The following is a 72,089-nucleotide window of genomic DNA, read 5'->3' as shown; positions in this document are numbered from 1 at the left end:
TCTTTGGTCATCATAGTGAAATTGGTTATCCAAAGGACATCTCTTTGATACTGAATTATTGATAGTAACCAAGAAAAAAGAGTCTTTCAGTTTGCCAAGTAGCAAATATACCCACACAAGCCATATTATGAAAATGTATATAAATATTATAGAGGCTGTAGGGGAAAAACAATACATAGGCATACATATATGAACATAGGACCAAGGGAATTAGTGCTGGAGGGGAAAACCCCACGTGTCCCAAGCATTCATTCAGGAGAACAAGTCTCTACTGAGTAACGGCAGACATACCATAGTAGAGTCACACCAGGCAGGCACAGCTCAAAGAGAGTAGAAATGGCCAAGATGGCACAACCAGTTGTTAGCAAAAGCCGAGCAAACCTACCAGGAGGATATGACGCCGAGGGCCCGGGTAACACGTGGGGACCAAACGTCCCAACACGTGTTTCGCTCCGTGTGCTTCGTCGGGGGACGATAAAAAATAGTGCAAGATGTGAATCTTATATAGGAGGTCCGGCCCCAATGAACAGACGCCCCCTCATTAAGTTAATCATACAGACCGGGGTATTGCGAGACGCGCCGCCCTGGGTCCTCAGCAGTGGAAGCCGGAGGGAAGAAAACTTCCTGTGACGTCACAGCACTTCCGGAACTCCGCTGCTAAGGACGCCAGCAACGGCCGCGTCAGGAAGTAAAGACCTCCCTCTGACACGTCATCGGGTAAGTCCGCCTACCCAAGGGATGACAAACCGTCCATTAGTATATCGGGCAAAGATGCCCACAGTGTGGAACAGAGACGGATGGTCAGTGATAAGAACGTGTGGCAACAGAGGAAGTCGCAATATACCATGGTTGGATGGATATAGGTGGAATATAAGAAAAGCAAAAGATGCGTTATAGAGACAGGGAGAGAAAAAAAGCCGGCACTTTCACATATTCATAGCCACATACCCAGCAAAAAGACATAGTGTGTGTGATACTACACATACATGCATATACCATAGAAATATATATACGAGGATAAAACGTCACACATATAATAAATCTGTGGATGAATAGAGATATATCCATTACATCATTCAAATGGAACATGTAAGTATTTAATCTCTATCCAGCATCAAGAACACCTCCATGTCTCAAGATAACTTGAAAAACGACATCTTCCACCGTAGATATCCAAAGACTGTGGGGCTTAGGACATGATAGGGGTAGGACCAAAAACTAAGGAAAACAAACAGCACTGTTAAAATTGAGAAACAGAACCACGCCAAGGAACAATCATCCTATTAATACTAATACGAAGTCTAAAACTCATAAAAATGATTACCCAGGGGTGGCAACTACCATCAAAGGACAAAAAAATTCTCCAGTCAACACCTCCGGACTACTACAATTGAACCGGAGGAAGTGATGGCAATTGCTAACCAGAACCGGCCAATGAACTACAAAAAAGGAGCAAAAGTGAGACGCTCATTAAGTCCACGTGGGGACATGGTACCGAGGGTAAAAATCCATCGGCACTCTACCTGTGCAAGACGTTTTTTCAAATCTCCACCACGGATACCAAGATGCACCCGGTCAATCCCACGAAGCTTCAGGGAGATTGGATCACAATTGTGAACCTCCCTGAAGTGACGGGGGATCGTCTTAAGGGTCTCCGGGTTAGTAACCTCTTTGGCGGCCAAAATATCACGTACATGTTCTCTCGTACGGATACGAAGTTCCCGAGAGGTTAATCCGACGTAAATTTTGTCACATCCACATGTGGCGTAATATATTACGCCAGATGTGTTGCAAGAAATATAGACTCGGATCGAGTACTCTCTCAGGCCATCAGCAGAACAAAAAGTGGTGGCCCTAACAATGTTCTTACATCCCCTACAGCTACCACATGGGTAGCAGCCAACTCGTTGTGGGCCACATCCGAAAAGAGGTGGAGTCTTCACCACATAGTGGCTATGCACCAACATATCTTTAAGACTCCTACCTCTTCTCGCTGTCATCATGGGGTGATCGGGCAAGTACCCCTCAAGAGAGGGTTCTGTTTGTAAAATTGCCCAATGCTTATTAAGCACCCCCCTTATCTGCTCCCACTGCCGGCAGTAGGTGGAGATAACTTCTCGCTGTCATCATGGGGTGATCGGGCAAGTACCCCTCAAGAGAGGGTTCTGTTTGTAAAATTGCCCAATGCTTATTAAGCACCCCCCTTATCTGCTCCCACTGCCGGCAGTAGGTGTAAATTTCATATGCAAGCTTCCTTAAACCTGTCTTTAAGCCAACCACAAGTTTCCGGTAAGTGGAACTGTAAATGTGACTTCCTCATTATCTTATTCTTTGGTCATCATAGTGAAATTGGTTATCCAAAGGACATCTCTTTGATACTGAATTATTGATAGGTCAAATAATATCTGGGATCACTCCTATCTTTTGATTATGATTCCTATCTAATCACACATTCTTTCAGTCATATCACATTGGTATCACAAGTAGTATGTGTTATTTCTGACTATAAGCCGCCCCCAATAATGCATGCCGGCCCCCAATAACATGTATCATGATTATTATGATAATTTTTTTTGTTTGTTTGTTTTTTATCGGTGGGGGGGCCCCATTCAGACTTTTGCTATGGGACCCCATGATTTCTATGTACGCCCCTGCCTGGGACTGCCCTTGTCGGCTACCTACCAGCGTGGTAGCCTAGCTGCACCTCCAGTGGCTTTAGTGAAGACTCGGTAGCCATTCAGATTTGCTCCTCCATGTCAGTACTCAGTGCCTTTGGTCCAGTGGAACAACTTACCTGCTGCTTGCCCTGCGAGCATGACATATATGATGTTTTGATTGCTTGTTATTACATTTTTTTTCTGTTGCTGCAAAGGCCTAAAAAACGGTAATGTTGTCGTTTTGATTTTTTTCTGATGACACGGTTTACTGTTTGGATTAATTTATGTTTTGATAGATTGGACTTTTATATAAACACAGTAATATCAAATATGTATATTTTTTAATTTTATTTCTTTTTTTTTTAATGTGGTAAAGGGTGATGTGAACTTTTATTTTTAAAACCTTTTTCAACTTTGTACTGTACTTTGAACCTGCAAGAGTCTGACCACTTGTTCTATATACAGCAATGCTGTTTACAGAAGAAATCACAGTCTCCTATGAATGCCGGCCACTGGCTGGTTATCACAAGAGTACTATGGTGACAGACACGGGGGTTATCCACTGACCAATGGCTGTCATGCCATTTATTTTATTTATTTTACTCACTTATATAGCACTATTAATTCCACAGCACAGCGTTTTACAGATGTGATTGTACCGTCCCGGGGCTCGGCCGGCTGCCGAGCCGCTCGGATCCATGCTCGGTGGGTGGCTCGAGCTCCTTACGGACCCGGGGGTCACATCGTTCTGAAAGGGGGTTGGAGCTACATGTAGGGACTTCGGTGGGGAGGTCCACGGCCGGAGCCGCGGTTGTTTGTACGGGATTTGAGTTTGTAATGCCACCCATGGATTGTGGTGAATAGATGGACACCACAGCTGCCGTTGACTAGGCTCCCGGGGACGTTGTTGCGCAGCTTGGTGTTGACCTAATGGTTGGGCTGTTGTCTTCAGTCGGGTCTTAGGTTGGATAGGTCCTTAAGTCCAGTCCTCAATCAGTTGACTTGACTCAGCCCGGTTGTTTCTGGGCCTCGTACTGGGTCTGAGTACCCCTCCTGGTGCTCCGGTTTCCAATCGGTTCCCCGGTTCGGTACCGGCGGGCAACCGCCCGTCCCCGGTCCCTACGGTTCCACCGGCTGTAATCCCAGCTCCTGCTTGCGGCCACCACCGTCTGCCTCCTTGCCAGAGGTGACTGGGCTCCAACCCAGACACCTGGTGTAGACTATGGCAGGCCTGGACACAGGCCTGTCCTTGAACTCCACTCCACTCCACTGTCAAGACTAATCTCTTCTCGACTACTGTTTTTCCCACCTCCAGGTCTGTGAACTCCTCGGTGGGCGGAGCCAACCGCCTGGGTCCGCCCCCTAGTGTGAACATCAAACCCAGAGGGAGGTGACAAGGGTTTTGTAGTTTGGCTGCTATCACCTTACTAAGGGGGGGGGGGAGGGAATGTGTGTATGGGACTACCCGTGACAACCTGGCTAGTCCAGGGCGTCACATGATCATCTCATCAGTATCCCACGGCTGCATGCCAATGAGGACTCACAACAGCATGCCCCCCTTCCAGCATGCATTAAGTGCCGCTATCTGAGATTAACAACAAGTGTCGCTCCACCCATGGCTGTTAGAGGCAGATGAAGGCTGAGTAATTCAGCCTTTATCTGCAGGGAAAGATTCAGGATCAGCATATGAGCTCACATCAAAGGCAGGGAAATGACTCATGACGTGCATAGCAGGGTTAATGCAGCAGTCAGATGTTAGCCGGCAAAAGATAGGCTGTCTCAACTGCTTCATGACTGTCCCTCAAGTTAAAATTTGCCAACCTGCTCCTAATCTTATCCATAATGCAGGTTTGTAATACATTGTGTAGCCACATCCACCCCATGTCTTACCATTGGTTTCTTAGTTCTCTTTCCATACAAAGACCAGTCAGAACCGAATTCCAGCAGTGGCCTAGTGGTTGCAAGTACAAAGGCGCTTCTGAACAAACGTAACAAGTGTCTATTAGATGGCTCCAATTGTGCCACTTTTATTAAGACGCCTTCAAGTGTTAACAAATTGGCGCAAATCGCTCCATCTTGGCACAATATGCATAAAGTAGGGATTGCCACTTAATAAATGTTGTCTGTTTCCTCTGAATAGTGACCATTGCTGAGTTCGGCCTCCCTCCTGGTTGCCTCCGGGGCCACCTCTGCTTGTTGAACCTCTTTAGTCATTTTTTTACTCTTATACAAGGTCCTGTGTCTCCTGTATTCTGCTGGTCTATGTCTCGGTCTTTATTCTTCTTTCAGGTAGTACGTAGTGCACAATGTTAGTGCCCCAATCACAGAGACTGAATCCCATAATAATTGTAGTGTAATTAGGGACAGGAGTTGAATTTATGACATCTATTCTCTGTAGTGACTCCTCTATACTGCCCGATTCTAGTTGTGATATATTCAGGGTAGTAGTGATCATTCCCAGCATTATCACTGTGTGAGGAGAAAATCAGACAAAAAAACCACACAACACGATATATATCTAAATTTATATTTGTTTTTTATTAGAAGATCAATAAGCAGCATTGTATTGAAAGTATACCGGCCCTTTGAGAAATTACACAATGGTCACAGTGCCTCTCAGGTGGCCCCCGTGTGGACTACAGAACCAGCTGCAGTCATTGGGGACCAGCTGAGAGGCACTGGACCCAAAGATCCAGAGGAAGGCGAAGAAACCCCCCGGAGAGTTCTGCCTCAGGGGGGAAAAAAATTCCTTCCTGACCCCAGTTCTGGCGATCGGATATTTCCCTGGATCACGTCAGTCCTGCTGCAAATTGCAATATATTTACATGTAATTATTAGTGATGGGCGGATAGTAAAATATTCGGGTTTGGATTGTTGGATCGAATACCCAGTACTATTCCAGTATTCATCACGAGTAACTGACCTAATGCAAGTCAATGGGGAACTCGAGTGTTATTCTAAGGACATCTTCAAAAAAAATGCTCGGGTTCCACATTGACTTACATTAGGTTAATTATTCTTCAGTAATACTGAGATAGTACTCGGCATTCAGTACAACTAATCCAAACCCGAATATCTATTAACCCATCACTAGTAATTATAAGCTATGGAGCGCTAATCTTACAAAGAAAAATATACACACACCCTGCTCCTAGGAGCTTACAATCTAATATACAATATGACATATGCACACAAACATATGCACACTCAACTTGATGCTCACACACATACAGACACATATGCCCACAAACACACACATACACACTCACCTCAAGACACACATACACAAACACACACCCCTTCAGTGCTGCAGTGCTGCGGACAGAAACGATCACCCCTTAATTGCTGGGACTCCGCACAAACCTTCACAAATAAATCCTTTCATTACCTGGACGCCATACAAACCCTCACACACCCCTTTAGTAGTGGGGTCAAATAGACACTAACACACTGTCCCTTTATTGCTGGGGCCACACAAACTACCTTTCATTCTTGGAACACACACCTTCAGTGCTGCAGTTCTGGGAAGCGATCATACATACACACAAACACACACACACACACACACACACACACACACACCCCTTCAGTGCTGCAGTGCTGCGGAAAGAAACCATCACCCCTTAATTGCTGGGACTCCACACAAACCTTCACAAATAAATCCTTTCATTACCTGGACGCCATACAAACCCTCACACACCCCTTTAGTAGTGGGGTCAATAGACACTGACACACTGTCCCTTTATTGCTGGGGCCACACAAACAACCTTTCATTCTTGGAACACACACCTTCAGTGCTGCAGTTCTGGGAAGCGATCATACATACACACACTCATACACACATATACACACACACACACACACACATACACACACACACATACACACACACACATACACACACACACACACACACACACATACACACACACACATACACACACACACACACACACACTTACATGCGCACACACACATACATACCTTCTAGGTCTGAACCTGAAAATTCTTCTCGCTTGATAATTGTAGGTCCTATGACAGCCTTGTGGAAGGGTCAAGAAGAAATAAAACATGCAGAGATAGTTATTGCTTGGAACAATCATGGTGATGAGTCCATACAGTGCACACTGCTGATCTCTTCCTTGTCCTGCTGTGCTGTTTGTGCTGTGCAGCGAGTCCTTCTTCACCCCTCTCCGATGTTGCCCGATCCTCCAGTATTCAGTGAAGAGCTACCTACCTGGACCAGTCGTCTTCAAGCTGTGACACAAGATGGTTCTGGATTAGAGCTTTGTACATTCTATAGCATTTGTGATGTCATGTGAGGTCTATGATATCAAGTGCACTGTGATGTCATGTGCTTTGCGATGTCATCATACCTGGAAGCAAATCAAATTCATGTTAAAACAATAACTTTATTTAATTAAAACCACACACAATTGAATACTGCACAATAAAAATTTGCTACAACGTTAGTCATAAATCAATGTATACCTCAGAGGGGGAGGGGCCCAGGATGGATTCCATAGACCTCCCCTACCTGGCCGCAGAGGTTGGTACTATGCAGAGATTGTTCGCCCCACCTTCTGATAGACGATTGATTGGCTGTCTCGAGCATGGCCCCGCCCATAGAGGCCAGCATACTATTCAGGCCTCGGATTGAAATGAGCCCTGACTGCCTAGCGTGCGTTCCAGCTACTTGTAGGGAGTTTTCTTCCTGGGGACACCGTATGTTTACAGGTATAAAAAAGCTGCCTTTGAATACAACATGGTCTATCTGGCTATATGAGCCTCAGGTTCAATTTGGGATGCCCCTGATGAAACCCCTGGCATTTGGAAAGGGAGGAGAAACGCGTCAGGCGTGAGGCTACTCAAGCTAAGTTATTGTGTCATTTGGCACATCTTTTATGCTGTGCAATATTATTTGCCATTGGGTATATTGTGCTTTTTGCTATTGAGCGCTATTTATCATTTGGCAAGTATGATACTATTTGCATAATGATCTGTTACTGGGCATGCCACTAATACATCTCATGTTATTCCATATGACATTGCTAATACAGGCAGGGTCGGACTGGGGTGCCAGGGGCCTACCAGGGAAATTACCTCTAGGAGCCCACACTGTAGCTACCATAAACGGTTTTATTACTTGTTCATTTTCGGCTTCTCTCAGTATAACTTGCGCCTTTTAGCAAACTACGGTGTGCAAAAAAGAACTGTATTGTGCCCTGCAGATATCACAGGATTTCTTGTAGCATCTTATTTATTGTAGTTAATTATGGAATCTATTATTTACAATCAGTCGCAGTTTTTCTTACACACGGACATTCCTTGTCTTAGGAAAACCACTGAGTCCATCAGGAAAACAATATTCAAAGAGAAGCAGAATGTTATCCAGCATCTTCAAATGGAAAAGTTTACTAAAATTAATCCCCCTATGCCACCATCTATCCACCATATAGGGTCTGTCCCCACTGACTTGGGAAATCCCCTATAGAGTCAGTATGTGGTGGTGTGAAACATTACCACTCCAATACACTTTTCCATTTGGAGACTCCGGTGAATATTTGCTTCACTTTAGTCTGACATTTATCTATTTTTTCTGTCTTTGTTATCATAGTGGTATCTGTAGCGCCCCTGAGACCCTCAGGGCACTACAGGGAACTGCATCCTCTTGGGGATGCAGGACCTACCCCCTGGGACCTGGAGTACCAGTGCCGATTCCACCAAAACACGACCAAAATCCTAGTTCTCCACTGCACACAGGGCATAGAGGGTTAACCATGTAAGGGGATGGTCGCCATGGGAACGAGTCCCTCAGTATAGCCAGCCTGGTGGGAGGGGTCAGCAGTCAGTCAGTCGGTAGTCGGTAGTGAGTTGAGTGGCACACAGAAGAGGTGTGCAGACGTGCCTGAGCTGGGTTTGTGTAACGGTGACCCGGGGGCACAGGAGAGAGGTCGCCAGGATGGGTACCGGAGATACCGCTGGGACCAGAGCACGCACGGGGCACAGGGCCCTAGGTCAAGCGTCAGTTTCATACGGTTTGATAAATACCTTCCCAGTGAGGACACCTTCACGGACTTCACCGAACCAAATAATCCGGGGGCATCAGCAGTAAACTAGGATCGGGGTTTGGACATTTACCTCCCTGCAGGGTCTGCACTGCCCTCCATATGGAGAAGGAGACTGTACCCCAAAAGGGACGTCTGGGCTCACAAACGCTCCATGCTACGGGGACCCAATCAACTGAGAGTGCCGGGGACCGTGCAACCTAGGTCATTACATTGGCACTGATACTCCAAGGGACCTGAACCAGTGGTTCAAAGGTCAGAGTGAGTAGAGACTGTTAAAGACAACCTGGTGTGGTCTCCTTTATTACCCTGCAACATCTCCCAGGCACAGCTCTACCTACAGAGGATCTAACGCCATTGCTGCATACACCACCAGCCCATCAGATGAATCCAACTACTCCGCAGCGTGGCTGGCCAGTAAAGGTCTAAAAGATGAAAAAATAATGACATGGCCTCCTTGTTCACCTGATCTGAACCCCATAGAGAACCTGTGGTCCCTCATAAAATGTAAGATCTACGGGGAGGGAAAACAGTACACCTCTCGGAGCAGTGTCTGGGAGGCTGTGGTGGCTGCTGCGCGCAATGTTGATCGTAAACAGATCAAGCAGCTGACAGAATCTATGGATGGTAGGCTGTTGAGTGTCATCATAAAGAAAGGTGGTCACTAATTTTTTGGGGTTTTGTTTTTGCATGTCAGAAATGTTTATTTCTAAATTTTGTGCAGTTATATTGGTTTACCTGGTGAAAATAAACAAGTGAGATGGTAATATATTTGATTTTTATTAAGTTGCCTAATAATTCTGCACAGTAATAGTTACCTGCACAAACAGATATCCTCCTAAGATCTTCGTTCCGAATAGCATGTGCAATGCAAGTTACATAGTTACATAGTTACATAGTTACTTAGGTTGAAAAAAGATCTAGGTCCATCTAGTTCAACCTTCCTCCACCAGTTCTACATTTAGTCACTAAGTCATTTATAACCAACAATGTTTTGTGTACTGAGGAAATCATCCAGCCCTTTTTTAAAAGCTGTTATAGTATCTGCCATTACTACCTCTTGTGGTAGGGCATTCCACAGTCTGACTGCTCTAACTGTAAAGAACCCTTTCCTATTTAGCTGCCGGAATCGCTTTTCTTCCACTCGCAGTGAGTGCCCCCTGGTCCTTAGTATTGTTTTCGGAAGAAATAAGTCATGTGCCAGTCCTTTATATTGACCACACATGTATTTATACATATAAATGAGATCTCCTCTGAGACGTCTTTTTTCTAAGCTAAACATATCTAACTTTTTCAACCTGCCATCATATGGGAGGCCTTCCATTCCTTGTAATAGTCTAGTTGCCCGCCTTTGAACTGACTCTAACTTCTGAATGTCCTTTTTAAAATGTGGAGCCCAAAACTGGATCCCGTATTCCAGATGTGGCCTTACAAGTGATTTATAGAGGGGTAACAATACGTTGGGATCACGGGATCTAATCTCTCTTTTTATACACCCTAAAATCTTGTTTGCTTTAGCAGCTGCTGCTTGACATTGAGTGCTGCTGCTCAGCTTATTTGTAATGAGAATACCCAAGTCCTTCTCCTGTTCTGTAGTCCCGAGTTTACTTCCATTTAATGTATACGCAGCTATAGGATTACTCCGTCCTAGGTGCATTACTTTACATTTATCAACATTAAATCTCATTTGCCAAGTATCTGCCCATTCTGACATCTTATCCAGATCTTTTTGTAATATTGTACTATCCAGGTCAGTTTTTAATATCCTACATAGTTTGGTGTCATCGGCAAAGACTGACACTGTACTATCAATCCCATCCACAAGGTCATTAATAAAGAGAGTAAAAAGAATCGGTCCAAGCACAGATCCCTGCGGCACCCCACTGCTGACTATAGCCCATTTAGAGAATGTACCATTTATGACTACTCTTTGTTTCCTATCTTTTAGCCAATTCCTTACCCAGTTGCATATTGTGTCCCCTAGTCCTTGCTTCTGGAGCTTTAGTATAAGGCTATTATGTGGTACAGTATCAAATGCCTTTGCAAAGTCCAAATAAATCACATCAGCTGCATTACCAATATCCAGGTTTGAACTTACCCCCTCATAGAACCCCAACAGGTTGGTTAGACACGACTTATCTTTCATGAATCCATGCTGTTTGTCAGTTATCATATTATTTTCTGCAATATATTTTTGCATGTCATCCCTTAAAATGCCCTCAAAAACTTTGCATACTACTGATGTTAGGCTTACTGGACGGTAGTTGCCTGGATCTACCCTCTTACCTTTCTTAAATATCGGTACCACATCAGCAATCCTCCAATCCTGAGGCACCAACCCTGTTACAAGTGAGTCTAAAAAGATGAGATACAGCGGTCTGTCGATTACGGAGCTCAATTCCCTCAATATTCGTGGATGAATGCCATCTGGCCCTGGGGATTTGTCAATGTTTAATTTACTCAGACGTAGGCGTACTTCATCTTGTGTTAAATTAATTATATCGGGTGGTTGACTTTGATTTTTCACTTGTTGAATGATCCCTGGTACAGTCAGTTCCTTGGTGAATACAGATGAGAAATGCCTATTTAATATCTCAGTCTTTTGTTTGTCGTCTATAACTAACTTGTTATTATATTTTAAGGGTCCGATACTATCCTTTGTTTTCCTTTTGGCATTAATGTATTTATAAAAGATTTTGGGATTTATTTTAATGTCATTGGCGATTTTTGTTTCAGTAGCTAGTTTTGCTTGTTTGATTTCTTTTTTGCATTGCCTATTGATATCTTTATACTCCTGCAATGCTATTTCTGTATTCTCAGCCTTTAAGATTTTAAACGCCCTTTGTTTTTGTTTTATTATACTTTGCACAGTCTTATTTATCCATAGTGGTTTCTTTTTATTCCTGGACATTTTATTACCAGAGGGTAATACGTTTTTTACAGGACTCTAGTAGTATATCCTTAAACTTACCCCATTTATGTTCGGTATCCCCAGTTACCATGACTCTGTCCCAATCTACACATTTAAGCTCTTCCCTTAATTTGTTGAAATCAGCTTTCCTAAAATTCCAGGTTTTAGCATTCCCCCTTTGAAATGTTCTATTGAATATTATGTCGAAGCTTACCATATTATGATCGCTGGTGCCCAAGTGCTCCCGGACCTGTAGATCTGAAATTGTATCCGGTCTATTTGACAGGACCAGATCTAGCAAATTATCTCCCCTGGTCGGTTCACCTACCATCTGAGAGAGGAAATGGTCTTGAATGGTAGATAAGAACTTACAGCTTTTAGCAGAACCAGAAGATTCTATGTCCCACTGAATGTCTGGATAGTTGAAATCCCCCATAATAAGAACCCGATTATTATTATTAGCTGCCTTTTCAATTTGTTCCAGCATTTCACCCTCTATTTGTTCAGGTATGTTAGGAGGCTTATAGCAAACTCCAATTAGCATTTTTCCATTATTCCCCTCCCCATGTACATTTACTCATACTGACTCTACATTGTTGCTGTTCCCCTCAATGTCATCATACAACACAGGTTTTAGGTTAGATTTGATAAATATACACACCCCACCACCTTTTTGGCCTTTCCTGTCCTTCCTAAATGTACTATAACCCTGTATGTTTGTCACCCAGTCATGGCTTTCATCCAGCCAGGTTTCTGTAATGCCCACCACATCATAATCCATGGTTGACATAAGAGTCTCCAATTCATTCATTTTGTTTGCAAGACTTCTTGCATTTGCCAGTAGACATTTAATCCTATTAACACCTTTATTACTCCTAGCCTCCCTAGTTCCTTGTATGTCCCAATCTCCCCTAATCCTTCATTGACCCCTACCGTCTCCCTGTCTCTATCTGCTCTATCTATCCCCTTATTTGCTCCACTACCCTCCCCCCCCCCCGATCCTAGTTTAAAAGCTCCTCCATCCGTCTGACCATTTTCTCCCCCAGCACAGGTGCACCTTCCCCATTGAGGGGAAAAACTAACAATGTAACGAGTAACCTGAATGCTGTACTTTTCGTGGGGGAAGCAAATACTGCGGAATTCGGGTTACTCATTACATTGCGAGTTTTCCCCCATTGACTTGCATTGCACATGCTATTTGGAATGAATATGCGAGTATTAGACAATACTCGTTATGACTGTAGCGAGTGCGATTAGTTAGGTACTCGATCAACTCTACTTACAGCAAATGAAAACCCAAAAATCATTATCTCAGAAAATTAGAATAATTACCACAAAATACCTGCAAAGGCTTCCTAGGTGTTTAAAATGCCCTCTTAAGGGGGCTTTACACGCTACGATATCGCTAATGTGAAGTTGTTGGGGTCACGGAATTTGTGACGCACATCCGGCCGCATTAGCGATGCCGTTGCGTGTGACACCTATGAGCAATTTTGCATCGTCGCAAAAAAACATGCAAAATCGCTCATCGGTGACATGGGGGTCCATTCTCAAATATCGTTACTGCAGCAGTAACGAAGTTGTTCTTCGTTCCTGCGGCAGCACACATCGCTCCGTGTGACACCGCAGGAACAAGGAAGCTCTCCTTACCTGCCTCCCGGCCGCAATGCGAAGGAAGGAGGTGGGCGGGATGTTACGTCCCGCTCATCTCCGCCCCTCCGCTTCTATTGGGCGGTGGTTCAGTGACGCTGCTGTGACATCGCTGTGACGCTGAACGAACCGCCCCCTTAGAAAGGAGGCAGTTCGCTGGTCACAGCGACGTCGCCGGGCAGGTAAGTATGTGTGACAGGTCTGGGCGATGTTGTGCAGCACGGGCAGCGATTTGCCCGTGTCGCACAACAGATGGGGGCGGGTACCCACGCTAGCGATATCGGTACCCATATCTCAGCGTGTAAAGCGGCCTTTAGTCTGGTTCAGTAGGCTACACAATCACGGGGAAAACTGCTGACTTGACAGATGTCCAGAAGGCAGTCATTGACATACCCCACGAGAAGTTAAAGGCTACTTTCACACTTGCGTTTTTTTCCTTCAGTCGCAATCCGCCGTTTTGGAAAACAGCGGAATCCGTTAACAGATTCCGCTACTTCCCATAGACTTGTATGGACGACGGATTGCGACTGATGGACCTGCGTTGATTCCGCCGGTTTTTGAGCAGCAGAATCCTTAGGATTTCGCTGCGCATGCTATCTCTGGCTCCCTGCAAACGTAACCAGGGTACACATAGGGTTATTAAGCAAAGCGCTTTGCTTAGTTACCCGATATTTACCCTGGCTACGTGTGCAAGGAGCCAGCGTTAAGCGGTGTACGCTGGTAACCAAGGTAAATATCGGATAACCAAGCAACGTGCTTTGCTTAGTTACCCGATACCCTCGCTACGTGTGCAGGGAGCCCGAAACTTCCCTGCTTAGCTCCGCCCCCTCCCGCACTCCACTCTGCATGTACACACGCACACAGACACACAGACGCACACACACTCACCTGTCCCCAGCCATGCAGTCCCCGGTACTGACGTCCTCAGCGTCATGGCCCTGCTCGGCTCCACCCACCCCACACTCTGCCCCCCTGCACACATTCTCGGCGGCCGAGCGATCAGGTGATCACCCGGCGGCCGGCTGCTGTGAGCTATCAGCTGATCACCTAGCGTCCGGCTGCTGTGAACGATCAGCTGATCACCCGGCGGCCAGCTGCTCTGAACGATCAGCTGATCACCCGGTGGCCGGCTGCTGTGAGCGATCAGCTGAGCACCTGGCAGCCGGCTGCTGTGAACGATCAGCTGATCACCTGGCGGCCAGCTGCTCTGAATGATCAGCTGATCACCCGGTGGCCGGCTGCTGTTAGCGATCAGCTGATCACCTGGCAGCCGAGTGATCAGTTGATCGTTCTCAATAGTCTGCCGCCGGTAAAACTGTAAAGAAAAAAAAAAGCACATTCCGTTGTTTTGTACGATCTGTTGCATCCGTTGTGCCACTATATGCAACGCTTCCGTTGCATCCGTCACACAACGCAATGCAACGGATGCTGTTCAATGCAAGTGTGAAACTAGCCTAAGCCACAAAAGGTCATTGCTGAAGAAGCTGGCTTTTCATAGAAGTGGTCCCAGCACCCTCTGTGTCAGAGAGGGGTCCACCACTCTGGCCAGCTGATGAAAGCTCATCCCCGGAGCCGCTGCCAAATCAATCGGAGGAGTACCTAGCACCCTCAAGAAGAATGAGAGGCCTGGATGCCGAGCCCACAGTTCCCAAACGCCCGGAAGGGGTCGCAGCATTCCCTGCCGAGGAAGATGACGTGACAGCCTATATGCCTAGCATGTATGTGACCTGGGAGCCGGCTGAAGACCAAGTGATGGTGATGAGGAGGCCAGCCCGCAGAGGATAACGGCGTGAGGGCAAGACACCCCCTTATGCAGCCTACCGCAGAGATAGAGCGAGTTGAGGCCAGGGATCTAAAGGAGAAGCAGTCCCTGCGGCAGACCGGGCTTCAGACCAGAGGTCCTCTCCACCGTGGGGTAGTGGAGGAATTTAATCTGCGCACCGGCTACGGCTTCATTGTGGAGTCTGGAGTAAAAGAAGGTATATTTGTTTCCAGAAGGGATGTCCAGTCCCACCTACAGCGAGGACACCCAGATCGAGACCTCTATACAGGAGATGTTGTAGAGTACACCAGACACATGGGTGAAAGAGGCTGGTATGCCTTTATATGTCATGCAGTGCCCTAAGAACACCGTGGCAAGTCCAAGCTCCACCCCCACTGCTGCTACCAGGTCCCCAAAGTCACCTCCACCAGGGGACACTCAAGATGCTAAAGAAGATACAGAAGCACTAGATACAGAAGCAGAAGATACAGAAACACCAGATGACACACAAGGTGAAACACCAGATGAAACATTCACCTACGTCATCCACTCAGTCTGCCTTTTCTGGACTTGCTTGTCTCTATTGATCCAGAAGGTAAGCTCAGAACAACCATCTATTGAAAGCAAACTTCCACAAACTCACTCCTCAGGTGGGATAGTCATCATCCTTTGCCTCTCAGGCGTGGTATCCCAAAGGGACCATACCTGCCCCTGAGAAGGAATTGTTCGGATCAGAGTGAGTTTGTGGAAAAGGCGAATGACTTGAGGAATCGGTTTCTTGAAAAGGGCTACCCAGATCATGTCTTGAGAAAAGCCTTCAAATACTCTTTGGAGCAGGACCGGAGTAAGCTCCTGTCACCACAACCTAAACAAAATCAGGATGAGGGGCTTTTAAGGCTTATTACAACCTATACTAAGGGAGCCTCTGCAGTCAGAAACATACTGGAGCAACACTGTGGTATTCTGAGAATGGACACTGATCTGATGGAGTGCCTTAAACCACAGCCCAGCATCACTTATCGTAAAAAACGCTCTTTGGGAGACCGTCTAATTCATAGTCATTTTGTGGTACCGACTGGTGGTGGCACATGGATTCCTAAAAAACCATCTGGTTGTTTTAGATGTGGCTCGTGTGTTGCATGTGCATATATCAGCACGGGTAACAAATTTACGAGTACATCTACTGGTGAGTCTCTCTTGGTCAGAGAGTTCATCAATTGCAAGACAAAGGGTATTGTGTACTTAGCAACTTGTCACTGTGTCACATACAATATGTGGGTAAAACCACACGTGAGTTTCGTAGAAGAGTAGGTGAGCATATGGGGGACATCAGGAATGACCGTGATACCCCCATTGCTAGACGCATGAACATGCAGCACAGCTCCAACAGGGAAGCCATTTCTTTTATGGGCATCCTAAAAGTCAAAGCATCTCCTAGGGGTGGGAATCTAGATCGTACTTTGCTACAAAAGGAGGCAAGGATGATGTTCCGTTTAAATACTTGCCGTCCTGAGGGTCTTAATGACCAGATTAGTTTTGGTTGCTTCATATAATATCTTGACCTCTTGGACAGTTGGTTGTTCTTGTCCTGGTGATGATGAATCTAGCTTTTTGACATAGCCCAATTATTCTATCGGCCGTACTCCTATTTATGAGTATTAATTCCGGCCAGGTGGGGGATATTATGTGTATAGACCTCTTCATTTATTATTGGAGTATTTCCCTATCACAAGGTATAATAATCCTTTATAGGATACACGTTATTGATTATAGTCCCATATTTACAGTTTGAGATTGTTCATTGATACAATTTTAAATTCTTTTTGGTGTCTTTTTATTTAGTCCACCTTTATATATCTTCTTTAAGTAATTTTGCTTGATCCGTATACCTATGTATTTACCTCTATTATCTGCTAGGTCCTTTATTAACTCTCCAGGTATATATAGGTGGCTTTACACACTGCAACATCGCAAACGACATCGCTGTAACGTCACCGGTTTTGTGACGTTATAGCGACCTCCCCAGCGACATTGCAGTGTGTGAAACACATCAGCGACCTGGCCCCTGCTGTGAAGTTGCTGATCGCTACAAATCGTTCAGGACCATTCTTTGGTCCGTTGTTTCCCGCTGTGCAGCAAAGTCTCAGTGTGTAAAGAGGACTTTACAGCGACTTCCCATTCAAAAAACTGCTTTACAACATCCCCAATGACTAGCTAGGTCGTTCTGTAGGTCCGGATCGCTGTTGCGTCGTTGGCCAGGTCGGCCTGTTTGACAGCTCACCAGAGACTTTGTAGCGATCCCGGCCAGGTTGGGATCGCTGGTGGGACCGCTAGAAAGTCTCAGTGTGTAAAGGGGCCTAATTAGGCTATGTGCCCACGCTGCGGATTTACCGCGGATTTTGCCGCGGATTTGCCGCGGATTTACCGCGGATTTCCCGAAAATCTGCAGCAGCGGCACTTCCAAGCCATTTCAATGGCATTTTGGAAATGCTGTGTCCATGCTGCGGATTTTTCCGCGGCGGATTTGCCGCGGATTTTGATCCGGAAAAATCTGCAGCATGTCAATTATTGTTGCGGATTTTGGTGCGGATTTTGGGTATAGAATGGGTAAAAAAAAAAAAAAAATCCGCATCCAAATCCGCGGTAAATCCGCGGTAAATCCGCGGCAAATCCGCGAGTGCGGATTTGCCGCGAAAGTCGCGGATTTTCATGCAGAAAAATCCGCAGGTACATTCTACCGTGGACACATAGCCTTATGGTCTTATAGTGTTGATCCCTATTCAGCATACCAGTTATTACCTTTTGTTCTTTTACAAATGGTTGTGATTACACTGTCTGATTTGCCTCCATCTTAAACCTTCTCCTTTGGTCCCATATCTTATTTAATGCATCACAAAAGACAGTTTAAGTGATGACGCCCATACCACACCCCAGAATACACTATATATACATATATATACACACATACATCGTATCCTATGTATTCATCTATGTGTATTTTTTATTTATTATTTTTACAAACGTTATTTTAGGGGTGCAGGGGTACAAGAGGACCATAAGACCACTTTGGAGATTACTAATAAGACCAAAAAAGAAAAAAACGAATACAAGGGTCTATAATACATACAAAATATTTTATTAATTAAAAACCATTTGATCTCAAAAGACACAGCCGGAGCTGGACAATAGGCGTCACAATCCAAACAATCATATCATCCCTGTCTCAGAGTTCAATATAAATAGGGAGCATATGTATATATAAACATAAAAATGTATCACAGCATTATATATAATCAAGGATAGTAATTACAACCATATAGAAATTCATCCAATTATATCTCAAACCAATAAATGTATAAATACAATACAATACATTAGTTAATCATAAAGTGATAAGTGTGTCCAAGAATTATGGTTACTGAACAATCATAAAGTGCAAAGTGCAAAATAAATAGAAAAAAGAAGAGAAAAGAGAGGTCAGTGTGCATGCACACATATATATATACATATACATACATTGGTATTTAAATAGTTAAAAGAACAGCCAAGACTCCATAAATGGCTGGAAAGAGTTAATGGTATAACCAGTACTTAGAAAGGGGAGGGGGGGGTGATAAGTTCCTAAAAGGATAAACTCTCAAGATGGAGGATATAGGTGTATATACATATATATATATATATATACATACACATACATATACATATACACATATATACATATATATTTATGTACACACATACACACAGAAATGTATTAATTCTCTGGGGCAAGGGGTGAATCAGAGAGCAAAAAGAGCCCTTGTTAGGGTACCTTCACACTTAGCGATGCAGCAGCGATCCGACCAGCGATCTGACCTGGTCAGGATCGCTGCTGCATCGCTACATGGTCGCTGGTGAGCTGTCAAACAGGCAGATCTCACCAGCGACCAGTGAACAGCCCCCAGCCAGCAGCGACGTGCAAGCGACGCTGCGCTTGCACGGAGCCGCCGTCTGGAAGCTGCGGAGACTGGTAACTAAGGTAAACATCGGGTATGGTTACCCGATGTTTACATTAGTTACCAGTGTGAGCAGGGAGCAGGGAGCCGCGCACACTGAGCGCTGGCTCCTTGCTCTCCTAGCTACAGTACACATCGGGTTAATTAACCCGATGTGTAATGCAGCTACATGTGCAGAGAGCAGGGAGCCGCGCACACTGCTTAGCGCTGGCTCCTTGCTCTCCTAGCTGCTGTACACATCGGGTTAATTAACCCGATGTGTACAGCAGCTACATGTGCAGAGAGCCGGAGCCGGCAGCACAGGCAGCGTGAGAGCTGCAGAGGCTGGTAACTAAGGTAAATATCGGGTAACCACCTTGGTTACCCGATGTTTATCTTGGATACAGCTTACCTCAGCTGTCAGACGCCGGCTCCTGCTCCCTGCTCGCTTCATTTGTCGCTCTCTCGCTGTCACACACAGCGATCTGTGTGTCACAGCAGGAGAGCGGCTTTGAAGAAAACGAACCAGGGCTGTGTGTAACGAGCAGCGATCTCGCAGCAGGGGCCAGATCGCTGCTCAGTGTCACACACAGCGAGATCGCTAATGAGGTCACTGCTGCGTCACAAAAAGCGTGACTCAGCAGCGATCTCGGCAGCGAGCTCGCTGTGTGTGAAGCACCCCTTAAATGATACCAGGGACAGTAGCTGTGACAGGGATATGCAAGTCTATTAGTCATGTAATGAGATTAGAGTTAATGTAAACACTGCAGCCCTGTCAGGTGCTACTATGATAATTACTGCTGCATAGACTGAATGCCCTAATCAGAGGCACAGGCATAAAACAAAGCCTGTGATCTGTATACTGACATGGTATCAGGAGCACTGGTGAGAGCAGAGAAGTACAAGCAGGCACATTACCTAATAGCTGCAAATGCCACCAGACACTGATACAGGATTGTGACGCTCCCCGACGCTGGCGTTTCGGCGCTTCCTTCTTCAAAGGGGGGAGGCGGGAACATATGCTCCCTATTTATATTGAACTCTGAGACAGGGATGATATGATTGTTTGGATTGTAACGCCTATTGTCCAGCTCCGGCTGTGTCTTTTGAGATCAAATGGTTTTTAATTAATAAAATATTTTGTATGTATTATAGACCCTTGTATTCGTTTTTTTCTTTTTTGGTCTTATTTAATGCATGTGGATGGTATTTATATATGGGTTTAATGTACTTAGGCGGGCTTTGCACACTACGACATCGCAGGTGCGATGTCGGTGGGGTCAAATTGAAAGTGACGCACATCCGGCGTCGCAGTCGATATCGTAGTGTGCAAATCCTTTTTGATACGATTAACGAGCGCCAAAGCGTCGTTATCGTATCATCTGTGTAGGGTCTGACATTTCCATAATGCCGCTGCAGCGACAGGTACGATGTAGTTCCTCGTTCCTGCGGCAGCACACATCGCTGTGTGTGAAGCCGCAGGAGCGAGGAACATCTCCTACCTGCGTCCCGACTGCAATGCGGAAGGACGAAGGTGGGCGGGATGTTTACATCCTGCTCATCTCCGCCCCTCCGCTACTATTGGCCGCCTGCCATGTGACTTTGCTGTGATGCCGCACGACCCGCCCCCTTAGGAAGGAGGCGGGTCGCCGGCCAGAGCAACATCGCAGGACAGGTGAGTGCATGTGAAGCTGCCGTAGCGATAATGTTTGCTACGGCAGCTATCACAAGATATCGCTGCTGCGACGGGGGCAGGGACTATCGCGCTCGACATCGCAGAAATTGATAAGGTTGCCCATACTTTTGCACCGGTCAAATTTTGTTTAAATGCGGATTGCACAATTTCTGTTAGTACAATAAACCTCATTTCAATCCAGAAATATTACTCAGTCCATCAGTTATTAGATATATGAAACTGAAATAGCTGTTGCAAAAACCCAAATTGTTATAAAGAAAAAAGGTTAACATTAATAGGGGTGCCCAAACTTTTTCATATGACTGTGACATATGACATATGACTGTGACAAAAAGAAAAAAAACACCACCAAAATAAATCCTTGCCTGTCCGGCACTAACTATACACGGTGTTATCCTAACTACCAACTGGCCAGGCTAAGTCACATAGGACCGATACCGGGGTGAGATATACCTGCCCTCATCCACTAATCCCACATGAGTCTCACATATCCCCCCCTCTGCTCAGACCACTGCAGCTGAGCAACAGCACCCACAAAACAGTGCACACGAGACAGGGCATCAGCATTCCCCATCCGCACCCCCGGGCGGTGCTCCACTGTAAAACGGTAGGCCTGAAGTGCAAGGAACCACCGGGTCACTCGGCCATTCCGTTCCCTATTCAAGTGCATCCACTTGAGAGGGGCATGGTCAGTGATCAGCCGGAACTTCCTTCCAATCAAGTAATATTTAAGGGACTCTAGAGCCCACTTAATGGGTAAGCATTCTTTTTCCACTATGGCATAGTTGCGTTCATGCTTATTAAGTTTCCGACTAAGATAAAGGACCGGATGTTCCTCTCCTTCCTTCAGTTGTGACAATACAGCCCCTATACCGGCATCAGAAGCGTCCGTTTGGACCACGAACTCGCTGCGGAAGTCAGGAGTCATTAGCACAGGTTGAGAGCAAAGAGCTAGTTTTAAGTTATGGAAGGCTTCTTCGGCTGCCGTGGTCCATTTGATCATGACAGAGTCTTTCCCTTTGGTAAGGTCCGTCAGGGGAACAGCGGTAGCCGCAAAATTGGGAATGAACCGTCGGTAGTAGCCGGCTATTCCCAAAAATGCTCTCACCTGCTTCTTGTTGACTGGTTGCGGCCATTTCTGAATGGCTTGTATCTTGTCAATCTGGGGTTTAACAATTCCCCTCCCAATTACGTATCCCAAATACCGGGCTTCTTCCAGCCCGATATGACATTTCTTGGGGTTTGCTGTTAGACCCGCCTCCCGCAGGTCCTCAATCACAGCCTCTAGTTTCTGGAGGTGCGTCTCCCAGTCCAGGCTGTAAATGACTATGTCATCCAAATACGCAGAAGCATACTGCCTATGGGGCCTCAGGACTCGGTCCATCAACCTTTGAAAGGTTGCCGGTGCCCCGTGTAGTCCAAACGGCATATACACATACTGGTATAAACCTTCCGGTGTAGAAAACGCGGTTTTCTCTTTAGCGGCCTCTGTTAGCGGGATCTGCCAATAGCCCTTTGTTAAGTCTAGGGTCGTGATATACCGGGCTTTTCCAAGCCGATCTATTAATTCATCGACCCGTGGCATAGGGTATGCATCAAATTTGGAGACCGCATTTAATCTCCTGAAGTCATTGCAGAATCTAATGGAGCCGTCTGGTTTCGGTATTAACACAATCGGACTCGACCAGGCGCTATGCGATTCCTCGATTACACCTAACTCTAACATGGTCTTCACTTCTCGGGAGACAGCTTCCCGCCGAGCCTCCGGTATTCGGTAGGACTTTACCTGAACTGTTACCCCAGGCTCTGTTATGATGTCATGTTTAATGAGTGGTCTGCCCGGGCTTTTCCGAGAAAAACTCGTGATTGTTGATTACAAACTGCTTGACGTCGGTCTTTTGCCGCTCCGACAGAGTCTCCGCCGTCCCGACATCCGGTATGGTCCGCTTGCAGACCGGAAGGGCCAGACCTGCTGACAGAGCTGGACGGTCCTTCCAGGGTTTTATCAGATTCACGTGATAAATCTGTTCAGGCTTCCTTTTACCAGCCTGGTACACTTTGTAGTTTACCTCACCCACCCGTTCCTTAATTTCAAAGGGGCCTTGCCACTTTGCCAGAAATTTGCTTTCTGCCGTGGGGACCAGGATCAACACCCTATCTCCGGGTGCAAAAGTACGGATCTTGGCCCGCCTATCATAAATCCTTTTCTGTGCTCCTTGAGCCTGTATCATATGCTCTTTAACGATGGGCATCACCGCCACAATACGGTCCTGCATTTGGGTTACATGGTCTATTACGCTTTTGAACGGGGTGACCTGTCCCTCCCAGGTTTCTTTAGCGACATCTAACAGTCCACGGGGACGTCGGGCGTACAGAAGCTCGAAAGGAGAGAACCCGGTGGAAGACTGGGGCACCTCCCGGATGGCAAAAAGCAAATACGGGAGTAAGTAGTCCCAGTTCTTCCCGTCCTTGTCTATCGCCTTACGGAGCATCTGTTTCAAAGTTTTGTTAAACCGTTCGACCAGTCCGTCCGTTTGAGGGTGATACACGGAGGTGCGTAACTGTGCTATTTGTAACAGCCTGCAGAGTTCTTTCATTACTTTAGACATAAAGGGGGTTCCTTGGTCTGTGAGTATTTGTTTTGGGACACTAACCCGACTAAACACATGGACCAGCTCCTTGGCAATGGTCTTGGTGGCCGTGTTACGCAAAGGGATGGCCTCGGGGTAACGAGTGGCATAATCCAAGATGACAAGGATGTGCTGGTGTCCTCGTGCAGACTTGGGGAGGGGTCCAACTAAATCCATCCCAATTCTCTCAAATGGGATCTCGATGATAGGCAGAGGTACTAAGGGGCTACAGAAACGGGGCCTAGGCGCAGAGATTTGGCAGTCGGGACAAGACTCGCAATAGGTGCGAATATCGTGATGCATGCCGGGCCAAACAAAACAGTGTAATATCCTTTCGGTAGTTTTCTGGACCCCCAGGTGTCCCCCCATCATGTGTCCGTGTGCCAGGTCCAGCACTCTCCGCCTGTAGGCTCTCGGCACAACCAATCGTTGTACTGTGTCATCCCCCTTCTTCTCTATCTGATAGAGAAAGTCATTCTCCAGTGCCATGTAGGGGTAAGACAGCCTAGTACCTGCATCCACCTGCACCCCGTTTATCATTTTAACATTTTTTATAGCCTGAGAAAGGGTAGGATCTCTCATTTGCTCACTTTGGAAGTCATCTTTCTGGACTTCCAAATTCAGCCAAGAGGAAGGGGGACAGCCACCCGTGTCCGCCTCTGCCCCGGGTTCATCGGAATCACCCGCCAGAACTGAAAAGGGGAACTGGGGGTTGTTTTCAGCGGATTCCTCCTCTGAACCCTCTTGTGGGGCATCCTCTAGTGGCTCCGGGCCCACACAAGGTGTGGGAGAAGGATCATCCGTGCGGCTACCCTGGGGTACTAATTGGTTCTCCCACAACTGCCAGAAGTGGGGAAAATCCCTGCCCAAAATGATATCATGCAATAGTGCTGGTACTAGTCCCACCTTATGATGCACAGACCCATAGGGCGTAGTAATGCAGGAGACCGTTGTGAGGTACGAGCAGGTGTCTCCATGCACACATGTCACAGAAAATTTATCTGATGGTCCCATCGGGACTGCTACCAGACTGGCCTTTACCAGAGTCACCACACTTCCCGAGTCTAATAGTGCAACAACAGTATTGCCATCAATGGACACTTCACACAGGTGTTTTTTCATATCGCCTTGACATGCAGCAACACACACTACCCGTGCAACCATAGCCCTGCGTTTTTCAAAGTCCGTGACATCACACTGCATCGGTTCTGCAGTTACTGGACAGTTTGCAGCAATGTGGCCCACCTCCTGGCAGCGGAAACACCTCACGGGCCCCTTGCTAAGACCATAGTTTGGCACCTTAGCCCTCACAGGGCCAGCAGTCCTGTTTTCCTCCTCTAACTGAATAGGATAACTGAAGTGAGCACTAATATATATATATATGAGTGCAAGCCAAAAATACATACTATATATAAGAATAAGGCTGCACATCAAACTTAGATAATGGTATAATGCCTCAAGCATATGGACAAATATTGGAATATACAATGAAAAATGCTACTTGCTAATTTGAACATGTGAATAATGAATTGCATACCTGCTATGAATATTAGGAAAAAGGAGATATTTAGCAATCGCATTGATCAATGTAACTGAGCCCCAAAGCCTCGTCAAGGCATATCTCTATATTGGGGTCCCTAGCTCTGTGACCCTAACTGTGTGTCATCTCATTGCAATTAAAAACTGCTATGGGTGGAGAGGGGTAACTAAGGACTTTCTTATATAGGAGATGGAAAAAACATGGCCGAAAGGGGCGGAGCTGTGTTCACATTCAGAAAAAAAACTACATATAACTGAATAGGATAACTGAAGTGAGCACTAATATATATATATGAGTGCAAGCCAAAAATACATACTATATATAAGAATAAGGCTGCACATCAAACTTAGATAATGGTATAATGCCTCAAGCATATGGACAAATATTGGAATATACAATGAAAAATGCTACTTGCTAATTTGAACATGTGAATAATGAATTGCATACCTGCTATGAATATTAGGAAAAAGGAGATATTTAGCAATCGCATTGATCAATGTAACTGAGCCCCAAAGCCTCGTCAAGGCATATCTCTATATTGGGGTCCCTAGCTCTGTGACCCTAACTGTGTGTCATCTCATTGCAATTAAAAACTGCTATGGGTGGAGAGGGGTAACTAAGGACTTTCTTATATAGGAGATGGAAAAAACATGGCCGAAAGGGGCGGAGCTGTGTTCACATTCAGAAAAAAAACTACATATAACTGAATAGGATAACTGAAGTGAGCACTAATATATATATATGAGTGCAAGCCAAAAATACATACTATATATAAGAATAAGGCTGCACATCAAACTTAGATAATGGTATAATGCCTCAAGCATATGGACAAATATTGGAATATACAATGAAAAATGCTACTTGCTAATTTGAACATGTGAATAATGAATTGCATACCTGCTATGAATATTAGGAAAAAGGAGATATTTAGCAATCGCATTGATCAATGTAACTGAGCCCCAAAGCCTCGTCAAGGCATATCTCTATATTGGGGTCCCTAGCTCTGTGACCCTAACTGTGTGTCATCTCATTGCAATTAAAAACTGCTATGGGTGGAGAGGGGTAACTAAGGACTTTCTTATATAGGAGATGGAAAAAACATGGCCGAAAGGGGCGGAGCTGTGTTCACATTCAGAAAAAAAACTACATATAACTGAATAGGATAACTGAAGTGAGCACTAATATATATATATGAGTGCAAGCCAAAAATACATACTATATATAAGAATAAGGCTGCACATCAAACTTAGATAATGGTATAATGCCTCAAGCATATGGACAAATATTGGAATATACAATGAAAAATGCTACTTGCTAATTTGAACATGTGAATAATGAATTGCATACCTGCTATGAATATTAGGAAAAAGGAGATATTTAGCAATCGCATTGATCAATGTAACTGAGCCCCAAAGCCTCGTCAAGGCATATCTCTATATTGGGGTCCCTAGCTCTGTGACCCTAACTGTGTGTCATCTCATTGCAATTAAAAACTGCTATGGGTGGAGAGGGGTAACTAAGGACTTTCTTATATAGGAGATGGAAAAAACATGGCCGAAAGGGGCGGAGCTGTGTTCACATTCAGAAAAAAAACTACATATAACTGAATAGGATAACTGAAGTGAGCACTAATATATATATATGAGTGCAAGCCAAAAATACATACTATATATAAGAATAAGGCTGCACATCAAACTTAGATAATGGTATAATGCCTCAAGCATATGGACAAATATTGGAATATACAATGAAAAATGCTACTTGCTAATTTGAACATGTGAATAATGAATTGCATACCTGCTATGAATATTAGGAAAAAGGAGATATTTAGCAATCGCATTGATCAATGTAACTGAGCCCCAAAGCCTCGTCAAGGCATATCTCTATATTGGGGTCCCTAGCTCTGTGACCCTAACTGTGTGTCATCTCATTGCAATTAAAAACTGCTATGGGTGGAGAGGGGTAACTAAGGACTTTCTTATATAGGAGATGGAAAAAACATGGCCGAAAGGGGCGGAGCTGTGTTCACATTCAGAAAAAAAACTACATATAACTGAATAGGATAACTGAAGTGAGCACTAATATATATATATGAGTGCAAGCCAAAAATACATACTATATATAAGAATAAGGCTGCACATCAAACTTAGATAATGGTATAATGCCTCAAGCATATGGACAAATATTGGAATATACAATGAAAAATGCTACTTGCTAATTTGAACATGTGAATAATGAATTGCATACCTGCTATGAATATTAGGAAAAAGGAGATATTTAGCAATCGCATTGATCAATGTAACTGAGCCCCAAAGCCTCGTCAAGGCATATCTCTATATTGGGGTCCCTAGCTCTGTGACCCTAACTGTGTGTCATCTCATTGCAATTAAAAACTGCTATGGGTGGAGAGGGGTAACTAAGGACTTTCTTATATAGGAGATGGAAAAAACATGGCCGAAAGGGGCGGAGCTGTGTTCACATTCAGAAAAAAAACTACATATAACTGAATAGGATAACTGAAGTGAGCACTAATATATATATATGAGTGCAAGCCAAAAATACATACTATATATAAGAATAAGGCTGCACATCAAACTTAGATAATGGTATAATGCCTCAAGCATATGGACAAATATTGGAATATACAATGAAAAATGCTACTTGCTAATTTGAACATGTGAATAATGAATTGCATACCTGCTATGAATATTAGGAAAAAGGAGATATTTAGCAATCGCATTGATCAATGTAACTGAGCCCCAAAGCCTCGTCAAGGCATATCTCTATATTGGGGTCCCTAGCTCTGTGACCCTAACTGTGTGTCATCTCATTGCAATTAAAAACTGCTATGGGTGGAGAGGGGTAACTAAGGACTTTCTTATATAGGAGATGGAAAAAACATGGCCGAAAGGGGCGGAGCTGTGTTCACATTCAGAAAAAAAACTACATATAACTGAATAGGATAACTGAAGTGAGCACTAATATATATATATGAGTGCAAGCCAAAAATACATACTATATATAAGAATAAGGCTGCACATCAAACTTAGATAATGGTATAATGCCTCAAGCATATGGACAAATATTGGAATATACAATGAAAAATGCTACTTGCTAATTTGAACATGTGAATAATGAATTGCATACCTGCTATGAATATTAGGAAAAAGGAGATATTTAGCAATCGCATTGATCAATGTAACTGAGCCCCAAAGCCTCGTCAAGGCATATCTCTATATTGGGGTCCCTAGCTCTGTGACCCTAACTGTGTGTCATCTCATTGCAATTAAAAACTGCTATGGGTGGAGAGGGGTAACTAAGGACTTTCTTATATAGGAGATGGAAAAAACATGGCCGAAAGGGGCGGAGCTGTGTTCACATTCAGAAAAAAAACTACATATAACTGAATAGGATAACTGAAGTGAGCACTAATATATATATATGAGTGCAAGCCAAAAATACATACTATATATAAGAATAAGGCTGCACATCAAACTTAGATAATGGTATAATGCCTCAAGCATATGGACAAATATTGGAATATACAATGAAAAATGCTACTTGCTAATTTGAACATGTGAATAATGAATTGCATACCTGCTATGAATATTAGGAAAAAGGAGATATTTAGCAATCGCATTGATCAATGTAACTGAGCCCCAAAGCCTCGTCAAGGCATATCTCTATATTGGGGTCCCTAGCTCTGTGACCCTAACTGTGTGTCATCTCATTGCAATTAAAAACTGCTGTGGGTGGAGAGGGGTAACTAAGGACTTTCTTATATAGGAGATGGAAAAAACATGGCCGAAAGGGGCGGAGCTGTGTTCACATTCAGAAAAAAAACTACATATAACTGAATAGGATAACTGAAGTGAGCACTAATATATATATTATGAGTGCAAGCCAAAAAATACATACTATACAAAGGATAAGGCTGCACATCAAACATAGATAATGGTATAATGCCTCAAGCATATGGAAAAATATTGGAATATACAATGAAAAATGCTACTTGCTAATTTGAACATGTGAATAATGAATTGCATACCTGCTATGAATATTAGGAAAAAGGAGATATTTAGCAATCGCATTGATCAATGTAACTGAGCCCCAAAGCCTCGTCAAGGCATATCTCTATATTGGGGTCCCTAGCTCTGTGACCCTAACTGTGTGTCATCTCATTGCAATTAAAAACTGCTGTGGGTGGAGAGGGGTAACTAAGGACTTTCTTATATAGGAGATGGAAAAAACATGGCCGAAAGGGGCGGAGCTGTGTTCACATTCAGAAAAAAAACTACATATAACTGAATAGGATAACTGAAGTGAGCACTAATATATATATTATGAGTGCAAGCCAAAAAATACATACTATACAAAGGATAAGGCTGCACATCAAACATAGATAATGGTATAATGCCTCAAGCATATGGAAAAATATTGGAATATACAATGAAAAATGCTACTTGCTAATTTGAACATGTGAATAATGAATTGCATACCTGCTGTGAATATTAGGAAAAAGGAGATATTTAGCAATCGCATTGATCAATGTAACTGAGCCCCAAAGCCTCGTCAAGGCATATCTCTATATTGGGGTCCCTAGCTCTGTGACCCTAACTGTGTGTCATCTCATTGCAATTAAAAACTGCTATGGGTGGAGAGGGGTAACTAAGGACTTTCTTATATAGGAGATGGAAAAAACATGGCCGAAAGGGGCGGAGCTGTGTTCACATTCAGAAAAAAAACTACATATAACTGAATAGGATAACTGAAGTGAGCACTAATATATATATATGAGTGCAAGCCAAAAATACATACTATATATAAGAATAAGGCTGCACATCAAACTTAGATAATGGTATAATGCCTCAAGCATATGGACAAATATTGGAATATACAATGAAAAATGCTACTTGCTAATTTGAACATGTGAATAATGAATTGCATACCTGCTATGAATATTAGGAAAAAGGAGATATTTAGCAATCGCATTGATCAATGTAACTGAGCCCCAAAGCCTCGTCAAGGCATATCTCTATATTGGGGTCCCTAGCTCTGTGACCCTAACTGTGTGTCATCTCATTGCAATTAAAAACTGCTATGGGTGGAGAGGGGTAACTAAGGACTTTCTTATATAGGAGATGGAAAAAACATGGCCGAAAGGGGCGGAGCTGTGTTCACATTCAGAAAAAAAACTACATATAACTGAATAGGATAACTGAAGTGAGCACTAATATATATATATGAGTGCAAGCCAAAAATACATACTATATATAAGAATAAGGCTGCACATCAAACTTAGATAATGGTATAATGCCTCAAGCATATGGACAAATATTGGAATATACAATGAAAAATGCTACTTGCTAATTTGAACATGTGAATAATGAATTGCATACCTGCTATGAATATTAGGAAAAAGGAGATATTTAGCAATCGCATTGATCAATGTAACTGAGCCCCAAAGCCTCGTCAAGGCATATCTCTATATTGGGGTCCCTAGCTCTGTGACCCTAACTGTGTGTCATCTCATTGCAATTAAAAACTGCTATGGGTGGAGAGGGGTAACTAAGGACTTTCTTATATAGGAGATGGAAAAAACATGGCCGAAAGGGGCGGAGCTGTGTTCACATTCAGAAAAAAAACTACATATAACTGAATAGGATAACTGAAGTGAGCACTAATATATATATATGAGTGCAAGCCAAAAATACATACTATATATAAGAATAAGGCTGCACATCAAACTTAGATAATGGTATAATGCCTCAAGCATATGGACAAATATTGGAATATACAATGAAAAATGCTACTTGCTAATTTGAACATGTGAATAATGAATTGCATACCTGCTATGAATATTAGGAAAAAGGAGATATTTAGCAATCGCATTGATCAATGTAACTGAGCCCCAAAGCCTCGTCAAGGCATATCTCTATATTGGGGTCCCTAGCTCTGTGACCCTAACTGTGTGTCATCTCATTGCAATTAAAAACTGCTATGGGTGGAGAGGGGTAACTAAGGACTTTCTTATATAGGAGATGGAAAAAACATGGCCGAAAGGGGCGGAGCTGTGTTCACATTCAGAAAAAAAACTACATATAACTACATATATTTTTTTCTGAATGTGAACACAGCTCCGCCCCTTTCGGCCATGTTTTTTCCATCTCCTATATAAGAAAGTCCTTAGTTACCCCTCTCCACCCATAGCAGTTTTTAATTGCAATGAGATGACACACAGTTAGGGTCACAGAGCTAGGGACCCCAATATAGAGATATGCCTTGACGAGGCTTTGGGGCTCAGTTACATTGATCAATGCGATTGCTAAATATCTCCTTTTTCCTAATATTCATAGCAGGTATGCAATTCATTATTCACATGTTCAAATTAGCAAGTAGCATTTTTCATTGTATATTCCAATATTTGTCCATATGCTTGAGGCATTATACCATTATCTAAGTTTGATGTGCAGCCTTATTCTTATATATAGTATGTATTTTTGGCTTGCACTCATATATATATATTAGTGCTCACTTCAGTTATCCTATTCAGTTATATGTAGTTTTTTTTCTGAATGTGAACACAGCTCCGCCCCTTTCGGCCATGTTTTTTCCATCTCCTATATAAGAAAGTCCTTAGTTACCCCTCTCCACCCATAGCAGTTTTTAATTGCAATGAGATGACACACAGTTAGGGTCACAGAGCTAGGGACCCCAATATAGAGATATGCCTTGACGAGGCTTTGGGGCTCAGTTACATTGATCAATGCGATTGCTAAATATCTCCTTTTTCCTAATATTCATAGCAGGTATGCAATTCATTATTCACATGTTCAAATTAGCAAGTAGCATTTTTCATTGTATATTCCAATATTTGTCCATATGCTTGAGGCATTATACCATTATCTAAGTTTGATGTGCAGCCTTATTCTTATATATAGTATGTATTTTTGGCTTGCACTCATATATATATATTAGTGCTCACTTCAGTTATCCTATTCAGTTATATGTAGTTTTTTTTCTGAATGTGAACACAGCTCCGCCCCTTTCGGCCATGTTTTTTCCATCTCCTATATAAGAAAGTCCTTAGTTACCCCTCTCCACCCATAGCAGTTTTTAATTGCAATGAGATGACACACAGTTAGGGTCACAGAGCTAGGGACCCCAATATAGAGATATGCCTTGACGAGGCTTTGGGGCTCAGTTACATTGATCAATGCGATTGCTAAATATCTCCTTTTTCCTAATATTCATAGCAGGTATGCAATTCATTATTCACATGTTCAAATTAGCAAGTAGCATTTTTCATTGTATATTCCAATATTTGTCCATATGCTTGAGGCATTATACCATTATCTAAGTTTGATGTGCAGCCTTATTCTTATATATAGTATGTATTTTTGGCTTGCACTCATATATATATATTAGTGCTCACTTCAGTTATCCTATTCAGTTATATGTAGTTTTTTTTCTGAATGTGAACACAGCTCCGCCCCTTTCGGCCATGTTTTTTCCATCTCCTATATAAGAAAGTCCTTAGTTACCCCTCTCCACCCATAGCAGTTTTTAATTGCAATGAGATGACACACAGTTAGGGTCACAGAGCTAGGGACCCCAATATAGAGATATGCCTTGACGAGGCTTTGGGGCTCAGTTACATTGATCAATGCGATTGCTAAATATCTCCTTTTTCCTAATATTCATAGCAGGTATGCAATTCATTATTCACATGTTCAAATTAGCAAGTAGCATTTTTCATTGTATATTCCAATATTTGTCCATATGCTTGAGGCATTATACCATTATCTAAGTTTGATGTGCAGCCTTATTCTTATATATAGTATGTATTTTTGGCTTGCACTCATATATATATATTAGTGCTCACTTCAGTTATCCTATTCAGTTATATGTAGTTTTTTTTCTGAATGTGAACACAGCTCCGCCCCTTTCGGCCATGTTTTTTCCATCTCCTATATAAGAAAGTCCTTAGTTACCCCTCTCCACCCATAGCAGTTTTTAATTGCAATGAGATGACACACAGTTAGGGTCACAGAGCTAGGGACCCCAATATAGAGATATGCCTTGACGAGGCTTTGGGGCTCAGTTACATTGATCAATGCGATTGCTAAATATCTCCTTTTTCCTAATATTCATAGCAGGTATGCAATTCATTATTCACATGTTCAAATTAGCAAGTAGCATTTTTCATTGTATATTCCAATATTTGTCCATATGCTTGAGGCATTATACCATTATCTAAGTTTGATGTGCAGCCTTATTCTTATATATAGTATGTATTTTTGGCTTGCACTCATATATATATATTAGTGCTCACTTCAGTTATCCTATTCAGTTATATGTAGTTTTTTTTCTGAATGTGAACACAGCTCCGCCCCTTTCGGCCATGTTTTTTCCATCTCCTATATAAGAAAGTCCTTAGTTACCCCTCTCCACCCATAGCAGTTTTTAATTGCAATGAGATGACACACAGTTAGGGTCACAGAGCTAGGGACCCCAATATAGAGATATGCCTTGACGAGGCTTTGGGGCTCAGTTACATTGATCAATGCGATTGCTAAATATCTCCTTTTTCCTAATATTCATAGCAGGTATGCAATTCATTATTCACATGTTCAAATTAGCAAGTAGCATTTTTCATTGTATATTCCAATATTTGTCCATATGCTTGAGGCATTATACCATTATCTAAGTTTGATGTGCAGCCTTATTCTTATATATAGTATGTATTTTTGGCTTGCACTCATATATATATATTAGTGCTCACTTCAGTTATCCTATTCAGTTATATGTAGTTTTTTTTCTGAATGTGAACACAGCTCCGCCCCTTTCGGCCATGTTTTTTCCATCTCCTATATAAGAAAGTCCTTAGTTACCCCTCTCCACCCATAGCAGTTTTTAATTGCAATGAGATGACACACAGTTAGGGTCACAGAGCTAGGGACCCCAATATAGAGATATGCCTTGACGAGGCTTTGGGGCTCAGTTACATTGATCAATGCGATTGCTAAATATCTCCTTTTTCCTAATATTCATAGCAGGTATGCAATTCATTATTCACATGTTCAAATTAGCAAGTAGCATTTTTCATTGTATATTCCAATATTTGTCCATATGCTTGAGGCATTATACCATTATCTAAGTTTGATGTGCAGCCTTATTCTTATATATAGTATGTATTTTTGGCTTGCACTCATATATATATATTAGTGCTCACTTCAGTTATCCTATTCAGTTATATGTAGTTTTTTTTCTGAATGTGAACACAGCTCCGCCCCTTTCGGCCATGTTTTTTCCATCTCCTATATAAGAAAGTCCTTAGTTACCCCTCTCCACCCATAGCAGTTTTTAATTGCAATGAGATGACACACAGTTAGGGTCACAGAGCTAGGGACCCCAATATAGAGATATGCCTTGACGAGGCTTTGGGGCTCAGTTACATTGATCAATGCGATTGCTAAATATCTCCTTTTTCCTAATATTCATAGCAGGTATGCAATTCATTATTCACATGTTCAAATTAGCAAGTAGCATTTTTCATTGTATATTCCAATATTTGTCCATATGCTTGAGGCATTATACCATTATCTAAGTTTGATGTGCAGCCTTATTCTTATATATAGTATGTATTTTTGGCTTGCACTCATATATATATATTAGTGCTCACTTCAGTTATCCTATTCAGTTATATGTAGTTTTTTTTCTGAATGTGAACACAGCTCCGCCCCTTTCGGCCATGTTTTTTCCATCTCCTATATAAGAAAGTCCTTAGTTACCCCTCTCCACCCATAGCAGTTTTTAATTGCAATGAGATGACACACAGTTAGGGTCACAGAGCTAGGGACCCCAATATAGAGATATGCCTTGACGAGGCTTTGGGGCTCAGTTACATTGATCAATGCGATTGCTAAATATCTCCTTTTTCCTAATATTCATAGCAGGTATGCAATTCATTATTCACATGTTCAAATTAGCAAGTAGCATTTTTCATTGTATATTCCAATATTTGTCCATATGCTTGAGGCATTATACCATTATCTAAGTTTGATGTGCAGCCTTATTCTTATATATAGTATGTATTTTTGGCTTGCACTCATATATATATATTAGTGCTCACTTCAGTTATCCTATTCAGTTATATGTAGTTTTTTTTCTGAATGTGAACACAGCTCCGCCCCTTTCGGCCATGTTTTTTCCATCTCCTATATAAGAAAGTCCTTAGTTACCCCTCTCCACCCATAGCAGTTTTTAATTGCAATGAGATGACACACAGTTAGGGTCACAGAGCTAGGGACCCCAATATAGAGATATGCCTTGACGAGGCTTTGGGGCTCAGTTACATTGATCAATGCGATTGCTAAATATCTCCTTTTTCCTAATATTCATAGCAGGTATGCAATTCATTATTCACATGTTCAAATTAGCAAGTAGCATTTTTCATTGTATATTCCAATATTTGTCCATATGCTTGAGGCATTATACCATTATCTAAGTTTGATGTGCAGCCTTATTCTTATATATAGTATGTATTTTTGGCTTGCACTCATATATATATATTAGTGCTCACTTCAGTTATCCTATTCAGTTATATGTAGTTTTTTTTCTGAATGTGAACACAGCTCCGCCCCTTTCGGCCATGTTTTTTCCATCTCCTATATAAGAAAGTCCTTAGTTACCCCTCTCCACCCATAGCAGTTTTTAATTGCAATGAGATGACACACAGTTAGGGTCACAGAGCTAGGGACCCCAATATAGAGATATGCCTTGACGAGGCTTTGGGGCTCAGTTACATTGATCAATGCGATTGCTAAATATCTCCTTTTTCCTAATATTCATAGCAGGTATGCAATTCATTATTCACATGTTCAAATTAGCAAGTAGCATTTTTCATTGTATATTCCAATATTTGTCCATATGCTTGAGGCATTATACCATTATCTAAGTTTGATGTGCAGCCTTATTCTTATATATAGTATGTATTTTTGGCTTGCACTCATATATATATATTAGTGCTCACTTCAGTTATCCTATTCAGTTATATGTAGTTTTTTTCTGAATGTGAACACAGCTCCGCCCCTTTCGGCCATGTTTTTTCCATCTCCTATATAAGAAAGTCCTTAGTTACCCCTCTCCACCCATAGCAGTTTTTAATTGCAATGAGATGACACACAGTTAGGGTCACAGAGCTAGGGACCCCAATATAGAGATATGCCTTGACGAGGCTTTGGGGCTCAGTTACATTGATCAATGCGATTGCTAAATATCTCCTTTTTCCTAATATTCATAGCAGGTATGCAATTCATTATTCACATGTTCAAATTAGCAAGTAGCATTTTTCATTGTATATTCCAATATTTGTCCATATGCTTGAGGCATTATACCATTATCTAAGTTTGATGTGCAGCCTTATTCTTATATACTGTTTTCCTCCTCCACTGCCTTAGGATATTTTCCTCCTCCCCATGACCCTGGAACAGTCTTACCAGATCCTCGTCGAGAAGGGGAAGAGCGAGGATGTGTAGCATCGTCCATAAGTCCTTCTGCCAAGGAATAACGCTCCACTAGATCCACTAGCTGATCCGCTGTCGTGGGGTTTCCATGGCTTACCCACCTCTTCAGAGATGGCGGTAGAGCTCTTAGGTATTTATCAAGAACGATTCTTTGTACCATCTCTGGGGCCGTCAAAACCTCGGGCTGTAGCCATTTCTTGGTCAAGTGAATGAGGTCAAACATCTGTGACCGCTGTGGTTTATCGGGCTGATAAGTCCATTGATGAACTCTCTGTGCTCGCACGGCCGTCGTCACTCCCAGCCGGGCAAGGATCTCGGCTTTTAGTTTATCAAAGTCATGCGCTGCTTCAGGCTCAAGATCAAAGTAGGCTTTTTGGGCCTCACCTGCCAGAAACGGTGCAAGCAAGTCGGCCCATCGCTCCTTTGGCCACTTTTCCCGCTCCGCCGTCCGTTCAAACGTGGTCAGGTAAGCTTCCACATCGTCCTCTGTGGTTAATTTCTGCCAGCACCGACTCACATGAATCACCCTCCGAGTCTGCTCCAGCGACTTCTGCTCCGATCGCCAGGCGACGCCGTGTTCCTGCCGTGGATGGTACTGGTGATGGGAGAGAAGTTGATGCCAGCGGCACCAGTGGGCGCAGGCTCCGATCATCCACTGGGCTGGGTTAGCTTGGGATCTGCAGTACCGCTGGCTGACTGTGGGTGGCATGTGTCTTCCAGCTGAAGTTGCCAGCGTTCAGCTACAGCCAATGGGAATACACCACACCCTTCTTATTTCCCCTCCTGTCACATGATTACTGCCAGATATAGTTCTGATTTTCCTGGCTCCTGTTACGTCCTATTCTGTTGGTGATTTCTGTGTTGACTTCTGCGTGTTTTTGACTACCCTTCTGCCTACTGTTTTTGTACCTTGCTGCCCGACCCGGATCTGACCTCTGCTACGTTTGCTGACTACGTCACTGCCTGCCGATTCTGTCCCTGTTCCGCAATTCCTGGTTTGACCCTGCCTGACTACTACTCTCATCGTACTGCAGCCTTCCACAGGTAGTGATCTCCAGAGTCCTGTGTAATTCCAAATCCCTGTATAGGGGTTAAAGGGTTTCAGGGTTCTGGGGGTCCTACTTGGTGAGTGGCTTCACTCTAGCCTCCCCTTTACAGCCCATCTGAGTCTGTGGATCCAGGCAGGCGTTACAGTGTGTTGCCCCTGTGCTGTGCCATCACTGTGTGTGTGTGTTGCCCCTTTGCTGTGCCATCAGTGTGTGTGTGTGTGTGTGTGTGTGTGTGTATTATCCCTGTACTTTGCAGAGTTTTAATATAGATCCTGAGGCTATAAAGAGTCATAATCCTTACCATTAAATGGGGAAGACAGAAGTGAAAATTTATATTGTGTGTAGTGAGGGGCACAAAGAAGGACATCCCAACTTTAGGCCAAGTTCACATATTGCAGATTTTTTAGGGATTTGCGGTGTGAATCCACTGGTCTTGGTGCAGTGGCCTTTGCTCAGTAACAGGTTGGTGGTTATATTCAGACTCTATGTGGTGATATTTGGTCATGGTGTGGCGGCATTATTTTGCAATGTAATAATACATTGCAAACCTTTATATGGTGGGTGTTGTTCAGTAACACTATGTAGTAGTGTCTTGCTAAATTCTACTAAAAAGGGGGCTGAAAGCCCGTACTTACGAAGCGCTCACTGATATCCTAATCAGGCACGAATACTAATATTCTTTATAGCAAGATACTATTTATTTTAATAGCACATGAATATAATCAATGGTACATAGGCATTTAGAACTATAGTCATAGAAACTTATACAATAACAGAAATATGCATCAACATTACCGTTATGTTGTAGCAATCCTTTCACATCGGAGGGAACTCGAGTTAATGATAAGGAATCAACATGGCATCTTGCATCACAGGAACAGTGCGTACGTACACTTCAATGTCCTGGAAGGTTTCCCTCACATTAAGCGAGTCCGGTGTAATTTTTATAGGAAAACTTTGTAGGTTGTGTTTAAATGGTCACCAGCATGTGACAGCTGAGTCATGTTCATGTAACTTGACCACAAACTGCTGTGGGCACCAGCAGCTTCCTGCACATTTACTTGTACATCCTGCCAGCTGTCAACTGGCCGACCACAGTTGACCATAGTGTTAGTGAAATATTGCAATGAGCCGTAAATTTCATATGCAAGCTTCCTTAAACCTGTCTTTAAGCCAACCACAAGTTTCCGGTAAGTGGAACTGTAAATGTGACTTCCTCATTATCTTATTCTTTGGTCATCATAGTGAAATTGGTTATCCAAAGGACATCTCTTTGATACTGAATTATTGATAGGTCAAATAATATCTGGGATCACTCCTATCTTTTGATTATGATTCCTATCTAATCACACATTCTTTCAGTCATATCACATTGGTATCACAATCGGTCCTTGATCCCAGGGATTATTTTCCATCATCAGTATTCCACTAGAAGAAGATCACTCGGAATATACCATACCATGACCAAGAAATATTGTTTGCCACAAATTTTGTTTTCTTGGTTTGTTTAGATAAACGTTGAATCACAAATATAATCACTTTCACTACTTTTGTACAGTATATTAAAACTAAAAGCAATATTATCTGAAAAGCTCCCTTGAATATCATGTGTTTTGGCATTTGCTCGATATTCAAAGGAATCATTACACATTACATTTCCCGATATGTTACTACAAGTTTCACTAGTCCCATTTATGAACATATTGGCATAAGGCCATAACATATCATGAATTGTCCTTTCCACTAAGCTGGGTTTAAAAGCATCTACAGTATTTATAGCTGTCCCAAAACTTATTTTTATATTCTCTATAGGGATGAATTCCAGGTTAGTCAGTCCAGTCTTATTTCTTAGTACCCAAATTCCTCCCTTAAAAGCCAGATATTGCAAATTGGTGACTGTTGCATTCAAATTGCCTTGCCACCATGGAAGATTGATCCATCCCACTATGGAAATGGGTACTGTAGTATTCTATAGACGAACACTTCGAGTGTCTTTATCAGCAAGATGATCAGAACAACTTTTTCACTTTAAGATTTCCTCCATCGATACCGGGACATCCAGATAAGGGATACTGGTGGCTGTAACCGAAGAATGTGTACAGATCCAGCAATCTGTGTGTTGAAAATGTGATGGTGCATCAGAAATTCATTCGCCACAGGTTCCTCCTGATGTAGACTTGTCCATCCAACGACCAGAGAGGCAAACATGAAACACAGGAATTTCTCCATCTCATCACTATTGAGCTCTTCCCAGTAACCGATACCATGGATTCCGCTTATTTACAACACCATCTGCAAATAAAGATACACTATTATTCTCGTAAATAACATTTTTCTTGTGGGACATATTCCCACTTCTCCACTCCTGGTCTCATTATCAGGAGAGTACGATCTTTTCCGACCGCTATTACCTCTGTCTCTGAGGGCGGTCCTTGGAGGTTTTGAATACATATTTTTGCTCCTACATTTTTAATATTAGAGGATCCAAAACCTTTAGTACCCCGTATTGTTAATTCTGCCGGGGCAGTTCCTTCTCTTATTTCAGACAAGTTTATTAGAATTATTAACATCTGAGCCACCTTCTGGTGTTTCATCAATATCAAAGGTTCATTTCCCAAATTTAGCATCAGTACCTTGATTTCTCCCTGATAATCTGCAGTACTCCACTCCACTGTCAAGACTAATCTCTTCTCGACTACTGTTTTTCCCACCTCCAGGTCTGTGAACTCCTCGGTGGGCGGAGCCAACTGCCTGGGTCCGCCCCCTAGTGTGAACATCAAACCCAGAGGGAGGTGACAAGGGTTTTGTAGTTTGGCTGCTGTCACCTTACTAAGGGGGGAGGGAATGTGTGTATGGGACTACCCGTGACAACCTGGCTAGTCCAGGGCGTCACATGATCATCTCATCAGTATCCCACGGCTGCACGCCAATGAGGACTCACAACAGCATGCCCCCCTTCCAGCATGCATTAAGTGCCGCTATCTGAGATTAACAACAAGTGTCGCTCCACCCATGGCTGTTAGAGGCAGATGAAGGCTGAGTAATTCAGTCTTTATCTGCAGGGAAAGATTCAGGATCAGCGTATGAGCTCACATCAAAGGCAGGGAAATGACTCATGACGTGCATAGCAGGGTTAATGCAGCAGTCAGATGTTAGCCGGCAAAAGATAGGCTGTCTCAACTGCTTCATGACTGTCCCTCAAGTTAAAATTTGCCAACCTGCTCCTAATCTTATCCATAATGCAGGTTTGTAATACATTGTGTAGCCACATCCACCCCATGTCTTACCATTGGTTTCTTAGTTCTCTTTCCATACAAAGACCAGTCAGAACCGAATTCCAGCAGTGGCCTAGTGGTTGCAAGTACAAAGGCGCTTCTGAACAAACGTAACAAGTGTCTATTAGATGGCTCCAATTGTGCCACTTTTATTAAGACGCCTTCAAGTGTTAACAAATTGGCGCAAATCGCTCCATCTTGGCACAATATGCATAAAGTAGGGATTGCCACTTAATAAATGTTGTCTGTTTCCTCTGAATAGTGACCATTGCTGAGTTCGGCCTCCCTCCTGGTTGCCTCCGGGGCCACCTCTCTGCTTGTTGAACCTCTTTAGTCATTTTTTTACTCTTATACAAGGTCCTGTGTCTCCTGTATTCTGCTGCTCTATGTCTCGGTCTTTATTCTTCTTTCAGGTAGTACGTAGTGCACAATGTTAGTGCCCCAATCACAGAGACTGAATCCCATAATAATTGTAGTGTAATTAGGGCCAGGAGTTGAATTTATGACATCTATTCTCTGTAGTGACTCCTCTATACTGCCCGATTCTAGTTGTGATATATTCAGGGTAGTAGTGATCATTCCCAGCATTATCACTGTGTGAGGAGAAAATCAGACAAAAAAACCACACAACACGACTTATATCTAAATTTATGTTTGTTTTTTATTAGAAGATCAATAAGCAGCATTGTATTGAAAGTATACTGGCCCTTTGAGAAATTACACAATGGTCACAGTGCCTCTCAGGTGAGCCCCCGTGTGGACTACAGAACCAGCTGCAGTCATTGGGGACCAGCTGAGAGGCACTGGACCCAAAGATCCAGAGGAAGGCGAAGAAACCCCCCGGAGAGTTCTGCCTCAGGGGGGAAAAAAATTCCTTCCTGACCCCAGTTCTGGCGATCGGATATTTCCCTGGATCACGTCAGTCCTGCTGCAAATTGCAATATATTTATATGTAATTATTAGTGATGGGCGGATAGTAAAATATTCGGGTTTGGATTGTTGGATCAAAAACCCAGTACTATTCCAGTATTCATCACGAGTAACTGACCTAATGCAAGTCAATGGGGAACTCGAGTGTTATTCTAAGGACATCTTCAAAAAAAATGCTCGGGTTCCACATTGACTTACATTAGGTTAATTATTCTTCAGTAATACTGAGATAGTACTCGGCATTCAGTACAACTAATCCAAACCCGAATATCTATTAATCCATCACTAGTAATTATAAGCTATGGAGCGCTAATCTTACAAAGAAAAATATACACACACCCTGCTCCTAGGAGCTTACAATCTAATATACAATATGACATATGCACACAAACATATGCACACTCAACTTGATGCTCACACACATACAGACACATATGCCCACAAACACCCACATACACACTCACCTCAAGACACACATACACAAACACACACCCCTTCAGTGCTGCAGTGCTGCGGACAGAAACGATCACCCCTTAATTGCTGGGACTCCACACAAACCTTCACAAATAAATCCTTTCATTACCTGGACGCCATACAAACCCTCACACACCCCTTTAGTAGTGGGGTCAATAGACACTGACACACTGTCCCTTTATTGCTGGGGCCACACAAACAACCTTTCATTCTTGGAACACACACCTTCAGTGCTGCAGTTCTGGGAAGCGATCATACATACACACACACACACACACACACACACACACACACACACACACACACACACACACACACACACACACACACACCCCTTCAGTGCTGCAGTGCTGCGGAAAGAAACGATCACCCCTTAATTGCTGGGACTCCACACAAACCTTCACAAATAAATCCTTTCATTACCTGGACGCCATACAAACCCTCACACACCCCTTTAGTAGTGGGGTCAATAGACACTGACACACTGTCCCTTTATTGCTGGGGCCACACAAACTACCTTTCATTCTTGGAACACACACCTTCAGTGCTGCAGTTCTGGGAAGCGATCATACATACACACACTCATACACACATATACACACACACACACACACATACACACACACACTTACACGCGCACACACACACACACACACACACATACATACACACACACATACACACACACACACACACTTACATGCGCACACACACATACATACCTTCTAGGTCTGAACCTGAAAATTCTTCTCGCTTGATAATTGTAGGTCCTATGACAGCCTTGTGGAAGGGTCAAGAAGAAATAAAACATGCAGAGATAGTTATTGCTTGGAACAATCATGGTGATGAGTCCATACAGTGCACACTGCTGATCTCTTCCTTGTCCTGCTGTGCTGTTTGTGCTGTGCAGCGAGTCCTTCTTCACCCCTCTCCGATGTTGCCCGATCCTCCAGTATTCAGTGAAGAGCTACCTACCTGGACCAGTCGTCTTCAAGCTGTGACACAAGATGGTTCTGGATTAGAGCTTTGTACATTCTATAGCATTTGTGATGTCATGTGAGGTCTATGATATCAAGTGCACTGTGATGTCATGTGCTTTGCGATGTCATCATACCTGGAAGCAAATCAAATTCATGTTAAAACAATAACTTTATTTAATTAAAACCACACACAATTGAATACTGCACAATAAAAATTTGCTACAACGTTAGTCATAAATCAATGTATAGGTGGCTATATTGGTCACTAATTTTTTGGGGTTTTGTTTTTGCATGTCAGAAATGTTTATTTCTAAATTTTGGGCAGTTATATTGGTTTACCTGGTGAAAATAAACAAGTGAGATGGTAATATATTTGATTTTTATTAAGTTGCCTAATAATTCTGCACAGTAATAGTTACCTGCACAAACAGATATCCTCCTAAGATCTTCGTTCCGAATAGCATGTGCAATGCAAGTTAATGGGGAAAAACTAACAATGTAACGAGTAACCTGAATGCTGTACTTTTCGTGGGGGTAGCAAATACTGCGGAATTCGGGTTACTCATTACATTGCGAGTTTTTCCCCATTGACTTGCATTGCACATGCTATTTGGAATGAATATGCAAGTATTAGACAGTACTCGTTATGACTGTAGCGAGTGCGATTAGTTAGGTACTCGATCAACTCTACTTACAGCAAATGAAAACCCAAAAATCATTATCTCAGAAAATTAGAATAATTACCACAAAATACCTGCAAAGGCTTCCTAGGTGTTTAAAATGCTCTCTTAAGGGGGCTTTACACGCTACGATATCGCTAATGTGAAGTTGTTGGGGTCACGGAATTTGTGACGCACATCCGGCCGCATTAGCGATGCCGTTGCGTGTGACACCTATGAGCAATTTTGCATCGTCGCAAAAAAACGTGCAAAATCGCTCATCGGTGACATGGGGGTCCATTCTCAAATATCGTTACTGCAGCAGTAACGAAGTTGTTCTTCGTTCCTGCGGCAGCACACATCGCTCCGTGTGACACCGCAGGAACGAGGAAGCTCTCCTTACCTGCCTCCCGGCCGCAATGCGAAGGAAGGAGGTGGGCGGGATGTTACGTCCCGCTCATCTCCGCCCCTCCGCTTCTATTGGGCGGTGGTTCAGTGACGCTGCTGTGACATCGCTGTGACGCTGAACGAACCGCCCCCTTAGAAAGGAGGCAGTTCGCTGGTCACAGCGACGTCGCCGGGCAGGTAAGTATGTGTGACAGGTCTGGGCGATGTTGTGCAGCACGGGCAGCGATTTGCCCGTGTCGCACAACAGATGGGGGCGGGTACCCACGCTAGCGATATCGGTACCCATATCACAGCGTGTAAAGCGGCCTTTAGTCTGGTTCAGTAGGCTACACAATCACGGGGAAGACTGCTGACTTGACAGATGTCCAGAAGGCAGTCATTGACATACCCCACGAGAAGTTAAAGGCTACTTTCACACTTGCGTTTTTTTCCTTCAGTCGCAATCCGCCGTTTTGGAAAACAGCGGAATCCGTTAACAGATTCCGCTGCTTCCCATAGACTTGTATGGACGACGGATTGCGACTGATGGACCTGCGTTGATTCCGCCGGTTTTTGAGCAGCGGAATCCTTAGGATTTCGCTGCGCATGCTCTCTCTGGCTCCCTTCAAATGTAACCAGGGTACACATAGGGTTATTAAGCAAAGCGCTTTGCTTAGTTACCCGATATTTACCCTGGCTACGTGTGCAAGGAGCCAGCGCTAAGCGGTGTACGCTGGTAACCAAGGTAAATATCGGATAACCAAGCAAAGTGCTTGGCTTAGTTACCCGATACCCTCGCTACGTGTGCAGGGAGCCCGAAACTTCCCCGCTTAGCTCCGCCCCCACCCGCACTCCACTCTGCATGTACACACACATGCACACAGACGCACACACACTCACCTGTCCCCAGCCATGCAGTCCCCGGTACTGACGTCCTCAGCGTTATGGCCCTGCTCGGCTCCACCCACCCCACACTCTGCCCCCCTGCACACATTCTCGGCAGCCGAGCGATCAGGTGATCACCCGGCGGCCGGCTGCTGTGAGCTATCAGCTGATCACCTAGCGTCCGGCTGCTGTGAACGATCAGCTGATCACCCGGCGGCCAGCTGCTCTGAACGATCAGCTGATCACCCGGTGGCCGGCTGCTGTGATCGATCAGCTGAGCACCTGGCAGCCGGCTGCTGTGAACGATCAGCTGATCACCCGGCGGCAGCTGCTCTGAATGATCAGCTGATCACCCGGTGGCCGGCTGCTGTGAGCGATCAGCTGATCACCTGGCAGCCGGGTGATCAGCTGATCGTTCTCAATAGTCTGCCGCCGGTAAAACTGTAAAGAAAAAAAAAAGCACATTCCGTTGTTTTGTACGACCTGTTGCATCCGTTGTGCCACTATATGCAACGCATCCGTTGCATCCGTCACACAACGCAATGCAACGGATGCTGTTCAATGCAAGTGTGAAACTAGCCTAAGCCACAAAAGGTCATTGCTGAAGAAGCTGGCTTTTCATAGAAGTGGTCCCAGCACCCTCTGTGTCAGAGAGGGGTCCACCACTCTGGCCAGCTGATGAAAGCTCATCCCCGGAGCCGCTGCCAGATCAATCGGAGGAGTACCTAGCACCCTCAAGTAGAATGAGAGGCCTGGATGCAGAGCCCACAGTTCCCAAACGCCCGGAAGGGGTCGCAGCATTCCCTGCCGAGGAAGATGACGTGACAGCCTATATGCCTAGCATGTATGTGACCTGGGAGCCGGCTGAAGACCAAGTGATGGTGATGAGGAGGCCAGCCCGCAGAGGATAACGGCGTGAGGGCAAGACACCCCCTTATGCAGCCTACCCCAGAGAAAGAGCGAGTTGAGGCCAGGGATCTAAAGGAGAAGCAGTCCCTGCGGCAGACCGGGCTTCAGACCAGAGGTCCTCTCCACCGTGGGGTAGTGGAGGAATTTAATCTGCGCACCGGCTACGGCTTCATTGTGGAGTCTGGAGTAAAAGAAGGTATATTTGTTTCCAGAAGGGATGTCCAGTCCCACCTACAGCGAGGACACCCAGATCGAGACCTCTATACAGGAGATGTTGTAGAGTACACCAGACACATGGGTGAAAGAGGCTGGTATGCCTTTATATGTCATGCAGTGCCCTAAGAACACCGTGGCAAGTCCAAGCTCCACCCCCACTGCTGCTACCAGGTCCCCAAAGTCACCTCCACCAGGGGACACTCAAGATGCTAAAGAAGATACAGAAGCACTAGATACAGAAGCAGAAGATACAGAAACACCAGATGACACACAAGGTGAAACACCAGATGAAACATTCACCTACGTCATCCACTCAGTCTGCCTTTTCTGGACTTGCTTGTCTCTATTGATCCAGAAGGTAAGCTCAGAACAACCATCTATTGAAAGCAAACTTCCACAAACTCACTCCTCAGGTGGGATAGTCATCATCCTTTGCCTCTCAGGCGTGGTATCCCAAAGGGACCATACCTGCCCCTGAGAAGGAATTGTTCGGATCAGAGTGAGTTTGTGGAAAAGGCGAATGACTTGAGGAATCGGTTTCTTGAAAAGGGCTACCCAGATCATGTCTTGAGAAAAGCCTTCAAATACTCTTTGGAGCAGGACCGGAGTAAGCTCCTGTCACCACAACCTAAACAAAATCAGGATGAGGGGCTTGTAAGGCTTATTACAACCTATACTAAGGGAGCCTCTGCAGTCAGAAACATACTGGAGCAACACTGTGGTATTCTGAGAATGGACACTGATCTGATGGAGTGCCTTAAACCACAGCCCAGCATCACTTATCGTAAAAAACGCTCTTTGGGAGACCGTCTAATTCATAGTCATTTTGTGGTACCGACTGGTGGTGGCACATGGATTCCTAAAAAACCATCTGGTTGTTTTAGATGTGGCTCGTGTGTTGCATGTGCATATATCAGCACGGGTAACAAATTTACGAGTACATCTACTGGTGAGTCTCTCTTGGTCAGAGAGTTCATCAATTGCAAGACAAAGGGTATTGTGTACTTAGCAACTTGTCACTGTGTCACATACAATATGTGGGTAAAACCACACGTGAGTTTCGTAGAAGAGTAGGTGAGCATATGGGGGACATCAGGAATGACCGTGATACCCCCATTGCTAGACGCATGAACATGCAGCACAGCTCCAACAGGGAAGCCATTTCTTTTATGGGCATCCTAAAAGTCAAAGCATCTCCTAGGGGTGGGAATCTAGATCGTACTTTGCTACAAAAGGAGGCAAGGATGATGTTCCGTTTAAATACTTGCCGTCCTGAGGGTCTTAATGACCAGATTAGTTTTGGTTGCTTCATATAATATCTTGACCTCTTGGTCAGTTGGTTGTTCTTGTCCTGGTGATGATGAATCTAGCTTTTTGACCATGAATAATACTACATAGCCCAATTATTCTATCGGCCGTACTCCTATTTATGAGTATTAATTCCGGCCAGGTGGGGGATATTATGTGTATAGACCTCTTCATTTATTATTGGAGTATTTCCCTATCATAAGGTATAATAATTCTTTATAGGATACACGTTATTGATTATAGTCCCATATTTACAGTTTAAGATTGTTCATTGATACAATTTTAAATTCTTTTTGGTGTCTTTTTATTTAGTCCACCTTTATATATCTTCTTTAAGTAATTTTGCTTGATCCGTATACCTATATATTTACCTCTAGTATCTGCTAGGTCCTTTATTAACTCTCCAGGTATATATAGGTGGCTTTACACACTGCAACATCGCAAACGACATCGCTGTAACGTCACCGGTTTTGTGACGTTATAGCGACCTCCCCAGCGACATTGCAGTGTGTGAAACATATCAGCGACCTGGCCCCTGCTGTGAAGTTGCTGATCGCTACAAATCGTTCAGGACCATTCTTTGGTCCGTTGTTTCCCGCTGTGCAGCAAAGTCTCAGTGTGTAAAGGGGACTTTACAGCGACTTCCCATTCAAAAAGCTGCTTTACAACATCCCCAATGACTAGCTAGGTCGTTCTGTAGGTCCGGATCGCTGTTGCGTCGTTGGCCAGGTCGGCCTGTTTGACAGCTCACCAGAGACTTTGTAGCGATCCCGGCCAGGTTGGGATCGCTGGTGGGATCGCTAGAAAGTCTCAGTGTGTAAAGGGGCCTTATGGTCTTTTAGTGTTGATCCCTATTCAGCATACCAGTTATTACCTTTTGTTCTTTTACAAATGGTTGTGATTACACTGTCTGATTTGCCTCCATCTTAAACCTTCTCCTTTGGTCCCATATCTTATTTAATGCATCACAAAAGACAGTTTAAGTGATGACACCCATACCACACCCCAGAATACACTATATATACATATATATGCACATACATCGTATCCTATGTATTCATCTATGTGTATTTTTTATTTATTATTTTTACAAACGTTATTTTAGGGGTGCAGGGGTACAAGAGGACCATAAGACCACTTTGGAGATTACTAATAAGACCAAAAAAGAAAAAAACGAATACAAGGGTCTATAATACATACAAAATATTTTATTAATTAAAAACCATTTGATCTCAAAAGACACAGCCGGAGCTGGACAATAGGCCTCACAATCCACACAATCATATCATCCCTGTCTCAGAGTTCAATATAAATAGGGAGCATATGTATATATAAACATAAAAATGTATCACAGCATTATATATAATCAAGGATAGTAATTACAACCATATAGAAATTCATCCAATTATATCTCAAACCAATAAATGTATAAATACATTACAATACATTAGTTAATCATAAAGTGATAAGTGTGTCCAAGAATTATGGTTACTGAACAATCATAAAGTGCAAAGTGCAAAATAAATAGAAAAAAGAAGAGAAAAGAGAGGTCAGGGTGCATGCACACATATATATATATACATATACATACATTGGTATTTAAATAGTTAAAAGAACAGCCAAGACTCCATAAATGGCTGGAAAGAGTTAATGGTATAATGTCGCGGCCAGGTGGACGGGCAGACCCAGGAGGTGGATCCACTGGGCCGAACTCCTAGATGGTAGTAAAGAGTCCGGTAGCTGGAACACTATAAACAGCAGAACAGTCCGTGCACACGAGTATAGCGGAGAAGTCCCTGGGGCCACGGAGTCACGGGTGGTAGTCCGGGTGACGCAGCTCAGGTTCGGAAGCCGAGATGATGTCAGGCGGGGTCCGGAACCTTTGGAGCGAGATGACGGGTCACCGCAGGGATCCGAGATGGTGCGGACTGTCAGGATGGCAGATGGACAGCGTTCGGGGTTCAGGATACGGCAGGACTGGATGGCGAGGCAGGCACGGCTCTACAAGAGAGATACGTGAGTATATGCACAGAGACACCAGGAGACCTGACTCCTAGCTTAGGAAACACGAAGATCAGGCCCCGCCCCCTTGGACAATAACCCCCTTTATACCCTGTACCTGTTTAGCCTCATTTCCTGTTAATGGACGCTGGCCCTTTAAGAAAGGGTCAGTGACCGCGCGCGCGCCCTAATGCGCATGCGCGCCGCCCGGGTGCCAGAAGCCAGGGAAGGAAGCTGAGAGGAGGACGCAAGGGAGCCGGCCAGGGCCTGGGAAGCCGTCGAGCGCCGGGATCGGAGACCAGGGGACCTGGGAAGGACGGGCACCGGAGGCTGGAGAGCGGGGAGCGTGGCAGGTGAGCCGGGGAGCGGGGGTGAGGACCCGGGGAGCGGAACCGAGGACCCGGGGAGTGTGACAGTACCCCCCCCCCCACGCCCCCCTCCCCGCAACCGGGACATGAAGGCACGGATCAGAGGAGTGCCCACGTTCTCCCTGGGCTCCCAGGACCTATCATCAGGACCATACCCTTCCCAGTCCACCAGGAAGAACTGTCGACCTCGTACGGTCTTCATGGCCACGATATCCCTTACCGCATAGATGTCGTCATCGGCAATAGGTGGAGGAGCCGGACTGGCAGCAGCGGAGAAGGGACCAAGGACAACCGGCTTGAGCAGGGAGACGTGGAATGAGTTGGGTATCCTCATCGTGGCCGGGAGCTGTAGCTTGTAGGAGACCTCATTGATCTTGTTGAGGACTTTAAACGGCCCAATGTAGCGAGGACCCAGCTTGTATGATGGTATCTTCAGGCGGACGTACTGGGAAGCAAGCCAGACGAGATCTCCAGGAGAGAAACACGGAGGGTCCAGACGTTTCTTGTCTGCGTGTCTTTTCATCCGCAGGGAAGCACGCCCAAGGGACGCTTTGACAGAGTCCCAAATGGTTGCAAAGTCACGGGCTACTGTATCTGCAGCAGGGACATCCGAAGAAGGGGATACAGGCAATGGGATGGAAGGCTGAAGTCCGTAAACGACATGGAAGGGAGAGCTGGAGGACGACTCACTGATGTGGTGGTTGTGGGAGAATTCAGCCCAAGGAAGAAGAGCGGACCAGTCGTCGTGATGGGCGTTAACATAGTGACGTAAGAAAGAGGTCAAGATTTGATTGACCCTCTCTACCTGGCCATTAGACTGAGGATGGTATGCAGATGAAAAGTCCAGAGTCACTCCCAGATGTTTACAGAGAGCCCTCCAGAAGCGGGAGGTGAACTGAGTTCCTCTGTCGGATACGATGTGTAATGGAAAGCCATGCAAGCGGAAGATGTGTTGTATATAGGCGTCCGCGAGTTCCTGAGCAGAGGGCAGTCCAGCCATAGGGACGAAATGGGCCATTTTAGAGAACCGGTCCACCACGACCCATATGACTGTGTGTCCGGAGGACAATGGCAAGTCCGTAATAAAGTCCATTGCTATGTGTTGCCACGGAACTGAGGGTATCGGCAGAGGCAGAAGACGGCCATATGGGAGGTGTTTGGGCGTCTTGTTCCTGGCACAAGAGGAACAGGCGGATACAAAAGCAGCGACGTCCGTGCGAAGGGATGGCCACCAATAATGACGTACAATCGCACCCCATGTCTTTTTCTGACCAGCATGACCGGCTGTTTTCGAGGCATGACCCCAGTGTAACACTTTTTCCCTGTCTACCTCGGAGACATAGGTCTTCCCGGGCGGTATCTGGGCCAGGGTGACAGGGGCCACCGGAATGATTTTACTAGGACAAATGATGGGTTGGGTAGTCTCTTCCTCCTGCTCCATGGGCATGAAAGACCTGGACAAGGCATAAGCGCGTACATTCTTGTCCGCGGGTCGGAAGTGAAGCTGGAAATCAAACCTGGCAAAGAATAGGGACCACCTGGCTTGCCGTGGGTTCAGACGCTGAGCGGACCGTAGGTATTCCAAGTTCTTGTGGTCCGTGTAAATAATCACGGGGTACACTGCACCTTCCAGGAGGTAGCGCCATTCCTCCAAAGCCAGTTTGACTGCCAAGAGCTCTCGGTCACCGATGGTGTAGTTGCGTTCAGGCGCTGAGAAGCCCTTGGAGAAGAATCCGCAAGTCACCATCTTCCCGGAGGAGGACTTTTGCATGAGCACTGCTCCGGCTCCTGAGGAGGAGGCATCCACCTCCAAGGTGAACTGGCGGTTTAACTCCGGACGGTGGAGTACAGGAGAGGAAGCAAAAGCCCGCTTCAGAGAGCCAAACGCGGCGTCAGCCGCAGGTGACCAGTCCTTTGGATTAGCCTCCTTCTTAGTCAAAGCGGAGAGAGGAGCAGTCAAGGCAGAGAAGTGAGGGATAAACTGGCGGTAGTAGTTGGCGAATCCCAGGAAGCGTTGGATTGCCTTCAGTCCAGAAGGAGGAGGCCAGTTGAGAATGGCGGAGACCTTCTTGGGATCCATCTGCAGTCCAGTATCAGAGATGATGTACCCCAGAAAGGGGAGAGAAGACTGCTCAAAGACACACTTCTCATACTTTGCGTACAGACGATTCTCTCTCAGTCTTTGTAGAACCAGCTGTACGTTTTCTCTGTGGGTTTGGAGGTCCGGAGAGAAGACAAGGATGTCATCTAGATACACTACCACACAGATGTAGAGAAGGTCCCGGAACACGTCGTTCACCAGTTCTTGAAAGACGGCAGGAGCGTTACACAGGCCGAAGGGCATCACGCAGTATTCATAATGTCCATCGCGCGTATTGAACGCGGTTTTCCATTCGTCACCAGAGCGGATGCGTACCAGATTGTAAGCACCCCGAAGATCCAGCTTGGTGAACACACGAGCTCCTCTAAGCCGGTCAAACAATTCGGGAATGAGCGGCAGAGGGTACTTGTTTTTTACGGTGATTTGATTCAGACCCCGGTAGTCTATGCATGGGCGTAAGTCGCCCTCTTTCTTCTTGACAAAGAAGAAACCTGCTCCAGCAGGAGAGGAGGATCTCCGAATGAACCCCCTTGCCAGGCTCTCTGAGATGTAAGCAGACATGGCCCTTGTTTCGGCTGGAGATAAAGGATATATGCGTCCTCGTGGTGGTGTTGTTCCTGGGAGCAGGTCGATGGCACAATCGTATGGACGATGTGGCGGCAGTACCTCGGATTCCTTTTTATCAAAGACATCTGCAAAGGACCAATAGGCCGAGGGCAGCCCCGGTAGGTTCTCTGGAACCGGAGGTCGTCGGATGGGTTGTATGGACTTTAGGCACCTCTCATGACACGAAGAGCCCCATCGGGTGATTTCGCCAGTGCCCCAGCTAACTGATGGTTCGTGTGTCCGCAACCATGGAAGTCCCAGCAGGATCTGGTGGGACATGTGTGGGAGAACGTAGAAAGCGATGTTCTCGGTGTGAAGGGCACCGATACGCAGTTCGACCGGCCTGGTGATCCAGGAGATGGTGTCAGAGAGGGGTCTCCCATCCACCGAGGCAATCACTAGGGGCTTGTCAAGTGGAATAACAGGCACCCGGTACTTGTCCACCGTGGCCTGCTGGATGAAATTGCCTGCTGCCCCGGAATCGAGGTAGGCATCAGCCGTGAACCGCGTCTCTCCCGTTGTCACTTGCACTGTCCATGTAACCGGGTCAGAGAGAGTCCCAGCACCTAGGGTGGCCTCTCCTACCAACCCTAGGCTTTGGAGTTTCCCGGCCTCTCTGGACAGGAGCGTAGCAGGTGTGTGTCCTCACCGCAGTAAAAGCAGAGACCCTTGGCGAGCCGCTCTGCTCGACGTTGTTCAGACTGACGCACTCTGTCGATCTGCATGGGCTCGTGGACGGGGACCCCAGCTGTCGATGACTGAAGTACGGAGGGTTTCTGCGGAGGAGAGGAATGCCGTACTGGACGTCTTTCACGGGACACTTCCTTGGATCGCTCCTGAAAGCGAATGTCCACTCGAGTCGCTAGGGCAATCAGGGCATCCAGGGTGGTCGGTACGTCACGACCCGCAAGCTCGTCTTTAATTCGCCCTGAGAGTCCTTCCCAGAAGGCGGCGGTTAGGGCCTCGTTGTTCCACCCGAGTTCTGAGGCCAGGGTGCGAAACCGGATCGCGTATTGACCCACCGTCAGAGTCCCCTGACGTAACCGGAGAAGAGACGAAGCAGACGCGGAGGCGCGTCCGGGCTCATCAAAAGTACCACGGAATGCCTGCAGGAAGTCCTGGATGTTCGTGGTCACAGGATCCCCCTTCTCCCACAAGGGGTTCATCCACGCCAGTGCCTCACCCTCTAGATGGGACATGATGAAGGCGACCTTGGCTTGGTCGGAGGAAAACAAATGCGGCAGCTGCGTGAAATGGAGGGAGCATTGGTTTAAGCATCCCCTGCAGGTCTTGGGGTCTCCGGCGTACCGGGGTGGTGAAGCCAACCGAAGTCTGGTGGTATCTGAAGAAGTCGCCACAGGAGCTGGATCCGTGGCTTGACTAGTGGAAGCCCGGGATGTTGAAGTCGTAACTGCCGTTTGTAGCGTGTTCAGGCGGGCGTCCACAGAAGACATGAATTGCAGCATGCGGGTCTGGACTTCACGCTGGCGTTGGAGTTCCTCCTGTACGGCTGCTAGTGCTGCAGCGGGATCCATGGCCTGATCTTACTGTCGCGGCCAGGTGGACGGGCAGACCCAGGAGGTGGATCCACTGGGCCGAACTCCTAGATGGTAGTAAAGAGTCCGGTAGCTGGAACACTATAAACAGCAGAACAGTCCGTGCACACGAGTATAGCGGAGAAGTCCCTGGGGCCACGGAGTCACGGGTGGTAGTCCGGGTGACGCAGCTCAGGTTCGGAAGCCGAGATGATGTCAGGCGGGGTCCGGAACCTTTGGAGCGAGATGACGGGTCACCGCAGGGATCCGAGATGGTGCGGACTGTCAGGATGGCAGATGGACAGCGTTCGGGGTTCAGGATACGGCAGGACTGGATGGCGAGGCAGGCACGGCTCTACAAGAGAGATACGTGAGTATATGCACAGAGACACCAGGAGACCTGACTCCTAGCTTAGGAAACACGAAGATCAGGCCCCGCCCCCTTGGACAATAACCCCCTTTATACCCTGTACCTGTTTAGCCTCATTTCCTGTTAATGGACGCTGGCCCTTTAAGAAAGGGTCAGTGACCGCTGCGCGCGCCCTAATGCGCATGCGCGCCGCCCGGGTGCCAGAAGCCAGGGAAGGAAGCTGAGAGGAGGACGCAAGGGAGCCGGCCAGGGCCTGGGAAGCCGTCGGGCGCCGGGATCGGAGACCAGGGGACCTGGGAAGGACGGGCACCGGAGGCTGGAGAGCGGGGAGCGTGGCAGGTGAGCCGGGGAGCGGGGGTGAGGACCCGGGGAGCGGAACCGAGGACCCGGGGAGCGTGACATATAACCAGTACTTAGAAAGGGGAGGGGGTGATAAGTTCCTAAAAGGATAAACTCTCAAGATGGAGGATATAGGTGTATATACATATATATATATACATACACATACATATACATATACACATATATACATATATATTTATGCACACACATACACACAGAAATGTAAAAATTCTCTGGGGCAAGGGGTGAATCAGAGAGCAAAAAGAGCCCTTGTTAAATGATACCAGGGACAGTAGCTGTGACAGGGATATGCAAGGCTATTAGTCATGTAATGAGATTAGAGTTAATGTAAACACTGCAGCCCTGTCAGGTGCTACTATGATAATTACTGCTGCATAGACTGAATGCCCTAATCAGAGGCACAGGCATAAAACAAAGCCTGTGATCTGTATACTTATATAGTATCAGGAGCACTGGTGAGAGCAGAGAAGTACAAGCAGGCACATTACCTAATAGCTGAAAATGCCACCAGACACTGATACAGGATTGTGACGCTCCCCTACGCTGGCGTTTCGGCGCTTCCTTCTTCAAAGGGGGGAGGCGGGAACATATGCTCCCTATTTATATTGAACTCTGAGACAGGGATGATATGATTGTTTGGATTGTGACGCCTATTGTCCAGCTCCGGCTGTGTCTTTTGAGATCAAATGGTTTTTAATTAATAAAATATTTTGTATGTATTATAGACCCTTGTATTCGTTTTTTTCTTTTTTGGTCTTATTTAATGCATGTGGATGGTATTTATATATGGGTTTAATGTACTTAGGCGGGCTTTGCACACTACGACATCACAGGTGCGATGTCGGTGGGGTCAAATTGAAAGTGACGCACATCCGGCGTCGCAGTCGATATCGTAGTGTGCAAATCCTTTTTGATACGATTAACGAGCGCCAAAGCGTCGTTATCGTATCATCTGTGTAGGGTCCGACATTTCCATAATGCCGCTGCAGCGACAGGTACGATGTAGTTCCTCGTTCCTGCGGCAGCACACATCGCTGTGTGTGAAGCCGCAGGAGCGAGGAACATCTCCTACCTGCGTCCCGACTGCAATGCGGAAGGACGAAGGTGGGCGGGATGTTTACATCCTGCTCATCTCCGCCCCTCCGCTACTATTGGCCGCCTGCCATGTGACTTCGCTGTGACGCCCGAACGACCCACCCCCTTAGGAAGGAGGCGGGTCGCCGGCCAGAGCAACATCGCAGGACAGGTGAGTGCATGTGAAGCTGCCGTAGCGATAATGTTTGCTACGGCAGCTATCACAAGATATCGCTGCTGCGACGGGGGCAGGGACTATCGCGCTCGACATCGCAGAAATTGATAAGGTTGCCCATACTTTTGCACCGGTCAAATTTTGTTTAAATGCGGATTGCACATTTTCTGTTAGTACAATAAACCTCATTTCAATCCAGAAATATTACTCAGTCCATCAGTTATTAGATATATGAAACTGAAATAGCTGTTGCAAAAACCCAAATTGTTATAAAGAAAAAAGGTTAACATTAATAGGGGTGCCCAAACTTTTTCATATGACTGTGTATATATATATATATATATATATATATATATATATATATAATAATATAATCTATCCACACACACATATACAGCTTTATATATTAGATATACACATATGGCTGACGATTCTGTCTGGGGTTCGTCATTTTAAAAATGGTGCATGCAGCTTTTTTCGTTCAGTCAAAATGACGACTAGCGGTTAATGTTTGATTGGTAAGGACTGTTTGCAGAATTGGAGAGTTTCCAAGAGTGATGGTGGGATTGTGGAAGGTTGGAGGTCAGAATGCTAAGGAGGATCTCAGCTACCCCGGTAAAGGCATCACCTGGGTCCTCTCTCTGGGGGACGGTGCAGGGATGGCAGCTCCATGTTCAAAGAGGCAAAGTCCGGCAGTAGAACAAAAGTTGTTTCCAGCATCATGGCCAAGAAAAAAGGTTAAAAACCAATTTTATTCCATAACTTGTGCAAATACAACAGGATATGTCTAAGACTAAGAACCTCTGTTGTGTGAAACGCATAGACATTGTTTTATACTTCGTGGACGTCCATCCAACCTAGTGTTGGTTTTAACCTTATGGAATAAAATTGGTTTTTAACCTTTTCTTGGATGTGATGCTGGAAACAACTTTTTTCTATTGCCGAAGGTTCGAGGGGTAGAGGTGGAGCTGTGGTGGAGTCTGAAGGGGGCCCGGAAATTTTGTCAGTATCGGGCCCGGAAATTCCTGGTGGCAGCCCCGGCTGGAGGGGCCCGGGGTGGCTGCCCGCAGTGAGTGCGTTTTCACTTTCATGTATCATGCCCCCGGGCCGTCACTAAGCAGCTGATTACCGCTGCCGGAGGCGGCACTGTTTGTATAGCTGCAGACAGGCCAACGCAGAGATTCAAACTCGCCCACACTGCACACTGTGCGCGGCCTGTGCTGAAGAGGAGGGAGTGGCCAGGCAGCAGAGATGCCAGGAGGAGAATAGCCAATCAGGAGACGGGGCATAGCCGGGAAAATGAAATGATGAAAAGGAAAAGAGTGCAGGAGTGAAGAAGGAGAAGAGACCACAAAAAGAGAGAAAAGCAAGCAGAGAGCAGAAAAACAGTGAGAAGAGGAGAACAGAAGGAATAGAAAGATGGGCAGTGAACCCCATAGGGGTGAATAGGCCCCATGACGATCGGGAGGGTTCAGGGTAGGAAAGGGTTAAGGTATATGGCTAGAAGGTTGTATATGGGGCTTTTGGATTGGTGGGAGAAATGGCAAAGGGGATTGGGGGATAGACTGGAAGGGGTGGGGTGTTGCAGGGGGTATAAAGGGGGATGTGCATAGGTCACTGCCTCTTTGTCCTACAACCAATGTGTCCCACCTGTGCTGCTGCCTCGCTGACCTGCAAGATGGCGGCCCTGGCTGCACTGCTGGTGGGGCCTCTGAAGTCAGCGAAGTGGACACGCTGCAGGAGCAGCTGGCGGCGGTCTGGGGGCTGGAGCGGTTAGGCCTGCTGCTTCTGCTCCCGGGCCGGCACTGCGCGCTCGGCGGGCGCGACCGCCGGAGCGCTACTCCCCTGGCGGGGGGTAGGAGGAATGGATCTGGGAGCCCCCCCCTCGGGGACCCTCTGGGGCAGCGGAGCTCTCCTCACCTGTCTGGAGAGTCACCAGCCGCCGGGAGGAATCCTCGCCGGAGATCCCGTAGGCCGGAAGTGGGCGGAGCTTCGGCAAGGCCTACTTCCGGTTTGCGGCCTGCACGGCCCCGGACCGGAGCGACGGCAGCCCCCAGTGAGGAGCTGGCTGGGGGTGGTGCCCAGCGTTGTGGGGGGGGGAGCGAGAGCTCCTGCAGGCGGCAGGGCAGCGATCGGTGCGTGAGGGGCGGCGCGGAGCAGAGCGGCAGCCGGAGAGGACCGGGAGCAGGGCCCTGCAGTCCACAGGGCCGGATGCTCCGGTCAGTAATAACGGTCCCCCCCAGCAAGGATCAGGCTGGGGGGAGTTCCCTGCGTACATCGGAGCGGCACGGCCTCTCTGCAGTCGGCAGGGAGGGAGACCCATACAAATGACTGAAGGGGGGATGACGCAGCAGGCAGGAGTGGAGGCAGAAAAGAAGAACGGCGGCAGGATGCCGCGTAGCAAAAAGACAGAGGCCCAGCGGGAGACGCCCGGAGGAGCAGGGTGAGGTGACCGTGGGGGTTGACGGCCGCTGGAGGCAGGCTGTCCCCTCGCTGGTCCCCCTGAGGAATTCAGCAGCGTTTCTGAAGCCGGCGAGGAAGAAGGATTGGAGGAGGCGGCTGAACGGATGGAGCGGCAGCGGGACGTTCACGTTACGGCTGCTCGGTTCAGAGGCAGCTCGGTAAGAGGACGACCATTATTGTTTAATGTTGTGGGTAGCGGGGATGGGGGTTCCTCTGCGGGGGGTAGCATGCTGGGGGCGGTCAGTCAGTCGGTGTTACCCGGGGCGAAATTTTTGGGCTTAGCTGTTGGGGGGTATTGCAGGGGTTGTTGACGGAACGGTGAGGTCAGAGTGGGCCTGGGTCCGACGGGGGGCTTCGGCTGGCGGTTGTTGCGGGTCAGGCGGACGGCGTGGCGGCTGAGGCGGTGGTTAGCAAGGACATGGGAAAGACAAAAGGAAAGAAGGACGAGGTTGCGCGTTTGGGCGATAGGGCACGGAGTGCAGTAGCAGTAGACGTGGGTGTTGAAAGTCCGTTGGGGGTACATTAAAAAAAAAAGGAGGTAAGGGAGAAGATACGAAAAGGGGAGTATGTGAAAAATATTTCCCTGCTCCCCTTGGAAAAGTTTAACGTGGACGAAGGAAGCGAGTGACTCCTAGAAGGAAAAGGAGGAGGAGGAGAAAAGGAAGTATAGGTTGCTCACTTTTACTAACTGGCTACAGTCCTTTGTGGCCCTAGCCAGGGTGATTGGGGAAAAGGAGCCGGAGCGTTCCCCCCCCCCCTTTTCCGGTTACATGGACTCGATCGGCGAGGCTAACGGAGGGTATGGGGGTTTAGGCTGGCTGTGATATGATGCGCAGTTCCGGCAGCGGAAGGCTCTGCGGCCTGGCATCCGGTGGGATCACAAAGATATTTCTTTGTGGATGCGGTTAATGACGGCCTCGGCCCAGCCCTTTCGAGGGGGTGCCGGGAGCCCGGGGGCGGGCGGCGAGTCCCCGGCTGGTCAGAAAAAGGGCCAGGCTGGCAATTTAATGAGGGGCAAGTGAGTTTGGGGGCGTCGTGTTGGTTACAATACGAGGGTTCCGGTTGTGGAGGCTCCCGCTCTTTGGCCAGGTGTTTCGACCAAGGTTAAGGAGAGTTGGGGGAGGGGTCTGGAAAGGGAGGCCGCCAGTGAGGGTAGAGGCGATGCGCCCCTATTTAAATAGATATCCGTACGTTCGGGCGGTGGAGCTGTTGGAGACAGGTTTTAGGGAGGGTTTTCGGATTCCGTTTTAATCCGAGGCGCCGGTGTTTCGGTAATTTGAGGTCCGCTAAAAAACATCTGGAGGTGGTAGGGGGAAAAGCTGCAGAAGGGGGTGGAGTTGTGGATGATGGCGGGCCTGTTCAAGGACCCGCCATTCTACAGCTTGAGGATTTCGCCACTTGGGGTGGTGCCCAGGAAGGAGCCGAACACCTTTTGGCTCATTCATCATTATCCTATCCGGCAGAGTTGTCAGTGAACGATGGGTTTTTCACCTGAGTTGTCTGTGGTCTGCATGTCTCGTTTGACACGGCATGGGAGTCACTGCGGGTAGCCCGGCAGGGGGGGCCCTGATGGCCAAAGCGGATGTGGAAGCAGTTTTGGTTAATTCCGGCATCCGGAGAATTTTCAGCTTTCAGGATGCATGTGGGATGGTGAATACTATGTGGAGCGGTGCCTGCCCACGGGGTTGTTCCAGTTCATGTGTTTATTTTGCAGCGTTTAGTTCTTTTGTGGAAGTGGTATTCAGGGATGTGGCAGTAGTCCATGCGGTGATTCACTATTTGGTTGATTTCTTTACGTTGGCCCGGTGGGCTCCTTAGTTTGTTCCTTTGTTGATATTTACGTTAGAGCGGTTAGCGGGAAGCCTAGGTATTCCGTTTGCAAAGAAAAAGCGGAGGGGCCAGGGACGGCTCAGGGTTTTTCGGGCAACGGAATTGATACGGTGGCTATGGAACGCCGATTGCCGGTGGGGCAAGCTGCGTGATTTGAAGGCGTCAGTGCAGTTTGGTCTTAGGCTGGGAAGGTGCGGTTGTGGGATTTGCAGTCAGTGCGTAATAAATTGAATTTTGCTTGTCGCATTATGCCGATGGGGCAAATAGTTAATAGGCGATTGGCAAGCGCAGCTACAAGGGTGACAGCTTCGGATCATTTTGTCAGGGTGACGAAGGGATGAAAGGAGATCTGCTGGTGTGGGATGCATTTCTTGACCAATACAATGGAAAGATGTTATGGATGGGCAATGGCAGTGTCAAATAAACAGCTGGAATTCTTTACGGACGCGGGGGGGCGTCGGGTTTGGGGCAATTTTTCAAACACATTGGTGCGTTGAAAATGGCCACGGCTTTGAGTGAAAAAAGGGGCTTGTAAAGAATCTTGCGCTGCTGGAATTGTTTCCCATCTTAGTGGCTTTGGAGTGGGGCCCCGAATTTGGAGGCAAGAAGCTTGGAATGTATGGTGATAACATGGCGGTGGTGCATTCTAGCAATTCACTGTCGGCTAAATCACCTCCAGTAGTGGGGTACTTGAGGCAGCTATTGTTGCGTTGCTTGGCGCTCAGCATTGGGGTGGTGGCGCGGTCTGTGCCGGGGTTCAAAATGAGGTGGGTGATGCGCTATCTCGATTGCAGTAGCACAGGTGTCTGTGACGGGAGCAGACGAGGATGGAGTGCTATGCCCGTAATGGCTGTGGGACCTGGTGTCGGTGTAGCATTTGAGGGACTTAGGAGATCGGTGTCCGAGGCTACTGGTTGCCGGTATCAGTCGGTGTGGCAGAAATGGGTAGAGTTGGTAAAAGGCGGATGGGATGGAGCCTGGTTACACGGGAGGAATGTTGGGGGTTTTGTCGTTGATTAGTGGGGATTTTTCTGCAGGTCGGTCTGTTCGGTCATAGGTTTTTTGAGACTGTGACCGGGGTTTTCTATGACGGCCGGTATGTCTCGCCCCGGTTGTGCTCACTCCATGATAGAAAGTAAATCCACTCTAGGGTTAATGCTGTTTCCCTACAGGCTGAAGGAAGGGTTAAATGGAAACAGGAACAAGGGCAGGGGTGCCGGGTGTGAGGGAGTGAACAGAACTCCCTGAGTTCTCTGCTGGAGAGGCACATGTATATTGTTGTGGACTTTTGTTTGGACATTAAACCGTGTGCTGTGAACCTTAATGCCTGGATCCCGTGTCTTCTGCTGCGCAGCCGACCACGCTACCTCACATATGGTGGAGAATCGGCGGGCATGCCAGCCCGGTGAGGTGTAGCTTCCATTTCTGGTGACCCGGTAGCACATGTCCTGGATTCAAGCGGCTATACTACAGCCCAAACCCGGCAACGCCATGGAGAACATACTAAAGCAGCTGGCTCAGGCTACTGCACAGCAACAACAGATGAATACACACCTGCTCCGGACGTTGGATCATCATCAGCAACAGCACCAGCAATCCTTGAAATTGCAGGAACAGAGGCACCAAGAACAGATGGTCCTCCTGGCCAAGTCGATCCGTGCCGGACCGGCAGCAACAACCCCGGGACCGGGTGACGACGGCAGCATCCGGAAAGCGGTGAGACAAGCGTTGCAAAAGATGACCCCGGGGGATGATGTGGAAGCGTTCCTGGCGGTGTTTGAGCGGGTGGCCGAGCGGGAAAAGCTGCCGACCCCCCAGTGGGCTGAGGTATTGTCACCCTATCTGACGGGGGAACCCCAAAAAGCGTACCTGGACCTCTGTACCGAGGACGCCATTGACTATGTGACCCTGAAAGCCGAAATACTGGCTCGGTTGGGGGTGAATACCTATGTACGGGCTCAGCGGGTAAATCAGTGGTTCTATGAGGAAGCCAAACCCGTACGCTCCCAGGCCTATGACTTGTTGCATCTTGTAAAAAAGTGGTTGCAGCCTGACACTCTGAGCCCGGCGCAAATGGTGGAAAGGGTAGTAGTTGATCGTTTTGTGCGCACTTTACCCATCACCGTTCAACGGTGGGTAGGACAGGGTGACCCGAGTACCCTCGACCAATTAGTGTCCCTGGTAGAGCGGCATGTGGCTACACAGGACTTGATACGGGACACTGAGACTTTGCGTACCGCCCGTCGGTCCGGCCCCTCCAAGCCTAGGGCCAAGGACCCACCGCTGACAACGGTGCAGGAGTCCCCTACCGTCCCGTCTGAGGCCGCGCCCGCCGTTCCTGAGGTCCGGAAGGTTCTGTACCCTAAACGACAACCCGTCAAGGGGGTTTCCTTCCCTATTAGATGTTGGCGGTGCCAGCGGGTGGGACATATGGAAGCCCAGTGTCCACTCACCACGGAGCCCATGGATTGTGGGGTTACCCGGCGGGGTTCAATGTATGCTCAGGTGGTGTGTACCGCTGACCTGGTCTCCCCAGAGACGGAGCCCCACTTGTGCCAAATACAGGTGAATGGATGTCCGGTCACAGGATTGTTGGATTCCGGAAGCTTAGTGACCCTTGTGCGATCCACCTTGAGGGCTAAAGTAAAGGCCACAGGACGTACCGTGGGGGTGGTTTGCATACATGGGGACCGCCGAGACTATCCCACGGGGATTGTCACCATCACAGCACCTTGCGGTCAGGTGCAACATGAGGTGGGACTTCTTAACACTCTTCCTTATGACGTGATCCTAGGAAGGGATCTGCCCTATTTTTGGACTTTATGGAGGGGACCCCCTAAGTCCCCTCAGATATTGGTCAGTCCGGGACCTGAGCCCTACAATCCTGAATCCGGGACGCCTGCCGTAGGGGTCACCATGATAGGGACAGAGTGTGAACCCGATAGGTCACCCCTAGAGGTATTGGCAGGAGAGGCTGAGATGGTCGAGCCCATCCCAGAGTTGGAGGCGTCCCCGGATACTTTTGGGACAGCCCAACTCCAGGACCCTACGTTAATACATGCCCGGAGTCGGGTGACAGTAGTTGATGGGGTGGCACAGCTGCCCGGTGCCCAGGTAAGGTACCCCCATTTCGCTCTTAAGCAAGATTTACTCTACCGGGTAGATGAAATACGGGGCGTGGGGGTAGAGCAGTTGGTGGTGCCCCAGCCGTATCGCCGGCGGGTCCTCGACTTGGCTCATAAACACCTGATGAGTGGCCACCTAGGGGTCAAGAAAACGCAGGAGCGAATATTGCAAAGGTTCTATTGGCCCGGGGTCTTTGGGGAGGTAAAACGGTTCTGCGAAACCTGCCCGGAGTGTCAGCTTACCGCACCCCTGACCCATTTTCGCAGTCCGTTGGTACCGTTACCCATTATAGAAGTCCCTTTTGAACGGATAGGGATGGATCTGGTGGGGCCCCTCGTAAAGTCCGCTCGAGGGCACCAACACATCCTAGTGATCGTTGACTATGCCACCCGGTATCCCGAGGCGATACCTCTCAGACATACTGCAGCAAAGCTTATAGCTCGGGAGTTGTTTGCTGTGTTCTGCCGGGTGGGGTTGCCCAAGGAGATCCTTACGGATCAGGGGACCCCATTCATGTCTAAAGTGACCAAAGAGCTATGTCGAATACTCCAGATCAAGCAGTTGCGTACGTCTGTGTATCATCCTCAAACGGACGGTTTAGTCGAGCGTTTCAATAAAACCCTGAAAACCATGCTCAAAAGGGTGATTGCAAAAGACGGGAAAGACTGGGATATGATGCTTCCCTATTTGATGTTTGCCATCCGTGAGGTGCCACAGGCATCCACGGGGTTTTCGCCTTTTGAATTGTTATACGGGCGACATCCCCGGGGATTGTTGGACCTGGCAAAGGACACATGGGAGCAAGAGCCCACCCCCCATAAAAGTGTGATTGAACACATTTTGGGTATGCAGAACCGCATAAGCGCGGTCATGCCAATTGTGAAGGAGCATTTACAGGAGGCTCAGGCCGCGCAAAGCGGCCACTACAATAGACAAGCCACCGTGCGGACCTTTAAACCCGGGGATCGGGTGTTGGTATTAATCCCCACGGCGGGGAGTAAATTCCTGGCTCAGTGGCAAGGCCCCTACGAGATAAAGGAAAGAGTAGGGGTGGTTAACTATAAAGTATTGCAGCCCGGTAGGCAGAAACCTGAACAAATATACCATGTCAACCTATTAAAACCTTGGCAGGAACGGGAAAGCCTGATGGCTGTTTTTTCCCCATCTCCCTCCTCTTCGGGTCGTTCACCTCCGGCTCCAGCGACCTCCGGAGAGGACGAACCGGAAGTAAGGATTGGAGAAGCCCTCACCAAGACTCAGAGGCGAGAGGCCAGACGGTTGGTTCAGCAGAACCCCGATGTCTTCTCCGAGCTGCCCGGTAGGACCAGTCTGATACGACATGATATTGTCACCGAGCCCCACCTGAAGGTACGCCTGAAGTCATACCGCGTGCCGGAGGCTCGACGACAAGCCATATCGGAGGAAGTAAAGACAATGTTACGCCTGGGGGTCATCGAAAAATCCCGGAGTGAATGGGCTAGTCCGATTGTCCTAATACCAAAACCCGATGGCTCCTTAAGGTTCTGCAATGACTTTAGGAGATTGAACTAAATATCCAAGTTCGATCTCTACCCCATGCCCCGGGTGGATGAGCTGATTGATAGGCTGGGACAGGCGCGATATTTTACCACGCTCGACCTGACCAAGGGGTACTGGCAGGTGCCACTGACGGAGTCCGCCAAGGAGAAAACCGCTTTTGTTACGCCGGAGGGTCTCTTCCACTATGTTGTCTTGCCTTTTGGGTTACATGGCGCTCCGGCCACGTTCCAGAGGTTGATGGACTTAGTGCTGGAACCCCACCAGGCGTATGCATCAGCGTACCTTGATGACATCATTATTTACAGCTCTGATTGGCAGACCCACTTGGAACAGGTACAAGCGGTGGTGGACGCGCTTCGAACAGCCGGATTGACAGCCAATCAATAGAAATGTGCGTTGGGACTCACGGAAGCCCGCTACTTGGGCTACGTGATAGGCCAAGGAGTGATTAAGCCCCAAATTAACAAGGTTGAGGCGATCCAGAAGTGGCCTAGACCCCTGACCACGAAGCAGGTTAGGGCCTTCCTGGGTATCGTGGGGTACTACAGGAGGTTTGTAAAGGATTTTGCGGGACTATCAGCCCCCTTGACGGACCTTCTCAAAGGCAAGAAGTCCGTCATGGTGCGCTGGACTCCGCAGGCCGAGGACTCCTTCCGGGCCCTGAAGGGGGTCCTGTGCGGACAGCCCGTTCTTGTACACCCTGATTTCCGGAAGGAGTTCATAGTACAGACTGACGCCTCAGAGGTCGGCCTGGGGGCAGTGTTGTCTCAGGTGGTTCAGGGGGAGGAACACCCCGTCACCTTCTTAAGTAGGAAGCTCACCCCTCCCGAGCGGAATTATAGCGTAGTGGAGAAGGAGTGCCTCGCGATCAAGTGGGCCTTGGAGTCCCTACGCTATTACCTGCTGGGACGGCAGTTTCGCTTGGTGACGGATCACTCTCCACTGGTCTGGATGAGGTCCGCCAAGGAACGGAATGCCCGGGTTACCCGGTAGTTCCTTTCTCTGCAGAACTTCCGGTTTACGGTTGAACGTAGGGCCGGTGGGTTGCAGGGCAACGCCGATGCCTTGTCCCGCGGCCCGTGTTTGATGGCGGGAGTTCAACCCCGCACGCTTGAACTGAGGGGGGGGGGTATGTGAGACTGTGACCGGGGTTATCTATGACGGCCGGTATGTCTCGCCCCGGTTGTGCTCACTCCATGATAGAAAGTAAATGCACTCTAGGGTTAATGCTGTTTCCCTACAGGCTGAAGGAAGGGTTAAATGGAAACAGGAACAAGGGCAGGGGTGCCGGGTGTGAGGGAGTGAACAGAACTCCCTGAGTTCTCTGCTGGAGAGGCACATGTATATTGTTGTGGACTTTTGTTTGGACATTAAACCGTGTGCTGTGAACCTTAATGCCTGGATCCCGTGTCTTCTGCTGCGCAGCCGACCACGCTACCTCACAGTTTCAAGTTGGAGGCGTGGGCTTTCTTGTTTGAAATGCAAGGGGTCGGGACGTGACAAAGGTTTTTTCTGGAACGGCAGGCGATGAAGGGGTGTTTCGAAAGGGGGCGCGGTCGCGGGTCACATGGCGGCCTATAGCGTTCCCATTGTTGGTTCGTTTGGTGGGGTGTTTATGGGGATATATGCTCATTTCCTTATGAATGAGCCTTGTTCACGGTGGCCTTCGTATTGGCGTTCTTTGGGCCTTTCGCATCGGAGAATTGGTTAGCCCGGCTGGGCAAGCAGGAAGCGGACTGTTGGTGGAGGGTGTGATGCTTGGGATGGATAGAGCGGAATGCTGGCTACGGTTTTCAATGACAGATCAAGTGGGCCGGGGATGCCTGGTGGTGTTGTTTGAATTTCCAGGGCACCAGCTATGCCCGGTGGTACAAATGATGGAGTTTTTGGAAGGTGGGGTGGTTACCCTGTTGTTTTCCTTAGGCATGGGGACGGATCCGCTTTATAGCGATTCCAGTTTATCGCAGTGCTGAAGACGGCTTTAGTACGGGTGTGGGAGGAGACAAGGGATTGAGGGTCCCACTCCTTCCGGATTGGGGCAGCGACCGAAGCCGTTAGGTGAGGTCTGAGTGAAGAATGGTTTCGGCTGATTGGGAGATGGTGGGAAGCTTTGCGGGCGGATGGTCGCCGGGACGGTCGGCAGCTCGGAGTGGCGATGACGGAAGCCCGTCTGAAATGGCTCGGAAATTGGTCATGACCTGGGGGAGAGTTCGCCTTGAGGTGGTGTTTTTAGCTGTATTGATCGGGAACCGGATGCGTTAATTCAGCATGTGGGAGGGAATGACCTTGGAGTGAGGGTGGCGACAGAGTTGAAGAGGGATATCAAGTTTGACTTGTTGCATTTGTGGAAGGCGTTCCCTGGTATTTTGATGGTAGGGTCCGGTATCATAGCCGGAAGCAGTGGCGTTTCGCGAGGTCGGTGGATCATATTAACAGGGCCCGGGTACAAAATTGAACCGGGCATTGGCAGGGTCGGAGCGCGAAATGGAGGATTGGTGGTCCGACAGGGAGAGCTGGAGGAGTCCACCGAGCATTATTTGAGGCGAGATGGGGTTCATCTCACGGGCATAGGTTTGGATTTGTGGATGTTGGTTTTGAAGGATGGCTTAAAGCAAACAATGGGGGTGTGGAGGGCCCGGGCCAAGTAAGGTGTCACTTGGCCGGTCTGTGGCGGGGTGATAGGTCCGTTCAGAGAGGTTGGAAGTACCGACAGTCGGTTTGTTGGTATGAAGCCACTCAGGAGGAGTGGCTTCGGTTTGGATGGGAACTTGTGGGCGGAGGTCCTGCAGGTTCTGGGGAGGGGTAATTAACGATGGAACGTTATTACCCCACACCTCGGGTCGGTTGGTCACGGCCGAGGTGGTCCTCTGGGCCGGTTGGAGGTTACGGCCGGGAGATAGGAATGATGGTTTGGCCTCTCGGACGGATCTATCAGGTGTGTTTTGTGGAGAATAAGTATATATGTACAGGTTATGTGTTATCAATGGGTGGCATGTGGAGCCACGAGTTTGGGTACATATATACTGTTAAATAAAGCTGTGGTCATTCGTGCAATAAAGTCGTAGTCTGTGTCATTATTTTAGGTACAGTTGGTAAGGGGAAGTTTTACATTGGAGACCCGCTTATCCCTATAGATACGTCAAGAAAAAGCAGAGGACAGGAGGAGCAGCCAGGAAGACTCACAGGAAGTGCAGCAGGGAGGCCTGAGCCACTATCATCATCTCTCACAGCACAGGAGCTGGTGAGTATTGTAATGTACAAACCTCTGCCTGTAATACTACAGAAAAACTGCCCTGTGCTGTGCCATCACTCTGTGTGTGTGTGTTGCCCCTGTGCCAATACTGTGTGTGTGTGTTACGTCACCGCCGGAGTCTGCTCCAGCGACTTCTGCTCCGATCGCCAGGCGACGCCGTGTTCCTGCCGTGGATGGTACTGGTGATGGGAGAGAAGTTGATGCCAGCGGCACCAGTGGGCGCAGGCTCCGATCATCCACTGGGCTGGGTTAGCTTGGGATCTGCAGTACCGCTGGCTGACTGTGGGTGGCATGTGTCTTCCAGCTGAAGTTGCCAGCGTTCAGCTACAGCCAGTGGGAATACACCACACCCTTCTTATTTCCCCTCCTGTCACATGATTACTGCCAGATATAGTTCTGATTTTCCTGGCTCCTGTTACGTCCTATTCTGTTGGTGATTCCTGTGTTGACTTCTGCGTGTTTTTGACTACCCTTCTGCCTACTGTTTTTGTACCTTGCTGCCCGACCCGGATCTGACCTCTGCTACGTTTGCTGACTACGTCACTGCCTGCCGATTCTGTCCCTGTTCCGCAATTCCTGGTTTGACCCTGCCTGACTACTACTCTCATCGTACTGCAGCCTTCCACAGGTAGTGATCTCCAGAGTCCTGTGTAATTCCAAATCCCTGTATAGGGGTTAAAGGGTTTCAGGGTTCTGGGGGTCCTACTTGGTGAGTGGCTTCACTCTAGCCTCCCCTTTACAGCCCATCTGAGTCTGTGGATCCAGGCAGGATCATGTGGTGATATTTGGTCATGGTGTGGCGGCATTATTTTGCAATGTAATAATACATTGCAAACCTTTATATGGTGGGTGTTGTTCAGTAACACTATGTAGTAGTATGTGTTATTTCTGACTATAAGCCACCCCCAATAATGCATGCCGGCCCCCAATAACATGTATCATGATTATTATGATAATTTTTTTTGTTTGTTTGTTTTTTGTCGGTGGGGGGGCCCCATTCAGACTTTTGCTATGGGGCCCCATGATTTCTATGTACGCCCCTGCCTGGGACTGCCCTTGTCGGCTACCTACCAGCGTGGTAGCCTAGTTGCACCTCCAGTGGCTTTAGTGAAGACTCGGTAGCCATTCAGATTTGCTCCTCCATGTCAGTACTCAGTGCCTTTGGTCCAGTGGAACAACTTACCTGCTGCTTGCCCTGCGAGCATGACATATATGATGTTTTGATTGCTTGTTATTACATTTTTTTTCTGTTGCTGCAAAGGCCTAAAAAACGGTAATGTTGTCGTTTTGATTTTTTTCTGATGACACGGTTTACTGTTTGGATTAATTTATGTTTTGATAGATTGGACTTTTATATAAACACAGTAATATCAAATATGTATATTTTTTAATTTTATTTCTTTTTTTTTTAATGTGGTAAAGGGTGATGTGAACTTTTATTTTTAAAACCTTTTTCAACTTTGTACTGTACTTTGAACCTGCAAGAGTCTGACCACTTGTTCTATATACAGCAATGCTGTTTACAGAAGAAATCACAGTCTCCTATGAATGCCGGCCACTGGCTGGTTATCACAAGAGTACTATGGTGACAGACACGGGGGTTATCCACTGACCAATGGCTGTCATGCCATTTATTTTATTTATTTTACTCACTTATATAGCACTATTAATTCCACAGCACAGCGTTTTACATATGTGATTGTACCGTCCCGGGGCTCGGCCGGCTGCCGAGCCGCTCGGATCCATGCTCGGTGGGTGGCTCGAGCTCCTTACGGACCCGGGGGTCACATCGTTCTGAAAGGGGGTTGGAGCTACATGTAGGGACTTCGGTGGGGAGGTCCACGGCCGGAGCCGCGGTTGTTTGTACGGGATTTGAGTTTGTGATGCCACCCATGGATTGTGGTGAATAGATGGACACCACCGCTGCCGTTTACTAGGCTCCCGGGGACGTTGTTGCGCAGCTTGGTGTTGACCTAATGGTTGGGCTGTTGTCTTAGGTTGGATAGGTCCAACCTAAGGACCTACTAAGGACTCAGCCCGGTTGTTTCTGGGCCTCGTACTGGGTCTGAGTACCCCTCCTGGTGCTCCGGTTTCCAATCGGTTCCCCGGTTCGGTACCGGCGGGCAACCGCCCGTCCCCGGTCCCTACGGTTCCACCGGCTGTAATCCCAGCTCCTGCTTGCGGCCACCACCGTCTGCCTCCTTGCCAGAGGTGACTGGGCTCCAACCCAGCCACCTGGTGTAGACTATGGCAGGCCTGGACACAGGCCTGTCCTTGAACTCCACTCCACTCCACTGTCAAGACTAATCTCTTCTCGACTACTGTTTTTCCCACCTCCAGGTCTGTGAACTCCTCGGTGGGCGGAGCCAACCGCCTGGGTCCGCCCCCTAGTGTGAACATCAAACCCAGAGGGAGGTGACAAGGGTTTTGTAGTTTGGCTGCTGTCACCTTACTAAGGGGGGGGGGGGAATGTGTGTATGGGACTACCCGTGACAACCTGGCTAGTCCAGGGCGTCACATGATCATCTCATCAGTATCCCACGGCTGCACGCCAATGAGGACTCACAACAGCATGCCCCCCTTCCAGCATGCATTAAGTGCCGCTATCTGAGATTAACAACAAGTGTCGCTCCACCCATGGCTGTTAGAGGCAGATGAAGGCTGAGTAATTCAGCCTTTATCTGCAGGGAAAGATTCAGGATCGGCGTATGAGCTCACATCAAAGGCAGGGAAATGACTCATGACGTGCATAGCAGGGTTAATGCAGCAGTCAGATGTTAGCCGGCAAAAGATAGGCTGTCTCAACTGCTTCATGACTGTCCCTCAAGTTAAAATTTGCCAACCTGCTCCTAATCTTATCCATAATGCAGGTTTGTAATACATTGTGTAGCCACATCCACCCCATGTCTTACCATTGGTTTCTTAGTTCTCTTTCCATACAAAGATCAGTCAGAACCGAATTCCAGCAGTGGCCTAGAACAAAGGTGCTTCTGAACAAACGTAACAAGTGTCTATTAGATGGCTCCAATTGTGCCACTTTTAGGGTATGTGCGCACGTTGCTTTTTACCTGCTTTTTACCTGCTTTTTTGCTGCTTTTTCTTCTGCGCTGTTTAATGCCAAAATGGATGTGTTCTTCTATTCAAGCAAAGTCTATGGGAATTTGGGTTTCTTGTTCACACTATGTTGTTCAAAATGCTGCCTTTTTGTGGCAGAACTTTGGTCAAAAACTCAGCTTTTCAAAGAAGCAACATGTCAATTGTTTTTGCCATTTGGGTTTTGCACTGCAAAGCTGAGTTTTTGACCAAAGTTCTGCCACAAAAAGGCAGCATTTTGAACAACATAGTGTGAACAAGAAACCCAAATTCCCATAGACTTTGCTTGAATAGAAGAACACATCCATTTTGGCATTAAACAGCGCAGAAGAAAAAGCAGCAAAAAAGCAGGTAAAAAGCAGGTAAAAAGCAACGTGCGCACATACCCTTATTAAGACGCCTTCAAGTGTTAACAAATTGGCGCAAATCGCTCCATCTTGGCACAATATGCATAAAGTAGGGATTGCCACTTAATAAATGTTGTCTGTTTCCTCTGAATAGTGACCATTGCTGAGTTCGGCCTCCCTCCTGGTTGCCTCCGGGGCCACCTCTCTGCTTGTTGAACCTCTTTAGTCATTTTTTTACTCTTATACAAGGTCCTGTGTCTCCTGTATTCTGCTGCTCTATGTCTCGGTCTTTATTCTTCTTTCAGGTAGTACGTAGTGCACAATGTTAGTGCCCCAATCACAGAGACTGAATCCCAT

Source organism: Anomaloglossus baeobatrachus, chromosome 9, assembly GCF_048569485.1.
Source record: "Anomaloglossus baeobatrachus isolate aAnoBae1 chromosome 9, aAnoBae1.hap1, whole genome shotgun sequence".
NCBI classification, from domain to species: domain Eukaryota; kingdom Metazoa; phylum Chordata; class Amphibia; order Anura; family Aromobatidae; genus Anomaloglossus; species Anomaloglossus baeobatrachus.
The sequence above is the reverse complement of the archived record's forward strand: the minus strand, read 5'-3'. Positions refer to the sequence as shown.